The sequence below is a fragment of the Apodemus sylvaticus genome, chromosome 1, assembly GCF_947179515.1.
Source record: "Apodemus sylvaticus chromosome 1, mApoSyl1.1, whole genome shotgun sequence".
Classification (NCBI taxonomy): domain Eukaryota; kingdom Metazoa; phylum Chordata; class Mammalia; order Rodentia; family Muridae; genus Apodemus; species Apodemus sylvaticus.
In genome coordinates, this window is record NC_067472.1 from 58,446,721 (window position 1) to 58,504,056 (window position 57,336).

The following is a 57,336-nucleotide window of genomic DNA, read 5'->3' on the forward strand; positions in this document are numbered from 1 at the left end:
CCTGGACTGGTATAGCCTACAATCACAACTCAATCATGATGGAAGGAAGTATTAGCCATTCAGAAAAGGGAATACTGCTGGCTGCGCTGCTCGCTGGTCTGATTTTTTTGTGGCTCTCTTGAGTCCGTTTTACAGATAAAGAAACTGAGGCCTAGAAGGAGAACAACATAAAGGGGGCGGGGTGCGCCCCTGATGAGCACACGGTACCCTACCCCACACATCCACAAGTCTGCGATCCTTGGGTTGGAGTTGACCGACCCCCACCCCTCCGCGCGCAGTCCCCCATCCCCCGCCCAGGACCCTTTCGCGCTTGGGGATCTCCGACCAGATCCTCACAGCGCTGCTCCGCTCCTTGGAGTAGAGAAAGCGCTCGGGGTTGTCACTTTAAATTCAAGAAGGAGCAGGCGAGCGGGCGGGCGAGCGCGAGGGAGCGCGCGGCGGGCTCCTGGGAGCGTGCCCGGACTGCGGCGCTGCTCCATTCGGCCGCCGGGCCCCGCGGAAGCCCCCGATCCGTGAGGCGAGGCTCCAGCGCGAGACGAGCGCCCCGCTACACTGCAGGGGTGGCGTAGCAGTGGGCGGCCGGGCGCCTGTGCGAGCCAACTGCGGGAGGCCGGCGTGGGAGCAGAGGTAGAACCGGGAGTCGGACCTGCGTCCCCTCCGCGGAACCCGGGGTGAGTAGGCACCCCAGTCCCTCTACAGAGCGTGGCAGGCACAAGTGCCCTGGGCATGGACCGACGGACGGTCACAGTCCCTTTCCTTGCGCCCGAAACCCGGGGCCCCTCACACTCCGTGCGTCTGCACCCCCGCGCCACGCTGGCACACCAACGCGGGGCACAGAGCACGCCCGGCGCCCTTCCCGGGCCCAGCCACTCCGCGCACTGCGCATCGCCTAGCGCCAGCTTGCCATGCCCCCGTGTGCACACACGCGGTTCACCCGGCTGTTTACACACCTCCCCTGAGCCCGCACACCGCACACACCCCTCGCCTTCACACTCAGCACCTTGGCTGTCCTAACTGCCCCTGACCTGGCCTTACATTCCGTTGGGGGTCCCTGGTCAGTCCCCAACCCCCAACTTCCAGTCCCCAGGTACTCCGTGGGGTGTGAGGATCTGCATCGTAGGGGGCGCGTCGCATCTCTTCTCCGGGAGGCCTGCAGGAAGAACCTAAGGGTTCCTTGAGCTTCACTTGAAGCTGTATATAGACGGGAGCTGAACATGGGGGCAGAAAACGGCTTTGTAGGTGAAGGAGCCCTGAGCCTTTCTCTTTGGTGGGCATGCTGCTGCTAAGGGTCTGTCTCACCTTACAGTAGATGGGGCCAAATCCGTAGAGAAGAACCTGGGAAACTTGTACCTGAGCTATCTAGCCAAGGTGCCGAGTTTGAAGCGCGATAGTCCTTATTAGAAACAGAAAGGAAATCTGAGGCTCTCTGCAAGGGAAGGAGACCCACCTAGGTGTTAACACAACCTATCCAGTAAGGCCAGGACAATTACAATGTTACCCCCACTTCACCCCCACCCCATCCCAACCCCCATTTCTATCCTCTCTGAGCAATGTGAAATCTTTCTCAAGCAGCCCAGAAGAGTAGAAGCTCCCAGCCTGGGGTCCAAACCTGGCTTCATCCTACTAAGTGCTTGCTAGTGACTTGCGGCAAGTCACTTTTTCACACCTTGAAGAGCTGGAGTCTCTGCTGCTAGACCACCCCTCCCTCCATTTCCAGGGCTGCCAGGGAACCCTGGAATCTCCAGGGGCATTTCCCCGAGCACAAGGCAAGTCCCTGGTACTATGCTGGCACACAGTAGGTGCCCAATGTCAGCTGTCACCCACCCCCAGCCAGTCTGTGGTTCCTGCGGGTGTCTGGAGGACGGCACCAGGATGTGGTTATCCAGAAAGTGTTGTGGGGGAGGAATGCACTTGCGCACTTGCAAAGCTTTGTCAAGCCTTAAGGTCCCTGAAGAAACGCAGAGCCTGGAAGACTGAGGCTCCCCCCATGTAGCTCCTCCCCATCCTTATTACCTGATGGTGTCAAGGTAGCGAAAAAGGAGACACCACCTTGCTCACTTGTTCGCATGCGGGAACACTGAGCAAGGAACGGGGTAAAGTCCCTGGTTCTACACACAAAATTCCTTGAAAGTCATTTCTCTGACAAGCACAGGAGGGAGCCTCTGCCATGGTCCAACTCCAGCACAGTAGGATGTTGGTGCTTCCCAGCCTTCCTAGCGACCTGCAGAGCCTGGTCAGCATTCAGCATGGTGGCCCAGAGCCATCATTTTTCACTGATATGAAGCCCAGAGTTTTGATGTTGGGATGCATTTGGCCCCCATCTTCCTCATCTATGAAATGGGGATCCAGTAATGTATTCGGTCTCCAGGTCTGGTGGGCACCATGTATGCACTAGGCTTGGAGTTAGGCATCCACATACGGTGTTGTGGAGGCAGTGCTGGGGCGGTAGGTAGGAGGGAACTCTGAGGCACAACTCATTGAACTATGTTCCATGCAGTATAGACCTTGGGGGGCTGACTGGAGGCTGGGATAAAGAGGGGTGCTTAGGGAGGAAGCTGCACAGTCTGAGCCCAGAGGAAGACCTGGAGCAACCCCAGCTGGCCCCTGCTGTGTGTCACAAGTGCCAGCTCTGGCCACTGGCTGCCCTGGCCTTCAAATGCCTTGTCAGCATCCTAGCCCTAGCCAAAGTCGCAACCTCTGGGCTGCCAATAGAAACCCACTGCTGTTGCCTGGGAGAGATGGAGCCAAGGGTCTCTCAGGCTGTGAATAAAGCCATTAGGAAGGGCACTTGCTGCAGAAGTAGACCTGGGATATTGTCAGCTTCCTCTGTGGTGGCTGGGCAACATCGGGTCCAGGTACTTCTCTGAGCCTCTCTATCCTCCACCAAGTGAGGAGTATCACAAGATTTGCCCCAGTGTGTCTTTGGGGGAGTGGGTAGGGGTGTGACTGCTGAAGCAGGAGCACTACTGTTGGCTTTCAGCAGGTCTGACCTCTCTGAGCTGACCCCAAGTCTGTTTATGAATAGGGCCTTTCTAGCAGGCCGCAGGTTATAAGAGTGAATGATGGAGTGGGAGGAGCCAGAAGCGTGAGACTAAGTATGTTGTCACTGTCAGAACATCTCCTTCCCTCCCAGTACTGGGGACAGAACCCAGGACCTCACCATACTAGACAAGCGCTGACCACTGACCCACACACCCCTTTTTCCCCCTGAATTTCATTTTTGTTTGTTTGTTTCTTTCTTTCTTTGTTTTGCTTTTTGAGACAGGGTTTCTCTGTGTAGCCCTGGCTGTCCTGGAACTCACTCTGTAGACCAGGCTAGCCTCGAACTCAGAAATCCACCTGCCTCTGCCTCCCAAGTGCTGGGATTAAAAGCATGTGCCACCACTGCCTGGCCCTGAATTTCACTTTTAAATGAAATTTTCTCAGTCCAAGAACATTTTTTGAAGCCTGGTACTGGTGGCACATGCCTTTAATCCCATCAGTAAGGAAGTAGAGGCAGGGAGGTCTCTGAGTTCAAGGCCAGCCTGAGCAACAGAGTAAGTTCCAGGGCAACCAGAGCTACATAGTAAGACCCTTTCTTGAAAAACATTTTTTAAAAATCAACAATAAACTCACCCATGGGGGCTAGGGAGATAGCTTGGTTGGTAAAATGTTCACCACATACAAATCAGATTGAGTTCAGTCTCCAGCAGCCACACAAAAGCCAGCATTGAGGAGGCAGAGACAGGCAGTTCCTGGGGCTGACTTGCCAGATAGCCTAGCCTAAGCCTTGAACCCCAGGCCAGTAAAAGACCCTGTCTCAAAAAGCAGGTAGACAGCTCCCCAAGGAAGGAAACCCAAGGTTGCCCTCTGACGTCCACACCTGCTCATAAACACATACCTGTCCACACAGAATCATCTACACATGCATACAAAACAGAATCCAGGGCAAGAGAGATGGCTCAGAAGTTCAGAGTTTGATTTGTAGCACTCACACACACTGTGGCTCACAACTGCCTATAACTGTAGTTCCAGAAGATCTGAGGCCCTCTTTTGGCCTTTGTGGGTACCAGGCAAACACACACACACACACACACACACACACACACACACATGTGCACACACAGAGTACACATATATACACCACACAGGTAAAACATCCCCCCCCCAAAACCACAAAATATAATTCATTTAAATTTAAATAAAGAAAATGTGTTTGCAGGTTGACAGAGCTGCTCCCACGATTGTTCTGTGCAGACTGGGAGCCAAGGACTCCTTTTTTTGTGCTTTGATCAGGCCTATAACCACAGCAGCTGATATTTGCCAAGCCCTCTCAGTCTACCCTCACAGGGTAGACATGACCTGGAACTTACAATCTTCCTGCCTCCATCTCTTGATTGCTAGGGGTACAGATATATACTATCATGCCCAGTTTTATTCAGTGCTGGAGAGCCAAACTCAGGTCTTCACGCATGCTAAGCAAGCACTCCACTAACAGATCTACATGCCAAGCTCAGTCATAAGCCCTTTTCCATAGACAGTACTACCGAAACTGAGAGAGAGAGGCAGAGGCAGAGGCAGAGACAGAGACAGAGACAGACAGAGACAGAGAGACAGAGACTAAGAAAATTGTCTGAAGCCATGAGTCAGTGAATCTAATCTGAACCTCAGAGCTGATGGCAAACCTGGGGTTTGGGCTGATCCCCTGCAGGATCGTGCACATCTATCTTCCTGTCTCCTCCTTCCTGTACTTAGGCAGATGTACCCTGACTTCAAGTTGTTTGTAGCAGGGCCTGAAGCTAGCTGGAGGGTGCACCGAGCAGTACTCATACCTTCCCAGATATCACAGTTTCCACGGCAAAAGAAAGGGCATAGATGTTTATTTAGTATTGTGGGATCTAAACTGAACCAGCCTTAGTTGACCCCAAACCCCACACATACATATATTCCAAAAGCCATAGCTTGACACCTGCGGGGTTCTGCCGGTACCGTGCATGCTGTGCCATACCCTGCCTGTGCCAGATGTATAAAAAAGAACCCTGCAGGCATTATCGGAACCACAGCAAGGCTGAGGCAGACTGGAATGCGTTTGTACTCACACAGTATTTAGTGTGTCCAAAATCACATCTTCTGTAGGCTAGGCCAGCCCCAGACTTGTACAGCAAACCATTGGAAACCTACAGTTCTCAGGCAACTTTCTGGAAACGCTATGCCTATCTTCAGTAAGACACAGTGATTAGGAACTCAGACCCAGACAACCGGATTGAACACTTCTTAGCTGCGTGGCACATTAACTCTACAGCACTCTGGTCTACAGAGCGAACATGATTCTAATGCCTTGATAAGAGGGTTAAACAAGGTCTAGCTATGCGTAGATGCTTAGCACTGTGTTGGTGCGTAGATGTACCCAGCGGGGTTAGCTGTTAATATTATCAAAAGCCCAGGACTCCCTCAAGCCAAGATGGGTGAAGCCTTTTTGTCTCAGCCCTGCCTCCCATCACCATGACAACTCTTATCTCATCAACGTGGGAGCAACATCAGGAGAACCAGGAACCAGGAACCAGGAGCTGGCTACATCCCCTCATCTGCCTGGCCTCACAAGGATATATACCCTAGGACCTATGGGCACAGAAACAGCTTCTTGACTCCAAAGTCACATGCTATAGAGGACCCACCCCCCCAAATGCCTAAAGTCTCAGCTCCACTCTCTCACTGAACCCTGATCCCAAAGAAAGCCTGTAGAATTCTTGGAAGGGTTGGTGAGCTAAATCCCAATGTGCCTGAATCATGTGGACATTGTGTGTGTGTGTGTGTGTGTGTGTGTGTGTGTGTGTGTGTGTGTGTGTAAATGGGATCACTTGAGCCTAGCAGTTCAAGGCCAGTCAGGGTGACAGACCCTGTCTCAGAATTAATGAGTGCTGGGGATGTAGTTCAGTGGTAGTGTGTTTGCCTTGAATGCTTGAAGTCCTGGATTCAGTTCCTAATGTCAAAACAAAAAAACAAAAAACTGTGTGTGGTAGCACATACCTGTAACCCCAGAGCTCAGAGGGTGAAGGCAGGAGAAGGGTAACGACCTTCCTTCAAGGTCACTATCAGCTACATATGGAATCTGAGGCCAGCCTGGCACATGAGACTGTCTCAACAAAAAGTTAGTTAATACATTTTAAATTCTTAGTGGATATAATCCCAGAAGTTGTGAGGTAGAGGCAGGAGGGTCCAGAGTTCCAGATAATCCTTGGCCACACAGTGAGTTTGGAAGCCACCACCCTAGACTTCAGAGTGAGACTGTCTTAGAAACAAAACTAAACAAAAATGGGAGCCTGGTGAGATGGCTCATGGGTGAGATGGCCTTGCCACCGAGCCTGAATTCAGTCCCTGGAGCCCATGCTGATGGAAGTCTGACAGACTTCCTGGAGCCTACGCTGATGGAACCGACTCCATCAAGCTGTCCTTTGGCCTTCACCTGTGCACACAGACACAATAAACAAAAAGTCCCCCCCCCCCCCCCCGATTATTCGCCCTTTCTTTTTAAAAGACCTATTATATTCTTTGTGTATGAGTGTTTTGCCCTCATGTATGTATTTACCACATGCATGTCTGGTACCCTTGGAGATCAGAAAAGGGTACTGGATCCCTTTCCTGGGACTGGGGTTCCAGCCACCAAGTAGGTGCTGGAATAAAGCCAGGGCCTCTGGAAGAGCAGCAAGTGTTCTTAACCATTGAGCTGTCTGCCTGGCCCCCATCTGGCTTGTCTTTAAAGAGATGTGACCTAGTCAGAGTTTCTACTGCTGAAGTGAAGCACCATGACCAAAGCAACTCATGGAGGGAAAGGTTCATTTGGCTTTCCCATCATAAATTACAATCCAAGAGGAAAGCCAAGGCAGGAACTCAAACAGAGCAGGGACCTGGAGACAGGAGCTGATGCAGAGGCCATGAGGGCTGCTGCTTGCTGGCCTGCTCCACATGGCTTGCTCAGCCTTTTTTGGGTTTTTTTGAGACAGGATTTCTCTGTGTAGCCCTGACTGTCCTCAAACTCAGAAATCCTCCTGCCTCTGCTTCCCAAGTGCTGGGATTAAAGGCATGCGCCACCACTACCCACTTCAGCCTGCTTTCTAATAGAAGCCAGTACCACCAGCACAGGGATGGTTCCACCCACGATGGGCTGGGCCCTCCCACAACAATCACTAATTAAGAAAATGCTCTACAGACAGATCTTATGAAGACATCTTCTCATCAAGGTTCCTGTCTCTCAGATGACTATAGCTTGTGTCAAGTTGACATAAAACTAGACAGCACAAGATGGACAATCCAACCACACCTAATTAGAATTCCTGCTAAAAAGCGAAGACAGTTACCCCCAGGCCAAGTGAGCCCTCTACAGGTTCTGACCTCACCCTTTCTTCCCTGGCCCGGGACTTGCAGGCTTGGAGATTGGGGAGGGGGGCATCGAGGGGAGGTGGCTGTCATGTCAGCAATTAGGAACTGCAAGGGAATCCACCAGCAAGGGAATTTAGCCTTCTTTGTCCTTGAATGAAATGAGTGCAGTGCATTCTTGTCTCCCATTTCAGAACCTCCTCTTCCCACCCACTCAGAATACAGCCCCAAGCCAGATTAACTACTTAGCAACAACAATCATAAAACAACAGTCACCTGAGTCCAGATAATGGTCTGTATGAGCTCCCAAGTCTTCATCTGGAATAATTTATACCATCCCACTCAGGGAAGGATTGAGAGTAGAACACTGTGGGAATTTAGCCCTTTTGATTTTTTCGCTTCAAGCTATATGGAAACCTGCGTTAAGGCACTAAGTGATCTGTCCTGATGAGCAGTCTCTGTTCCCAACTGTTGCTTGGTATGGCAAAGAGGCAGGACTGGCAAACACCTGCTAACAACGCTGGGGGCTTCTGGTAAGCCCTGGATCATTCTTAACACAAATTATCTGAAATTGCCATGCCCGTGGGTATCTTGTGCTTTATCTGGCAACCTTAAATGAGTTTTAGAATACTTACAAAGGGCTGGAGAGATAGCTCAATGGTTAAGAGCACTGACTGCTAACGGTCCTGAGTTCAATTCCCAGCAACCACATGGTGGCTAACAACCATCTGTAATGGGATCTGATGCCCTCTTCTGGTGTGTCTGAGGTCAGCAATAATGTACTCACATACAAAATAAATAAATATTTAAAAAAAAAACAAAACCCACTATACTATTTAGAATGCTTAAAAAGAGACTTCAGGCTGAGCAGTGGTGGCTCACACCTTTAATCCCAACACTCAAGAGGCAGAGGCAGGTGGCTCGCTGTGAGTTTGAGGCCAGCCTGGTCTGCAGAGTGAGTTTTAGAACAGCCAGGGCTGCACAGAGAAACCTGTCTGGGAAAGAGAGAGAAGGAGAGAGGCTTTAGTAAGCTGGGAGATGACCCAGGAGGCGAGGTGCCTGCTATATAAGAAGATCCCTAGCACTCACTGGAAAAGCTGGGTGTGGCAGTGATGGACAAGGGAGGGGTGGACTACGGAGGACTGGGGTCCCAAAGACAGGAACCAGACAGGAGGATCTCAGGACTCCATCCTGACATCAACCCCTATTTTCACACATGCTCATAGGGGTTAGTGCCCCTGCACACACATTTAAAAAGAGGTTTTAGTATCCAGGCGTAATTGTACACCAGCATTTGAGAGGTAAATGCAGGAAGATCAGGAGTTCAAGGCCAGTCTGAACTACATGAGACCTTTATTTCAGCTCCTTCCCCCAAAAAAGCTTACAAGACCATTTTGCTTAAGACAGGGTTCCATTATGTAGCCCAGAGTATCCTCAACATGATAATTTTCCTACTTCAACCTCCTGAGTGCTGGACTTACAAATACATACAACCACACCTGCGTTTATCCACCATTTTTTAAATACCGTGAACAAGAGCACCTTTGGAGCCAGACGAGGTAGTACATGAGTGGAATCCCCATACTCAGGCAGCTGAAGCAAGAAGATTGAGCATTCCATGCCAGCCTGGGTTACACAGTGACTCCTTGTCTCAAGGAGAGGGGGTAGGGGAAGAGGAGAGAGAGGGGTGACAGGAGGGGAGGGACCAGACACAGTGGCTCACACCTTTAATCCCAGCACTGTGGAGGCAGAGGCAGGTGGATCTCTTTCAGCCCAGCCTGATCTACATAATGGGTTCCAGGACAGCCAGGGCTATTTAGAGAAACCTGGTCTCAAAAGAAAAGGGAGGACTGGAGAGATGGCTCAGTGGATAAGAGCACTGACTGTTCTTTTGAAGGTCATGAGTTCAATTCCCAGCACCAACATGGTGGCTCACAACCATCACATGTGATGTGTCTAAAGACAGCTACAGTGTACTTACATATAATAAATAAATAAATCTAAATTTAAAAAAGCTTTAAAAAGAAAAGAAAGGGGAGTTGGGGGTAGGAGAGATGACTTACCTGTTAAAATTTAGGTTCAGCTTCTAGCACCCATGTGACAGCTAGCAATTACTATATAACTCAAGTTCCAGAGAATCTGACGCCCTCTTCTGGCATATTTGGAGACTTCATGAACATGTGGCACAGACATACAGGCAGGCAAAACACCCACGCACATAAATGTTAAAACTTTGTTTTCAGAGAGAGAGACAGAGAGAGAGTCAGTGTCTCCCTTGCTGGTCTGGAACTTTCTTTGTAGACCAAATTGGCCTTGAACACACGGTGATCCTGACTCCTCCAGAGTGCTGGGATTCTATGCCACCACATCTACCTCAATAATAAGTTTTAAAAGAAGAGGAAGGGGCAGGGTGGGGAAGGAGGAATACACTAGAGGAGAAACCATTTTGGCTAAGTCTGCCTGAGCCACTGAGTGTGAACTCAAGTGGCAGGCATACAGATGCCCCTAAGTTAGGAACATGATGCTTTGAATCCTGCTCACAGCTGACTACTTTCCCTTGCAGTCCCTGTCACTGCAGGGGACACCATGGCCGTGGACGTGACAGAATATCATCTGAGCGGTGAGTCTCCCAGATAAGACCTCCAAGGACCACAGCTGCAGGAGACTGCACCAAGCTTGGGATGGGAGATGTCAGTGGGACTTGAATAGCAGCCTCCACTCTCAGGTCCCATGACCATGGGGACATCATCCTGGGCCCCATCTGGGGTCTCCTCATCGTTTCACTACAATGACTTCTTTCTGGTTCATTGTTTTGGTTTGTGCATTTCTATGTCTCTTAGGCACGGTTCCATGTGCCCCAAGGTGACTTCCAAAAATATTTTTCTGCATTGTGTATGTGTGTGCATTTGTATGTGTGTGTGTGTGTGTGCTTGTGTATGTGTGCTGTGCATGTATGCACATGTGCATGTACATAACGGTTATGCCTGTGCATGTGTGTGTGTGCTGTGCATGTATGCATATATGTGGGCATACGTAGGAGGTACAATCATCCTGTGTGTGAGTGGACATGTGGTGGCCGAGGTCGACGTCAGGAGTCATCCTTCATTGCTCTTCAGCTCAGTTGTCGAAGCAGGCAGTGCCTTTCAGTGGACCCAGAACTTGCCGATCTGGCTCCTCTCAATAGCAGCTTGCTCTAGGGAATCTCCATCCCTGCTTTCCAAGGCCGGAAGCTCAGGCATTTGCCACAGCCACCACACCGATATTTACATGGGTTCCGAGGATCCAAACTCTCAGCCTCACATTTGCACACCAAATGCTTAATCACAGAATCATCTCTCTAACCCCGGAGCCTCGAAGTCTTATGTAGCCAAGGATGGACTTGAACTCACGATTCACCTGCTTCCACTTTCTAAGTGCTGAGATTACAAGCAAGCATCACACCTAGCAACACTTCTCTTAAAGAAATTCCCTGTTTGACACAGGGGTTTCCTGGGCCGCTCTTGTTCCACTATTCCCTGAGGATGAGTCTGTGGCAGGGAATCCACTCACTTGGGGCGCCTCCTGGAGTCTGTCAGTGTTAGACAACACTAAGCTCACTCAGTTCACTGTCTGGGACTCACTCTTGCCTTTCTCCAATGTCTCTATGTATGCAGCTGTAAGCTGGGAGGTGGTCTGGACACTCCCAGCATATTCCCATGGCCCCCACTGCTGTGTAGTGGATGGTGTCATGACAGAGACATAGCAGCCATCTTTCTTCCCGATGCCCACCTCCCTGTTTACAGTGAGAGAGTTGAGCCTTAGTGAGGAAAGTGACAATAATAGGTCAGGGGGTGATCCTGGATTTCCTAAGCCCCTAGTTCCCTACGTCAACAGCTTCTGGCCTAGTGCGGGTCCCACTGATCCAGAGCTGAACTTCAGGATGTGGCAGGGAACACCTTTCTCTGTCCCCAACCAGGGAGCCTCACTTCTCATCGTAAGCCCCTCTGGTCTTCACACAGAGAATGTGCTGTATCCTTGTGACAATGTCGCACAGCCCTCGCAGCTCCCAGCCTCTGACTGTGCCATTGTGCACCTGACCATCTTCTTTGCTCTGCCTGTCTAAGCCCTTGTGTCTTGGGTGGAAATCTACAGAGAGTGCTGAGCCAGCCAATCAGGTAGTAGATTCTCCTCTGTCCCTCCACTCCCTCATGTGAGAACTGGGTGTGTTATGGTTCTCAGGGCTCAAGGGGCCAATATGTGGGACGAGCTTAGGCAAAGCCTGGCAAGTAATGATTAGTACTTGGTCAGAGAGCTAGTCTTGGGCTGGGTATGATAGCACATGCCTTTAATCCCTGTACTCCAGAAACAGAGGCAGATAGATCTCTGTGAGTTCGAGGCTGGCCTCGTCTACATAGTGAATTCCAGGGCAGCTAGATTTATAGAGAAACCCTGTTTTGGAAAATGAAAAATAATAAGATAAGAGCTGTTGTTAGACCCTCTCCTCCCTCATCTCTTTTCTAGTCTTAGTTTAGACCTCACTTCCACCGAGGAGCCCATTGTCCCACCTGCCATCCCATAAAACCAATCAGTAAATACATGCCCATAGTCTGCTGGAGACTGTGGACTTCTTTTCTGGAATGCTAGACAGCCCCTTGTTCCTGCCTGGCCCACTGTGACCTAGCTGGGTCTTTTCCCATCTCACCCTGGTTGTAGACTCCCAAGGACGGTTGCAGAACCTCGGCATGCCTGGGCCTGGGCCCCTCTGTAGATGTGTTAGTTGTAACTTCAGTTAGCGCCCAAATTCTATCCTATCGCAGGAAAAGTCTATAAGAAGTAGGGGGTGGATCCTTACAGTCCCCTCAACTCTCTATATAACTAAAGATGACGTGAGCGCCTGATCTTCTTGCCCCCATTTACCAAGTGCTGGAATTCCAAGTGTACACAACCAAAATAAGTCTGGTCTTCAGAGCCCTTGTCCCTCTGCTGTGTGGTTTTTGCATCGAAATCATACAACTGTATCATGTTGGAGAGTGATCTTTTTTTTTCTTAAAGCTGACAACAGGGGTAATGTCTCCTACCACCCCCATCCTAATGACCTAAGTTGTCATTTGCAAAAGGCCAATGATATTCCTGACTATGACGGAGCAGCCAGCCCCCACTAGCTCCCTTAGTGGGACCTTCAGGATGTTCCCAGATCTCCTCTGTTATAAATAAGCCTGGGTGACTCACACTAGACATAACATGTGTTGGGTTTTTCCCTTCAAATAATACATCCTCTGAGGAGGGGGGCACTGACTAGGGGATGTTTGTCATCTCCACTCTTTCAGAGAGGCTGGTGGCATGGTGCTGTTCCTAGCAGCCGAGGTACCTGAACCCGGATGCTGCCGTGTCTCAGTTGTATGGCTTTGTTAGTCGTGGTTTTCCTCTCCTGACAGCAGAGAGTGCTCCTGGCTGGAGGAATGCCTGGCTGTAGGTCCTTTGGACGGTTGGACTTTGGGAAGCAGGTGCAATGAGCCATCCTGGTCTGCAGCGCTTTGTCCCCTCCCTCCCACTGGGCTCAGGTCCTTGTCACCACTTCTTCTCTGCTGGCCCACAGCTCCCAGCCCCTGCTGCATAGCCTGCCAAACTTCCTTTATTTTATTTTATCTTATGCGTATGAGCATTTTGCCTGCGTGTGTGTCTGTAGTACTTGTGTGTATATGGTACACACAGAGACCAGAAGCGGGAATCAGATGCTCCGGGACAAGAGTCGCAGGTGGTTGTGGGCCTCCATGTGAGTGCTCAGACAAACCAGCATCCTCCAGAAGAGCGGCCGGTGCTGGGAACCGCCGAGCCTCCTGCCTCCTGCCTTATCTCTCGCTCCTGCTCATACCTCAGCCTTCCTGTACACCCAGCACGATTTCCAGCATTCTGCCTGACATGTCTATGTGCCTGTCTGGCCCCACTTTGACGTCTGTGCTATTTAAGGTCAGGAATTGGAGCTGGGGCTCACTCAGTCATTCAAGATGCTGGCATGTCTGACCACCCAAGGTTTAGTGATCATCTCCACCCGGCTGTGGACATTACTTCTTCTCTCAGAAATCCACCTGCCTCTGCCTCCCAAGTGCTGGGATTAAAGGCATGTGCCACCACCTCCTGGCTTTGTTTCTTTATTTTAATGTATCCATTAGATCTCGGTTTCCATTGGGAGGGAACCAGTCCCCACCTTGCTGCTGCAAGGGAGCTAATCCAGGTCAAGACCAGGTATGGCACTGGTTTTCACCCTGGTTCTATCTGGTGTCTGGCTGCTAGAGTAGCAACCCAACACTACTTATTTCCAGCTTTGTGGCCTTGGGCAAGTCCTTTAACTTTCTCGAGCCTCAGTTTCCCCATCTGAGTTGAGTACAGTATAGAACTGGAAATGGTTTTGAGAGTCCATCTGTCTTTAATGTCACCTGCCACATGAGCTCTCAGATCTTGGTGGCTTCCTTAGGACATCAGAGCCAGGTTCCTGAGCAAAGTAAGGCCAAATCTTTTGGCACATGTAGACCTGTCATGGCTCATGCACTGTACAAGGATGTCCTGAGGATTCACAGGACATGGTTGAAGAAGCAAATTACTATGTGTGGGAAGAGAGAGAGCCCAGCAAGGACAGCAAAGCCTGGGGCAGTGGAGGAAAAGAGCCTCTGAATTCTCTTCAGGCCAAGCACAGCCTGTGGCCACCTCTTATGGTTTGAGATTAGAGATAAACTGAGAGATGATAAACTCCACTTACATAAGCTGAGGATTGTGGTTCACACTTGTACTAACAACACTCAGGAGGCTGAGACAGGAGGATCACAAGTCTGAGGTCAGCCTGAGCTACATAGTGAGACCCTGTCTCAAAACAAAACAAAATTCAACTACTGTACAATCAAGTGGGCATGGCATGGCATGGCAGGAAAGGCCTATAATCCTAGCATTTGGGAGGTGGAGACAGGGCGGTCAGAAATTCAACCTCAGCTATGTGACAAGCTCTAGGCCAACCTGGGTGGGAGGCCTGAGACCCACCATGAAATTCACCTCTTCAAAATGTACATGGCAATGGCTTTTAGGTTAATGAGCAGCCAATGAATTTTGAGAATATTTTCATCATCCCAAAAAGAACTCAACTGCCCCCATTTACAAAATCGAAACAGTTATTTTATTATTGTTTTTAGGTATATATGTGGAGTGTATCTGTGTGTGTGTCTGTGACTGTGTGTATTTATGTCTGTGTGTGTCTATGTGTGTTCCTGTGTGTGTGTGTCTCTGTGTATGACTGTGTTGTGACTGTCTGTATATGTGTCTGTGTGTCTGTGACTGTGTGTCTGTCTGTGTCTGTGACTGTGTGTGTGTTTGTTTGTGTGTGTCTGTGACTGTGTCTGTATGTTTGTGTGTGTCTGTGACTGTGTGTCTGTGTGTCTGTGACTGTGTCTGTGACTATGTGTCTATTTGTCTGTGTGTGTCTGTGACTGTGTGTCTGTGTGTTTGTATGTGTCTGTGACTGTGTGTCTGTGACCGTGACTGTGTCTGTGTGTTTGTGTGTGTCTGTGACTATGTGTCTGTTTGTCTGTGTGTGTGTGACTGTGTGTCTGTGTGTCTGTAACTGTGACTGTGTCTGTGTGTTTGTGTGTGACTGTGACTGTGACTCTGTATGTGTTATGTGTCTGTAACTGTGTGTCTATGACTGTGACTTTGTGTGTGTGTGTGTGTGTGTGTAGGCCAGCTTTTGATGTTAGGTGTCTTCCTCCATCTGTTGCTCTCTCCCTTATTTCTTGAGACAGTCTCTCCTCAGCCTCGCCGATTGGCTAGACTGTCTGGCCTGCAAGCTCCACAAAACCACTGTCTCTGCTCCTACAGCACTAGGGTTACAAAACATGAGCCACTACACCTGGCTGTTATGTGGGTGCTGGGGATCTGAACCCAGATCATTGTATTTGTACAACAGGCTCCTTATTGTTTGTGCCGCCATCTCTCCAGCCCCTTAAACAGTTCCTATACAGTTGTCCCTCGGTATGCTCAGGGACATCATTCCTGGACCCCAACTAAATACCAAAATCTGGGAAGTAAAATTATGCAACCTGTGGTCTCTGTGGCCAGCATCGAGTGGCCGCCAGATGTTCTCAGGGTTCATCTACTTTCTGTTGTTTTGGTGTTGGCCTCATCATTGCCAAGTAACATTCCATGGGTGAGGGTGTTGCTTTCTGGCTTAAGCACTCACCAGCTGGTGCACACTGGGTCGTTGTAGGTGAGGCTCAAAGCACGGGTGAAGTCACTTCTTTTTATCCTCTCTTTCCTCTTCCCCAAGACGGAAGCCTGAGAGACAGCTGACCATAGTGTGAGGCTTTGCATCTGCTCTGGCCAGGTGACTCCCAATAGAAATGCATGGGTTTTGAGGAAGAAGAGGCAGAAGCAGAGAGCTCAAGAGAGTGTGCTTAAACTGAATGTGGTATAATCTCATTCGTATAATCCTGGCACTTGGAAGGCTGAGATAGGAGAATTTAAGGCTATCCTGGGCTACATAGCAAGACTCTGTCTAAAAAAAACAGAAAGGAAGGAAGGAAGAGATAAAAAGAGGTGTGTCTTGTTGAGCTCTGAATCTGGAGAACTTCATACCAAGTTTTACAGTAACAAGCATAAAAATAAAAACTTTTAACTAAAAATTTTTATTTTCTTTTTTAAAAATTTATTTACTATATTTATTTATCCATTCAGTCATGGCTGTGCATGTGTGTGCATGCAGGCCGCTGCACTCATATAGAAGACAGGACTGTGTGGAGTTGGTTATGTTCTTCTACCATACGGTGTCTTAGGGATCAAGCTCAAGCCACCAGTCTCGGTGACAAGCTTCTTTACTGGATGAGCCATCTTGCTGGCCCCCTTTCCTCCCCCCAATAAAAAAGGTGTTTAGTACATAAATATCACTAGGTAGGGTAGAAGGAAAATTAAGAAGGAGCTAAATCATCTCAGCTACATAGAAAATTTGAGGCCAGCCTGGGCTACATGAAGCCCTGTTTAAAAAAAAAACAAACAGGGGCTGGAGAGATGGCTCAGCGGGTAAGAGCATTGACTGCTCTTCCGAAGGTCATGAGTTCAAATCCCAGCATCCACATGATGGCTCACAACCATCTGTAAAGAGATCTGACACCCTATTCTGGTGTCTGAAGACAGCTACAGTGTACTTATATATAATAAATAAATAAAAATTAAAAAAAAACAAACAAACAGGGCTGGAGAGATGGCTCAGCGGTTAAGAGCACTGACCGCTCTTCCAGAGGCCCTGAGTTCAATTCCCAGCAGCCACATGGTGGCTCACAGCCATCTGTAATAGGATCCAATGCCCTCTTCTGGTGCGTCTGAAGACAGCTATAGAGTACTCATACATATAAAATAAACAATTTTTTAAAAAACAGACAGACAGACAAACAGACAAAAAACCAGAAATCATGGGCTTAGGAGGTGTCTCAGTCAGGAAAATGGTTGCCACGTAAGCATGAGGACTTGTGTTCGATCCCCAGCATCTGTGTGAAAACCAGGATGGCGTGTGTTTGTAATCCCAGCACTGGGGAGGCAGAGACACAAGGATCCCTGGGACTGGCTGGCCAGCTAGCTCTAGGAGATCCTGACGAGAGAACCTGTCTCAATGATACGGTGGACCGCTTCTGAAGAACACTACCTAAGGTTGACCTTTGGCCTCCACATGCATGCACATACATTCATGCGCACACACTGGTGCATACTCACGTAATACAAAAGGAGCCAAGCACACAGAACCTGTAAATACATAAGTAACAATGGTAATCGACTTTTACCCTGGGTGGAGGGGAATGTAATCATTGACCCACTAATGACAGGCTGTTCTTGTCTTGCAGTCATCAAGAGCCCCCCTGGTTGGGAGGTGGGTGTCTACGCCGCCGGGGCCCTGGCTCTGCTGGGAATTGCCGCTGTGAGTCTCTGGAAGCTCTGGACTTCGGGGAGCTTCCCCAGCCCCTCCCCATTCCCTAATTACGACTACAGGTACCTGCAGCAGAAATACGGTGAGGCCTATGTGGAGGCTAAGCTGAAGGTAAGGCCTCCTCTCCTGCAGACCGCTGTCCTACTGTTCGGAGGTTGCCCTCTTGGTCTGCTCTCTCCTGATTAACATCCCCATGTGAATGGGGATCTGGCCTCTCTTAGACCCCTGCAGACCTATCAGCTCCTCAGCCCGTGCTTCTTGAGTAAATGTTTGATGTTGAATAATTGATCACATTTTAGAATACTATCACTTGGGCTGGTAAGGAGACTCGGTGAGTGAAGGCGCTGGCCGCCAAGATGACTGAGTTTGATCTGACACCCACGTGGTGGAAGGAGAAAACTGGTCTCTGATCTCACATGCAGACTACAATGCCTGCCCACATTCACACTAAATCAATAAATATAATTTTTAAAAAGTTATCATGTGATTTTAAAAAAGCCAAGTAGTGGTGGCGCACATCTGTAATCCCAGCACTCCAGAGGAAGAGGCAGGCCGATCTCTGAGTTTGAAACCAGCCTGGTCTACAAAGGGACCAGGACAGCCAGGGCTACACAGAGAAACCCTGTCTAGGAGTGGAAAAAGCTACCATGTGGGCAGAAGGACCCAAATTAGGCTCCCAGCACCTATGTAGGCCAGCTCAAAATTTTCTATGACTTCAGCTCCAGGGCATCTGGTGCCTCCAGCCTCTTGCAGCCAGCTGCATTTACATGCACATACCTACATGCAGAGACATTCACACGTGCATACCTACACACAGACACACAAATCTACATGTAATTAAAAAAAATATTTTTTTGAAATAGAGTTTTACTGTGTAGCCCTAATTGGCCTAGAACTAGCTCTCTAGACCAGGTTGGACTCCACGTGGATCCACCTGCCTCTGCCTCCTGAGTGCTGGGATGAAGGGCATGTGCCACCATGTCTGGCATTAAAAAATAAATAAAACTCTTGGAGTTAGAGAGAGAACTCAGCAATTAAGAGCACTGGCTGTTTCTCCAGGGGACCCAGGTTTGATCCCAGCACCCACTTGGTGTCTTACAGCTGTCTGTAACTCCAGTTTCACAAGATACTCTTTTCTGGCTTTGGTGGGTTGCAGGCACACAGGAGGTATGCACAGACACGCATGTAAGCAAAATGACCAGACATATAAAGAATGTTTTGTTTTGTTTGACAGCCCTGGCTGTCTTGGAACTCACTTTGTTGACCAGGCTGTCCTTGAGCTCAGAGATCCACCTGCTTCTGCCTCCTGCGGGGATTAAAGGCCTGCACCACCATGCAAGGCTTGTATGAAATTTTTTAAGTGAAAAAAAAAAAAAAAACCCTTGCTATCATGAGGGACTGAATGTAACGATGCACACCTGTAATCTCAGACCTTGTGGCTCATGAGTCCTAGACAGGCACAAGTTCTCGGCCACACTGTAAGTCCTGACTCAGCCACCCGTCCTGTGGGCCCGGGAGATGGCCCCATGGACAAAGGGACCAGTCACTAAGACTGATGACCTGACTTCAGTCCCTGGGGCCCACGGTGGAAGGAGAGAACTGACTCCTCCCACAAACTGTGGTACACACACATCCTCTCACATACACCGGAAAATAAATAAGATATAACAAAAATTCTAAGACTATCATGAAAAAATGGAGAAAAATACAAATAAGAAAAAAACATTTTCACAAATCCTACTATTAACTACTTACTTACTTAGTTTTTTTTTTTAACAGTTTTGTTATAACTTCCTGACTGGCCTGGAACTCATTTTGTAGACCAGGCTGGCCTTGAATTTGTAGTAATCTTGCCTCTGCCTCTCCAGTATTGGGGTTACAGTTGTGGGTCACCATGCCTAATATTTGTATTTTTACATAAGGCCTCATTGTGTAGCCCTGCCTGGCCTGGAATTTATGTGCACTAGTATTGACTAGATGCCATTATAAATAATGCAGTGGAAATGTTCTGTGTAAAACTTTGTCATCTTTTGGGATGCTGTATTTTTCTTTGGTTTTTGTTTTTTTCTTGTTAGTTTGGGTTTTAGGGGAGGTTCTTTAAGATTTTTTGAAAAAAACATTTTGAGATAAGGGTTTTGCCTGCATTTCTGTGTACTGTGGTCTTGCTTGGTACCTGAGGAGACCAGAACAGGGCACCAGATCCCCTGGAACGGGAGTCACAGTGGCTGTGAGTCACTATCTGGGTGCTGGGATTGAACCTTGGGTCCCCTGGAAGAGCATTAGCCACCGAGCCGTCCCTGAGACTTCTGTTTAAGGTTCTCACACATACTGCTGAATCTAAAATCATTTCATACTTGGCAAAGAATTGTTCAGGCGTCACATACGGTTCCAGAGAACACAGCATGACTGTCATGGGTAGAGTCTCCCATGCTCACTCATTTGGTGAGCCCCTGGTAGTCTGTTGTGGGACTGTAAGTTTGGGCAACTTTTCCAAGAAGCATTTTGGTAATGCATGTTGAAACTGTCAAAGGGACTGTCCTCTGTGTGGGTGTTTAAGGACATTATTTGAGGGCTGTTCATCTTTGTACTCATCCAGGAACTCTGAAGCAGAGGCAGGCAGATCTTTGTAAGTTCTAGGACACCCTAGTCTACACAGTTGAGTTCCAAGCCAGCCAGGAGTACTTAGAGAGGCCCTGTCTAACCAAAAAGGAAAAGAAAAGAAAGCTAATTGAGACTGGTCATGGAGGCACAGCCTGTCATCCTTAGTACTCAAGGGACAAAGCTACAAGGATCAGGAATTCAAAGTTAGGGCTGGAGAGATGGCTCAGCGGTTAAGAGTACTGACTGATCTTCCTAAGGTCCTGAGTTCAAATCCTAGAAACCACATGGTGGCTCACAACCATCCGTAATGAGATCTGACTCCCTCTTCTGGAGTGTCTGAAGACAGCTACAGTGTACTTACATTAAATAAATAAATAAATAAATAAATAAATAAATAAATAAATAAATAAATAAATAAATAAAATCTTTTTTAAAAAAAGGAATTCAAGGTTATCCTTGGCTGTATAGCAAGTTAAAAGCTAGCATGGGCTACATGAGAGCCTGTTTCATTCAAATTACAAAAAACATGCTATTTTATGTTGAATCATTTGTATTTGTGAAAAATTAGAAACAGCTGGAGCAGTAGTAGTGCATACCTTTAATCCCAACTCTTAGGGAGGCAGAGGCAAGAGGATCTCTGAGTTGGAGGCCAGTCTGGTCTACAAAGAAGAGTTTCAGGAAAGTCAAAGCTACACAGAGAAACTCTGTCTTAAAAAAAAAAAATTGAAACAGCATAACTGCCCAATAGGAGAACAGTGGATATAAATTACAATTAACATGGGACTCACTAAACAAACAATACAGTAATAAAGGCATGGGACGACTGGTGTGGAAGCTCCTGCTGTCTCAAAACGCAGGGTTTATTTAGAGAAAAGACAACTTCACATACTCCGAGGAGTGCCATTCAACATGAACATTTTCTTTTTTCTTTTTCTTTTTTAAGATTTATTTATTTTATGTATATATGCTCTCTTCTGACACACCAGAAGAGGGCACCAGATCCCATTACAGATGGTTGTGAGCCACCATGTGGTTACTGGGAATTGAACTCAGGACCTCTGGAAGAGCACTCAGTGCTCCTAACCTGTGAGCCATCTCCCCAGGCTTTGTATTTTTTTTTTTTTAAGACAGATGTTTTTGGGATTTTTTTACATTTATTTATTTATGGTGAGTTATGCATGCACCAAATCATCAAGACTTGATGGCCAGAACCCATTCTTGCTGAGTCATCCCTCCCACCCTTGTCCCCTGTCATCTTCCTTTGAATCACTAGTGAATGACTATACCCTGGGACTCTTAATCTCATCCTCTTCTTTTGGACACAGATTGCTGTTGTCTGTTTTGAGACCATAGCTCAGGTACCAGAGGCTGACCTTGAACTCCCGATCCTTCTGTCTCTACCTCCCAGTTTTTGGGATTCCATAGAGAGGATCTCTTATAAGCACCAGCTGTCAGTAAAAAGCCAATGGCCAATGAGTCAAGGCACGGAATAGGAGGTGGGACATTGGCAGGAAGAGAGAGGATTCTGGGAAATAGTAAGAGATAAGAGAGACATGAAGAGAGTCACAGGGGATGAGAGGAAAGACAAGATGGGGGATGGGCTGAGGCAGCTAAAAGAGAGGTGCTGGGAGATCTGGGGGAGACACTGAGGAGATGCTAAGAAGCAGGCCAGGACTAAGAGACGTAACTAACCAAGTGATAGGTATAGGATAGTCTGAATGGGTTAAATAAATTACAAGCTAGTCAGGGAATGAGCCAAAGATTGTGGCCAACACATTTAATAGTAATTAGTCTCAGAATTGTTGCTGTTGGGAACTAAGTGGCCAGGGGAAAAACAGACTTAGGTTTTCTACAGGATTATATTCATATCCCTCCATACCCAGCAGCTTTTCCTTTTTATAAGTGTCATTGCAGTTGACATTTTTAAGTGTTTTGGGTTTTTTTTTTGTTGTTGTTGTTTTTATTTTATTTTATTTTATTTTATTTTATTTTATTTTATTGCAGTTGACATTTTTACGTAAGGAGTTTTGTCACAATAATAAGCAGTTTGAGAAAATGCCTTCTTCCATTCTGGTTAAGGGGAGAAAACTAAGCTACATGGAGTTGGTGCATGACTGTAATCCCAGCATTCAGGGAGTTAAAGTTGGAGGATCATGCACTCCAGGTCAGCCAGAGATGCATAGCAAGTTCCTGTTTGAGAGAGAGAAAGAGAAACCACGTGGGCTGAAGTGAGGGTCCCTCTGTGCTGGTTTTGTGAAAGGAGAGCCTGGGGTATCTTGAACAAACGGGCAACGGGCATATCCTTGCTGTCTCCTAGAGATGGTGCCTCAGCCCCATATGATGCTTCCCTGTCCCTTTTGTTCACCCTCAGCGGGTCCCTCCTTGGAATACCCAGCGGACCACCACTCGGGGACCACCCAGCCGCAAAGGCAGCCTCAGTATAGAAGACACCTTTGAGAGCATCAGTGAGCTGGGACCCCTGGAGCTGATGGGCCGGGAACTGGACTTGGCCCCCTATGGTACTCTCCGAAAGTCACAATCGGCCGACTCTCTGAATTCCATCTCCTCTGTGAGCAACACCTTTGGGCAGGATTTCACCCTGGGCCAGGTGGAGGTGAGCATGGACTATGACGGAGCCTCCCACACCCTCCACGTGGCAGTGCTGCAAGGCAAGGACCTCCTGGAGCGCGAGGAGGCCACCTTCGAGTCCTGCTTCATGCGTGTCAGTCTCCTGCCAGACGAACAGATCGTGGGCATCTCCCGGGTAAGTGGAGCGGGGACAGAGGGGTGCACTGGGCTCCCTGAAGCCCTCCTGGGAAGCTGACTTCTGGGCTGGTAGGCAGATCTGCAGTACCAGACAAGGTGACAGGGGGCGCAGGAGAGCAGAGTAGAATGCGGACCCAGAGTAGCCTGGCCACGCATAGGACCAGCTTTGTGTTCCTGCTGTGTATAGATTTCAATCTTCCTATCCCTCAAGGACAGTGAGTAACTGTCCACCTCCACATCTGTCAACATGGCAGGAAGAAAGATGGCTAGCTCACTTGGCTGATCTGGGAGAGAGCTCCATGACAGACTGTCTTGCTTTGGAGAGGATGGAGGAGGGGTGGCCTCGGTATCAGTATGGTTCCAGGAATTGTTCACAAGAAGGAAGGCCCACCCCAAGCACTGAAAAAAAGCATGAGAGGAAAGTGAGTTTCTGGACCCCCAAATGAAAGGGCCACCTTTATAGGAGCTGGGTTCTGCTGTGAGAGGGTGTGGTCAGCCCCCAGAGAATCTGAAGACAGACTTTGGAACATACTCACTTAAACTATTTTCTCCCTCTGATCTCTGTTTTCTTCTGGTGGCCCTGGTGGCTCACCCTCCTGGAGGCTGGAGACCAAGGGAGCTGACATGGCTCTTGGCTGTTAGGGTCTGCATTGGAACAGGACCCTCAAGACCAAGTTCTCAGCACAAAGGAGGATTTTTGCCCCTTTGTTTGACAGAGGGCAGGGAATAAGAGGCAAATACAGGAGAGAGAGGGGGAGGGGGAGGGGGAGGGGAAGAGAACAGAGACGCAGAGAGGCGGGGTATTTGTCTAGAGGACAAAGGACTGCCTCTGGAGAGCAGACATAGGAACACACTGGTATTTTATAAAGGTACAACAGGGAAACCCCAAGACAGGCTGAGGTGTTTAGTTTTAACTGGGCATATTAATTAGGTGAGCCAAGGGGGCTTTTGATTGCTGGACTTCAATACTTTGATAGCTAGACCTTGGTAGTCAGACTCAGGAGGAAAAGGTAGCCAAATAGACCTTGGTGGCTAGCTTTAGGAATACAGTCTAAGTGTTTAGCCAGACAGGGGGCAGGGGGAGAAGGGCAAGGCCTGCCGGAGCCATGCTCGCCACGGTCAAGCTGGCCAGAGCCCCTTCACCGATGGTCATCAATCAAGAGGAAAGGAGAGATTGGATCCAAAAGAAGGTCACAGAATGCTTCCAAGGTGCCTCAGCTTGGCAGCCATACCCCAATGCCCAGCAGCAGGCCGGTAGGAGTCCAGATCCCCAGACCTCTGACATGGGCCAGGTGAACCCCCAGTGATCTGTGCCCTACAGGACGAAGGGTCTTCTAGTCATTCTTACCACACTGAACACTAGCTGTCTTTCAGCAGTAGATATTCCATGCATACACATACCTATAGTACTCTTATAACTCTAGAAGTAGACTCTAGAACTAGCCACCAGCTCTCTGAACAAGAGGTGCCAAGGGGGTGATCCAGTTCCCTACTGGCTGTGCCACAGTGGGTGGTTAGGAGTCAGGTTAAAATCTAAGTTCCACCTTGGCCTGGCAGTGTGACCTTGAACAAGTCACTTAAGCAGCTGGCTTCAGTTTCCCCATTTGACAATAAGCATCACAGTCAGGAAGATGGGCTGGGCGTATCCATGCGCAGCGCTAACCCAGTCCTCAGTAGGTGATCTGGAGCAGTCCTCAGGGCCATGAAGAGCCTCTGTCAAGCCTGACACGCGTTGTGTTGCTCTTGGCCTGAGCCATGTGAAGGATTTTGGGTGACTCAGGATTTTTCCTTTAAGGAGAGACATTGGTAGACAGAAGCTTTCTCTGAGGCAGGCCACTGTGTGGACAACACGGCCCCATATTTGGCTCCATGTTTTGGGGGATTCAGTTACTGCAGGAAGAACCTTCCCAGAGTCTGGCAGAGACGGGTGAGATCAAAGTAGCTAGAAGCTAAGCAAAGTTTGTTCCTAGGGTGACAGGCTTCATGACATCACAGCCTAACAGTCTAACTATGGGAATGGGGTGGCCAAGCAACCCCCTCAGCTTCAGAGTACGTGCCAGGGATGAGAGCTACTCTCTAAATACCACCGTGCAGTGACTCAGGCGGCCCCCCACGGAAGGGCAAGCAGAGCCTCCCATGCGCCTTCTGAGGACTGCCCACAGCTTCCTGGGAGGAGGCCAGTAGCATCCAAAAGCTGGGGAGTGAAGCATGCCCAGCCCTGCCTCGTCACGCCATCCATCTGTCTGTCTGTCCACTCATCCATCCATCCCGTGACAATCAGGAAGGCTTCACCAGGCTCTGCAGTGCACCATGGCACTAATGGCTGTTTACAGACAATTGTCTAGCTCCCACTGCATGCCTGCCCCCAAGGCTGTGCTGAGTCAGGCAGATAGCAGAGATAGAGAGCAGGTCTGCATCAGCATCTTGTGAGGATGAAGAGTACTAGGATTCCATTATGGAAGCTTCTAATGCCAGGCCAATGGGTTGACTATAACCAAGAAGGGGGGGATATTGGGACTTTTAAACCTTCACAGTAACCTCAACCTTTGGGAGATAGAGGCAGCAAGATAAGGAACTCAGGATTGTCCTTGGCTACATAATGAATTTAGGGCCATTCATACTTCAGCTCTGGAAGCTGAAGCAGGAAGATGGCAAAATAGTGAGTTCCAGACCAGCCAGAGCTGCATAGTGAGACCCTGGCTGAAAAAGGGAGGAGGTCTCTGTGAGTTCGAAGCCAGCCTGGTCTATATAATGAGTTCCAGGAAAGACAGGGCTACACAGTGAGACCCTGTCTTGGAAAAGGAAAAGAGTGGGGAGGTGCCCTATGGAGGCTCATGCTCGTAATCCTAGCATTCTGGAGTTAATGGCAGGAAGATCAGGATTTCATCCTGACCTATGTGAGATCCAGTCTGTAGAGAAAACAAAATTAAGCAAACAAACCTTCAAGGCTGAGCCACACAAAGAGGACCAGAGCTGAGATGGTGGGTACCAGGAAGCCCCTCTACCGCCCCTTCTCTCTGTAGATCCAGAGGAACGCCTATTCCATCTTCTTCGATGAGAAGTTCTCTGTCCCCCTGGATCCCACAGCCCTGGAGGAGAAGAGCCTTAGATTCTCTGTGTTCGGCATCGACGAGGATGAGCGGACTGTGAGCACCGGTGTGGTGGAGCTGAAGCTGTCTGTTCTGGACCTCCTGCTGCAGCCCTTCAGCGGCTGGCTGTACTTACAGGACCAGAATAAGGTATCGCCTGCTTTTGCTGCTGAGTCACCCGGGGAGAAGGTGCCCTCACGCCCTTCCTGGGAGAAATGCCAGTATCCTGTCCCTCAACTGGACCCTGACAGCATTAGAACAGGGAAAGGGTCCCAAGCCACACCCCAGGGAAGCCACTCATTGCACGTGCTGACAAACACATCCTATAGACACCACTGTTGACAGCTCATTTTTTAACTTTTATTTTACACTATATTTATCTATTTACTGTGGTTTCTGTATGTATGCATGTACAGGCATGCATATACACACAGAGAATGCACGTGGAAGTCAGAAGATTGCATGTCTTCTACAAATTGGTTCTCCTTCACCATGGGTGCTGTTGGTACTGAACTGTCACTGGGGTTGGTGGCAAATGCTTTTACCCACTGCACCATCCCCAGACCTCTTCTTCATTCTTTCTCTTTTATTTTTTAACACTTATTTATTTCTCTTCCTTACGTTATTCTATTGGGGTTTTGAGGCAGGCCCTGGCTTTCCTGGAACTCTCTCTATAGACCAGGCTGGCCTCGAACTCACAGATATCTGCCTGCCTTTGCCTTCTGAGTGCTGGGATTAAAGGCACCACCGCCTCCTGGCTACTTATTTTTATTCTATATTTTATTTATTTATTTATTTTACTTTATGAGTATTTTGCCTGAATGTATATATGTGTCCAAGTACATGGGAGTCAGAAGAGGATGCCCAGTTCCTTGGGACTGGAGTCACAGATGCGTGTGAGCTGCCTTGTGGGTGCTGGGAACTGAGCCTGACCCTCTGGAGGAGCACACGGTACTCAGCTGCTGAGCCATCTCTCCAGGTCCTCATCTCAGTGCTTGCTACCAAATCATCAGAGGCTCTACTCCTATAAGCTGCTGGCCTGAAGGTGGGTTATTTCAGGCAGAGGCCACGCTGAAGTTCACTCTTAGCCTTGTAACGATGCCAGGGAACATTATTACTGAAGCGAATGCTGTCAGCTTGGGGCTCTATGCACTAGTCATAGAATGTTTTCCTCAGCCCACAATTAGGGAACAGAACTGCATCTGATTGATGCATTTGACAGGCAGCCTCTGGGCCTCCTTCCAGGACATGCCTTCCACTCTGAGTAAGGAGGGTCTGTGTGTGCTCCCTTGTGTGGGAGGGTTGTCCTTTTTTCAATCCTGTCAGCCTGATGTCTAGGTTTAAGAGTTACCCCCAAAGCAGCGATTTTCCAATGGAGAAGGAACGGCCCACCCCTGCCCCAGACCTCTTGGAAGCTGGAGGGCAGGAGACTTCTGAGTCGTTCCTATCTCCACAGGCTGCTGACGCTGTAGGAGAGATCCTGCTGTCCCTCAGTTACCTGCCCACAGCTGAGCGGCTGACTGTGGTGGTGGTAAAAGCCAAGAATCTCATCTGGACCAACGAGAAGACCACAGCAGGTGAGCGTCTGTGTACTCAGCTCTTCCACAAGGCTTGGGGGTGAGGGGTAGGGGTGGGGTTAGGGGTGCTGTCATGTTCTGAGCAGGCCTGGGGCTGTGCCCCAGAGCCCCTGTGGCTTTAGCTAAGCTCAGGAGCCAGGCACAATAGAAAAGTTAATTCAGCTAAAGAAATAGTAGAACCCTGGAGGGTGACAACAGCCCAGGGCGTGGAGGGGAAAGGGGAAACTGATGGAACCTGAGGGCTCTGGGCTGTGGCCCTGGGCAAGAAATGGAGGGTGAGCGTCCATTCATCAGAACTAGAGCTCAGAGATGGGGAGCAGCCCAGAGACTGTAACACCCTAGATGCCAGGGACCTATTGGACTTGACAGCCTAGGGCCTCAGGCAATAGGGAGGTTTTGTGTGTGTGTGTGTGTGTTTAACAAAATCTCAATCATTTGATTTCACCAATGAAGACTCAGGAGCCAGACACTGGGGAGAAAGCCTGCTGGCTCAGAGAGGCAGAGAGAGCACCCGGCTGACCTTCCTCCTCAGCCACTCCCTCATGCAACAAACCTCTCACACAGCCTCCTTCAAAGTCAGTGTCCCTCCCCTCGACTTCCTGTGCATCTCTCTATCTGTCCTCCCGACTCCCTCTTACTCTCTCTGTTTTTCTCTTAATAATCCTCTATTTACTTCCTGTTAACTGGTCGCTTGCTCCACCGAGATCTTAACCTATGGTTGACTCTCCTTAATCCTGTTTGCAGTACCCAGAAAGCTCATGGATTAAAGGTGTGTGCTGAGGCTGAGCCACACCACAACTAAAAACAGTTTGGGTTTTTTCCCCCCCAGTAACTAACACTATCTCAGGGTTCACAGTATGATCAAATATCCTGTAAGAGTAGGGAGGCTTAGTATCTCAGAGCTGCATACAGCTGGGCTCCACACTCAGTGACTCAGGTCTGCCGTCTGCACTCAGGTTACTGACAGAATGGGACCACGTGCTGGGCTGCCTGAGTGAAGAGCTGCTGTTACTTTATATCCCAATCCATCTTCCCCCTTTCTCCCCCCACCCCAATACCTCTGATGTCTTAATCTAAACAACTAAACACCAAACAGTGGGCTTTAGAGATAACAGCAGTAGCCCAGGGTCAGGGAATTGGAGGCAGTGGGTGGAGCCAGAGAAGCTAGGGTCACTGACCCTCGCCCCTACCTGCCTGTAGACCCGTTCGTCAAAGTCTACCTGCTGCAGGATGGGAGGAAGATGAGCAAGAAGAAGACAGCCGTGAAGAGGGATGACCCCAACCCAGTGTTCAACGAAGCCATGATCTTCTCAGTTCCAGCCATTGTGCTACAGGTGAGCTGGGCTGGGTACTCACAGGACTGGGCCACCACACCCCTCCAGTGTTGCCTCTCGAGACCTCAAGTCAACCCCCTTCTAGTTAATCATTGACTGAGCCTGAGACTAGGTGTCAGCTTTTTGGTGAGGGTTGGGCACCACTTTCTTGATGCCTATGAAGGACAGCTAGGGGAGTCCCCATGTTGTAGTCCCCATTGGGAGCTTCCCAGGATTAGTGTCAGGGGAGGCTCTCTGCATGAGGGGACAGCTAAGCTGAGCTCTGAGGAGGAGGTCTCCCAGTACAGGACCTGCACTACTTGAAGAAAGCTAGAGGCAGCCCAGGCTGTAGGGCTGCGTCTTCAGAGTTCCTACTTCAAGGACCCTGTTGAAACCTCACCACCACCACCAGTTGGTGACACACACCTTTAATCCCAGAACTCAGGAGATAGAGGTAGGCAGATCTCTGTGAGTTTGAGGACAGCCTGGTTTACAGAGCAAGTTCTAAGACAGCCTAGAGCTACACAGAAAAATATGTCTTAAAACAACAACAAGGACAAATAAAAGTCCTTTAGTCCTTGAGCTAAAGCCTGCTGTGCAGCCCAGGAACTATGCAGGGCCTGCCTAGTCCCCTCTTGGGGATGCTCTTGGTGATTTCTTCTGTATTTCAGTGCTGATGATGAACCCAAGGCTTTCTGTATGCTAAGCAACCAGTTCACCATTGAACCACCATGTCAGCCCCTATAGTTTAAAAGCTGGATGTCAGCCTCATTTTGGGTATCCCAAATCTAGGAATCCAGGCAATGTCCCAGCATGTCTGGCTGGTCCAGAACCTTGTTCTTTATTGGACAGTCCACCCATTTGATCCCTACTTTTGCTGTGTTTACCACAAGGCCACTTCCCTCTGGCCTCCAAAAACTGAAGCTGTTGGGGGACTGGGTAAGAACAGTTAAGCCAATGTCTCAAACATGTTCTTACTGAACCCTAACCCTCAGCTGTGATCTGACAAGACTATGCTAGTGACAGTGAGGTGTAAGTTCTCTAATAATGGGCAAGGATCAGTCACACATTTTCTTCTCTGTTTTTAAGCCCCCTCCACCTACATGTTTTTACACACACACACACACACACACACACACACACACCTTTATAAACCAGGCTTGGTGGAGCACTCAGGAGGTAGAAGCAGGGGAATCAGAAGTTCACGGTCATCCTCCACTCTACAGGGATTTTGAGGCCAGCCTGAACTAGTACCAGTGAGGCAGCAGTAGCGCATGCCTTTAGTTCCAGCTAAGGAGAAAAAGGCAGGCTGATCTCTATGTGTTTGAGGCCATCTTGTTCTACATAGTGAACTGCAGACTAACAAGGGCTCACAAACAAAAGCAAAGTCCTGGAGAGATGGCTCAACAGCTAAGAGCACTGACTGCTCTTCCAGAGGGCCTGGGTTCAGTTCCCAGCACCCACGTGGTGGCTCACAAGCACCTATAACTCCAGTTCCTGGGTCTCTAGCACCCTCCATCCATGCAAGCAAACACATAGACACATTTAGATTTGTTTTTTGTTGTTGTTGTTGTAGACCAGGCTGGCCTCGAACTTAGAGATCCGCCTGCCTCTGCCTCCCAGAGTGCTGGGATTACAGGTGTGCCCCACCACCACCCGGCACATAGACACATTTAAAAAATCTTTTCTTTAACCAAAACAGACAAAGAGCCTAAGTTCTAAGCCAGATACAGAAGTACACACTTGTTATCTTAGTACTTCAGATACCAAGGCAGGAAGGTCATGACTCCAAGTGCAGCCTCAGCTACATAGCAAGTTCAAAGACAGTCTGGGCTATATGAGACCCTATCTCCAGGAACAAGCAGGGATGGAGATATGGCTCAGTGGTTAAGAGACATACTTCTCTAGCAAAGAACCCAAGTTCAGTTCCCAGCACCCACATCAGAGGGTTCACAACTGCTTAGAATCTCAACTCCAGAGGACCCACCACCCTCTTCTCGCCTCTGTATTACTCACCAGCACATATGCCCCATTACAGACATACATAATTTAAAATAAAATCTTTTTATGGTTTTTTATTATTTTATGGGTATGGGTATTTTGTTTGCATGTATGTTTATGCAAAACACGCATGCCAGATGCCCATAAAGAGAGTTCAGACACCCTGGAATTACTGAGTCAACATGTTGGGGCTGGGACTGAAACCAAGGTCTTCTGCAAGAACAGCAAGTGTATTTAACTGCTGACCCATCTTTTTGTTTTGTTTCGTTTGTTTTTCCGAGACAGGGTTTCTCTGTGTAGCCCTGGCTGTCCTGGAACTCACTCTGTAGACCAGGCTGGCCTCGAACTCAGAAACCCGCCTGCCTCTGCCTCCCAAGTGCTGGGATTACAAGTGTGTGCCACTACCGCCCAGCTAGCCCATCTTTTCAAACTCAAAAATAAAATAAATCTTAAAGGAAAAAATGTTGAGGGACAGAGAAGTGAGAGATGGATTTTGAATCCTGCTGGGACTGTCACTTTTTAGCACTTAGTGAGGTCGCGCATAACTGACTGTCCATCTGGAAGTAACTCAGATGAGTCTCTTCTTCCAAATCAGATGGGAAGATGCAAAGAGCTGCATGCACCTCACAGGGCCGTGGAGCCAGGGAGACCCCTTCAGCTGCTCCTGGTCCCAATCTTTCATGTCACCTTCTCCCCAGGACCTGTCTCTCCGAGTAACAGTGGCTGAGAGCAGCAGCGATGGCCGTGGGGACAACGTGGGCCATGTCATCATTGGACCAGGGGCCAGTGGCATGGGCACCACACACTGGAACCAGATGCTGGCCACACTGCGCAGGCCTGTGTCCATGTGGCATCCAGTCCGGCGAAACTAACAGCCAGGGCAGGCCAGGTGGGCAGCAGAGCCTCTAGAGCCTGGCACCATCTCAGTTCTATCCAACGATGCCCTCTCCATAGTCAGCTGGAGCTGTGAACACCAGGGCTGCCCCACCTCCTGGGGGGGGGGGGGGGGATTCTCATCAGCCATCTTGGATCCTCTGTCCAGACTGTCATGGAAGAATGGGTGTGGCTCTTCATCCTGGGACCCAGGGTAATTTCCTCACTGAGGACTGTAGCTGACTGGGGACCTACCAGACTGACCGACTGTATTGAAGAGTTTAGGAAGTATGTCCCTTGGCCTGCAGAGGGATGTGGGCTTCAGAACTTGCCAACTCCCCTTCTGCCATTCTCCTAGAGGACAGCTGTTAATAAGTCTTGAGGGGATAGTTCCTGTAGTGACAGGGCTAATATTAACAAAACATAGCACTTTGGATGCCAGGAACTCAAGTTACCCTCTCCTGCTCTGGTTGATTGGCCCAGTGCCAAGTAACAACCCGGGCAGATGAACTTGGGAAGGAGCCCTGAGGTCTGGGGTAACAGCAAGGATCTCTCAGACAAGGAAGGAGCTTCACTTTGAGAGTTGGAGAAAAAAAAAAAACAGCACTCCATATTTACCATGGGGCCATGGGGATCATAGTGAGCAGTCAAACAATAGAAGAGACACAAACTAGCCCATCCCAAACACAGACTCTGCCCACTGCAGTGGACACAGGGAGAGGCCAGGAGACCAGGCCCAACAGAAGCCAGCTGGCCATATGAAGACTCCCCTGACCATCCACCCCTGAGGGAACCAGAAGTCCCCAGTGGCCCAGATCCAGATCCTTGTGTGGATCCAAAGCAAGCCAGCACAGATTCACCAGTGTTGGCTGGTGTCCCTCCAGGTCAGGTTTCTCTTCAAAGGAAGGTGTCAGGCTTCTCTAAATCCAACCCTAGGTTCCCTAAAGCTAAGACTACGGGGATATCTAGTCTTAGTCTCGAGCCAGTAGGAACTCTGGGGAAAATGTCATTCACAAGCAAAGGGCTGGGCTGTACACTACTACCAGAGTCGCTCTTTGGCTCCTATCTGGTCAGTTAGTGAGGGGACAGCATCCTACGTGAGGGGCTGGCTATCACTTGAAAAAGGCAGTTCTCCCACCGAAATGGTGGCTTGTGTCTCCTTCTCTCTGGCACCTGAAGATTTAAAAGGGTAGTGGGCATGGGAGTGGTAAGAAGAGGGTTCTGGTTCTTGGCCCTAATGAATCATGGAGGCCCAGATGGAAGCAGGTCTAATCATTATGGTCAATGACTAGGAGAGAGTGGATGCAATAGGGACACGGGCCGACAGGACTCTAGCCACAACTGGACCCCACTGAAGCTTCTCACCCTGCGGCCAATATCAGGAGGTGAGAGACGGACCAGGGATAGTGGTGGCTGGGCCAGGCCTTGTCATCTGGAAGCCCCAGACTCTTTCTAATCCAATGGCTTTGCAGGGCAGACCACACTCCCTACCCTCCATCCCTTTCCCCCTTCCTTCTATACTGCATGAAACGTTGACAGTGTGCCCAGGTGGCTGTGGAGGCAGCCAGGGATGCTGCCTGGAATGATTCTTGAAACAAAATAAAACTGGGGCAGGAAGGAGGTTTATAGGGAGCTCTGCTCAGCCTCAAGTTGTTTTACTATCTTCACTGGGAACCGGTCTCAACCTTGGGCCCCACAGGGGCTCTGGGTCCTTCCTCCATTGCTGGCAGCAGGGGGGGGGGGCGGGGGGGGGTATCTTCCATCTACAAAGGAAGCTCTGAAGGAGGGATCCCAGTACCAGCCCTGGTTAGGGAAGGAGGGGATGGTGAAGTCAAGGAAGCCTTCGTGATAGTGACACTGAAGAGTATTCAATGTGTAAGGCAGGAAAAGCATTCCTAGTAACAGCACATCACAAGAGAGCCTTGCTAGCACACTGGGATGGATTGGGGGATCTGAGGGGGTGGGGTGCAGAACACAGACCAGGGATGGAAAAAGGATGTTACATGGTCATTGAGAATTGGTGCTCAGGCTGCAGCCCAGAAACACTTAAAGGCAGCAACTGTGGCATTCCCCTTATAGATATGTAGAAACCAGAGCCCAGAGAAGAAACACACCTAAGATCATGCAACAAGAAAGTTGCAGATTTATGATCAAGTTCAGGTTATAGGGTTGGAAAGTCTATGCTCTTGACACCTAGGACACATTATCTTTCTCCAATTCCTCAAAAGTCCCTGAAGGCCAGCTGAGAACCTTCTGGATCCCAACATACTTCTTCCTTTCCTTTTCTTTCCCCTGGAGCTCATGAGCAAGATAAGAATTCCCAGTGTCTCAATAAGGGGCAAATGGTGCGGATCTGATCATATTCATTGTATACTTGTATGGAATTCTCAAGAATAGTTTTTTTCCCCAAGACAGGGTTTCTCCATGTAGCCCTGGCTGTAACTGCCTCTGCCTTCTGAGTGCTAGGATCTACACTACCACTGCCCAGCTTAAGAACAAAGAGAAATTTAAATTTCCAGCATCCCCGATAGGTCACGGGTCTCAGACCACAGACTAGTTAGTGTCCCATGTCTTGAGAACCATAGCCTGGCAGAGACCTGAGAGGCTGAGGAAGATGGGCTTTGGAGGCACCAGCATCCCAGATGAGGCAGAGGGTCTCTGTCTGCTGGCAGGAGGGAATGGGGAAGGGCTTGGTGAGGAGTTGAAGACCTGTAAGGGAAATGAACAAGCTGTGGGCAGAGGGGTGAGCAGGGCAGATCACTCCACAACATCTAGGTTTGGGGTTCATTAAAGAGAACTCAAAATATGGCATGTTCTCCAGACAATGGTGGCACACACCTTTAATCCCAGCCAGCACTTGGGAGGCAGAGGCAGTCAGATCTCTGTAAATTAAGGTCAGCCTGGTCTACAGGGTGAGTTCCAGGACAGCCAAAGCTGTCAGAGAAACCCTGTCTTGAAAAACCAAACCAAACCAACAAAAATGTGAGGGACACTCAGAGCTGGAGAGGTGGCCAGAGGCCGAGGGCACCGGCTGCCTAGCTGAGGACCCAGGTTTTGTTTCAAGCACCCACACAGTGGCTCCCAAGTCTGGAATTCCAGTTCCAGAGGATCTGGTGCCCTCTAGGTCACACTTGTGATTCACTTACACATGCAGGCAAAACACTAATACACATAACACAGAAAGCACCAATCAAATCTTTTTCTAAAAACTCAGAGGAAGAGTTACTGGATGGAAAGCAGGATGGCTGAGGGTGACAGGAGGATTACCCCAACCCCATCTTCTTTCATGCTTCCCTTCACCTGTCACTACCATTTCTGACCCCTTTCCTAAGCTCCCACCCTTCCCCACCCTTTCCTCTTTCCTATTCCTCTGACCCAGGTCTATGGACCTTGCCTTCTGAGTCCCAGGCCTTGCTCTCTAAGAACCCACCCACAAGGAAAGGTGTGGAGGTCAATAACTCACCCCGTATTGCCAGAGGCCGGCCTGCCCACAGGGAGAGGAAGACGCATCCCTTTAGCACCCACTGACCCATTGTGCCTGCAGTTCCCCAGAGTGACAAGTTAACTAGAGAGCAAATGAGTGCTGAGGTGGCCACAGTGCTTCGCTGTTCAGTCTTCTCACCGGGAAAGCCCAACCATGCACAGCAAGGCAAGGAGGGGAAGCCGAAGAGGAGGTCCACGCAGGGGGCAGCTGTGTAGGAGAGGGTATCTCTCAGGTCCTGTCCAGCAGGACAGTGGCCCAGGTCTGCTTACCTGCTGTGTGAGAAGTCACTGCACTCTCAGGGCCTCAGGGTCTACAACTGGAAATGAAGAGTGTTGGACAAGCTAACCCATACAAGGCTCCTCACGCCTCCGACTTTATGCTTTTAAATTTTAAAGATTTTTCATTTTATATGAAGAGTTTGCTTGAATGTGTGTGTGCCGTGTGCCTGCCCGTGTCCACAGAGGACAAAAGAGAGCATAGAATACCCTGGAACTGGAGTTACTGGTTGTGTGCTACCACCTGGTGCTGGGAACCGAACACAGGTCCTCTGGAGCAACAAGTGTTCTTAGCCACTGAGCTCCCCGGCCCTCCATCTGTGTCCCCCCCCCCCTTCAGATACGGAGCCTTACAGATCTGCAGCTGGCCTCAGATTCACTATATAAACCAAACACAGTAGCAGACACCTTTAATCCCAGCATTTGGGAGGCAGAGGAGGGCAGATCTCTGAGTTGCAGGCCAGCCTGGTCTACAGAGTGAGTTCCAGGATAGCCAGGGCTACAGAGAGACCTTGTCTTAAAAAGACAAAAACAAAAAACAAAATTTCACTTTGTAGATAAGGATAACACCAAACTCCTATTTCTCCTGCCTCTGCCTCCCACATGCTGTGATTAGAGACATTTGTCACCACCCTGGCAGAATTTTTAAAGATTCTGTATGAACAAACTCTGGAACTAATGATGGGATTTGAGGCTTAGCTCCTCAAACTGCCAGATGGACCTTAGCCAAACTATCTCTCCTCTTTAAGCCTCCTGTTTCTTCATTTTCGAAGGTGCATAAGAATCATATGTACGTCAAAGGACAGAATAAAATGTCGTGTGCCAGGCTGGAGATATGGCTCAGCAGTTAAGAGCACTGACTGCTCTTCCAAAGGTCCTGGGTTCAAATCCCAGCAACCACATGGTGACTCAACAACCATCCATAATGAGATCTGAAGCCCTATTCTGGTATGTTTGAAGAGAGCTACAGGGTAGTTGCATATAATAATAAATAAATCTTTGTGCTGGAGCGAGCAGGCTGGAGTGAGCAGAGGTTCAGAGTTCAATTCCCAGCAACCACATGATGGCCCACAACTATCTGTACAGCTACAGTGTACTCATATACTTAAAATAAATAATAAATAAATCTTTAAAAAAATGTCACATGCCAAGTGTCTGTTACACAATAGGTGCTAGGTTTATGTGAGAGCAAAGCTTTGAGTGGCATAGTCTGGGCCGCGCCCCAGGGCTTCCAGAATCTGATGGTTGGAACTGAAGAGCCGTGAAGTGCACACACAAAGGCTTGAGGAAATTTACTCAAGATCAGGTGCACCCTGCTAAGCCTTTCCAAAGGCAAGACCACATCCACACAAACACCAGGTACCCCAGGCCAGGAACCCCAGAGGAAAGCCCAAGTAATGACCTGCAGAGAGCAGAGTGGCCACACAGTGGCAGTAAAGAGTCAGAACAGCCTGTGATGTCTAGCTGCAGGGGAATAGAGGGGGCCAGAAAATGGATCAGAAAGTTAGGTTTGTCCTTGAAGCAAGTAGAGGGGGGAAGGTAAAGACTTCTCTGCAGAGCACACCCCACCTCTTGTTCAGTGTGATGTGAACTTCACCTTCATCTCCTCTGTTTTCTTTTTTGTGCACTTATTGTTTATTTTTGAGGCAGGGTCTCACTGTGTAACCCTGGCTGGCCAGGAACTTGCTATGGAGACTAGGCTGGCTTTGAACTCACAGAGAATCACTGCCTACTGAGTGTTTGGCTTACAGGCATATACCACCATGACACTCAGACATTTGGCCGGTTTTGTTCTTTCAATCCGCCCCCTTTCCTTCCCTCCTGACCCTCTGTCCTTTCCTCCTTCTTTTCTTCATTTACCCTTTTCTTTTTCTTGCTGTGTTTATCCAGCCAGCCTGTCAATTAGACATAATATCCGGAACCACAGCTGGCGCCAGTCTGAGATAGTCTGGGGCACAGAAGTGGGTCAGCGGTGGCCCCTGCTCTAGAGGTGGTCATGACTCTGCTGGAGACCTGCAGCACCAATAACAACATTCCAGACCGATTCTGGCCCCACCTCCCCTGCCATTCTGAGGTCTCCAGGGCAGTCACATGCTACACGGGGTTCAGAAAGGATTCTCAGCTTGGAATTGATGGGGCCTAGAGGGGGCTGAGTCACAGGCCGGAAGTCCGCAGCAGCCACAGTAAACAGAAAAACAGCAAGCAGCACCCCAGTGAGGCCAACTGTGTGGCCACCCCACCCCACTCCAAAAATAAACTTCAGGAAAATAGTATAGTCCAGAGTCCAGCAGTGTCAGATTTGGGGAAATTCCTGGCTACCAGGGCAGATGGCCATGGGTCAGTGACTGACTGATATGCCTCACAGGAGCCTGAACATAGAATGCTGATGAGGCTGGACTGGACATGGTCAGACCGAGTCCTGGCTCTGAGTCTTATTGGCCCAGCCCAGGCAGCAGCCTCCCTCTGGGGTTCAATCCCCAAGTCTCCAAAATGGAAGCCGACCTCACAGTGTGAGAGCTGAGAGCAATAATGTCCAAGACATGAGATTTGGGGACAGTCTTAGGGTCTCTCTTAAGAAGTCACCCTCAAGCTGGAGAGATGGCTCAGCCGTTAAGAGCACTGACTGCTCTTCCAGAGGTCCTGAGTTCAATTCCCAGCAACCACATGGTGGCTCACAACCCTCTGTAATGGGATCCGATGCCCTCTTCTGGTGTGTCTGAAGACAGCTACGGTGTACTCACATACATAAAAATAAATAAATCTTTAAAAAAAAAAAAAGTCATCCTCTCTAGACCTCAATTTCCTTCTCTGTAAAACACAGGTAGCAAATCCTGCCTCCTGGTGGACAGTCCCTGCACAGCAGCTATCAATCCCCCATTAGTATGTGCTGTTATGAGGTATTATGAGGTATACAAAGAAACTGTAAAGTGTGACAGTTGTCAAGTGTGTCATTAGAGTGATTATCCCTATAGCAACCAAGGCCGCCTCTGCCCGACTCTTGGCTTCCTCCACCCTTGGTCTAGCTCCACCTGCCTGCCAGGCTAGCCCCGATGACAGCAGCAGGGATGACGATGACGAGGCTGACAGCTGACTGGGGGGTGGGGCCCCTCCTCGCCACTCCTTTTATTGGGCATCCTGCTCAGCTACACACCCAGCTTCATACCAAGTCCTGCCCAACCCTGTGGCAGTTTCGGGGAAGGGGCATCCAAAAGGTGGAGCTGGGGAGATCCTGGGGAGGCTCCTTCCGTGCAGCTGACCTCTGCCCCTGAGGGAAACTGGAAACTGCTTCCTTGAGATACAGCGGGGATCAAATACGGCTGAAGGTCATTTTCACCTGCCTGACTTTGACTACAATGAGGGATGACATCGTGGCCAGTGTGGAGATGGGAGACAAAACCCAAAGACTTCTGGCCACGTCCCACTTAGCTTCCATGTAAACACGCAGTCTGAGGGCTGGGGAGACAGGTGAGACCTTTCTCCCCTCTTTTTTAGACAGACTATCCCAGTATGGCCTTGGACACACTGTACAGCCAAGCAGACATTGGACTTCAGATTTTCCTGCCTTCACCTCACCAGTATTGGAATTAGAAGCATGTATCACCAAGTTCAGTTTATGTGAAACGGGGAATGGAACAGAGACTTTCACTCGTGCTGGTTAAGCCTTTTAGCAACACAGCTACGTTTCCAGCCCACTTATGCTCACTAAAAGTTAAAAAGAAAACTCTGATCGGAAAGAAGGATGCGGACACTTAGAGAGCAGTTAAGATATATTCCTGAAATCCAAAGTGCTCCACCATCCAGATACTCGCTCCTCTGCCAAGTCCCGCCCTCTGTCCTGTCGCTAAGAAGTGGGGGGCGTGGCTACCTTGCTCCAGCCTTTTCGAAGACGTTCTTTTTGAAACACCTCTGTGGCTTTTTCCTCAAGACTCTGCCTGTCCAGGCCGAAGGTCCTCCTTAATCTACCCCAGATGAAGAGCTCCCTTTTCCTTTCTCCCATCCCGGCAGTTCCCATTCTAGGCTTCTCACAGAAAAGGTTTTGATCGAAACAGTGCAAGGTCCTCAGACTCTAAGAAACTAAGGACCATCTGCATTGACTAAACATTACACCAAAGAGCTGGAGACAGCTGAGAGGTTAAGGACACTGGCTGCTCTTCCGGAAGTTCACCCACATGATAGCTCAGAATGTCTGTAATTCCAGTTCCAGGGCTTCAGGGTGCAGAGGGCACCAGGCTGCACAGACACACACCCACACACGTAGAAAAACGTAAAGGTCATCATACTATATACTATAATATGAACCATTCATGACATCAGCCTCGTGCCAGAGCCAGCTCTGAGCTCTACAGCTGGAAGGTTCCATAGTTTTCCCTAGATTATTGGCTGCCTGGGTGAGTTGCGTGGTAATTCACTTTCATCGACGCTTCCTGGTGCTGGCTGAAGAGGTCCTCAGTGACCCACAAGGGAATGCCCGGGCCACTCCTTTCTCATCTGGCCTACAACTTCTGGAGGAGATCCACAAATAGCAGAAACTCATATTCATTCATTCATTCATTCACAAAAATCATCTCCCACCCATGGCAGATAGTCCAGGTGCTTCCTTCTTCCCTGTCCCCAGCCTCTCTCCAAGTACTTGTCCACTTGTCTGCGATGAGCTCTGGGTGCCCTCTGGAGGCGCAGGTCTCCGCCCACCCCTGCGGCCTCAGTGACTGCACGCAGTAGGTGCTGCGAAAGTCTTTCTTGAGTGGCTAGACAGGCCGCCAGGAGACCGGACCGCAGGAGCGTCCACCCTCGGCCGGTCGCCGCACCCTCACCTTGTCCGGGGCTTCTCACCTGAGCTGGGTGTCCCCCGCCCCCCGAGCCGCCTCCTGCCCCGGCCGCCCCGCTCCCACTTCCTCCCGCCGCCCCGCCCCTTCCACATTCCTGTCCCGCCGGGCCAGCCCCGCGCCCGCCGCAGCCAGCCCGCCGCGTACCGCCTGCTGCTCCGCGCAGCGCGGTCCGCCAGCCCGGGATGAACGCGTCCCAGGCTGCGGGAGAGGAGGCGCCGCACAGCGGGCGCTCGGTCAAGGTGGTCCTGGTGGGCGACGGGGGCTGCGGGAAGACGTCACTGATGATGGTCTTCGCCAAAGGGGCCTTCCCAGAGGTGAGTGCCCTCACCCTTGGCCCTGCGCTGGGACACCCCCATGTGCGGGTCTGCTGAGAGCTGCCTCGGAAGTACCCAGTCGAGCCTCCCAGGGGGAATCTCCGCAGGGCCTGGGGTCGAAGGCAGAGTTTTCCAGTTTTAGCCAGGAGGAGCGAAGTGGGACTAATGGCACTTAGGGGGAGGGGTGTCACAGGGACTGAATTAGGCCACCTGGGGAAATAGCAAGTCCTAAGGGAGCAGTTGTTGTCACTACTTGGCGAAGAGAGTGTGAGGACTTTGGAGCTTTACTGGCAGCAGTAAAATCAAGCCTTTGCCTCTCACAGCTGTGTGCCTTTGGGCAAGTCCCTTACCCTCTCTGTGCCTGTTTCTTTAACTGCTTGATAGGACTGACAGCCCCTACCCGAGCGAATAGAAGAGTGCAGAAAGTTAATAAGTGATGTTCGTTGGGCGACACCACCTCTTCTCCAACCCTAGCCCCTATGGTGCAAAACCCTAATCTTCACCTTAGAGAGGAAAACCGTGGACCACGGACCCTTCTCTGAAGAGCCCTGTTCTCCTTAGGTCTTGCTTCTCTAAGCCTCAGTTTTTCAGAGCAACCTGATGGGGGAAGGATGCTGGGACAGTGAGGCTGATGGACAGCTCAGTGCAGTACCTGGTTCGTCCTGGCTTGTCACCGTGAGTCCTTGAGGACAAACTCTCCAGACAGCTCAATAGACGCCATGACCAGGACAATGGCTGAGTCCTCTTTCTGTGCCTCCCTTAGCAGTGGGGGTCCTGGGTGTCTGTGGGTTTGCCGTCAGCAACATGTCTTCTTCTCCTGTCCCTACATCCTCCCAGCCTCTGGGATTGTGCAGAGGTGGATAGTTTGATGGAAGGGGCCAGAGAAGCTGACCTGGCGAACAGGACACAGTTTTGCTCCCCACTCTGAACACCAGAGGTTTTTACGAGTTCTTTTGGGGGGGTGTATTTTTTTATTTTTACTTTAGTGGTTTCTGTTTTGTTTTTGAGACAGGATATTACTGTGGAGGCCTTGAACGCACGGTGCTCCTGTCTCTCAGTCCAACAATTGCTGAGATTATATATATGCGCCACCAGACCCATTTCAGAGCCTTTGGTTTTGTGGTTTGCAAAGGTGCTAGCATCACCTCTTTTGACCAGTTACACTGTTTTGGGGGGTTTTTTGTTTGTTTGTTTCTTTCTTTTTTAAGTATAGGCGATATTTACCAGGTCTTTAGGTACTGCCCATGGGAACCCAACCATCGTGGGAACCAGGAGATCAGAGGAGGCACCGAAAGGTGGAGGGGGGCGGGGCAGGGAGGGCTCAGCATCACTGTCCTGGGTCAGACATTCTAGATGGTGACATTGACAGCAGGAGACAGACAAATTTCATAGGGAAACACCTTTAACTCCACGAACTATGTATGGGGTTTTGTTTGTTTGTTTGGATTTGTGTGTGTGTCCTTTTTTCAAGACAGGATTTCTCTGTGTAGTCCTAGCTGTCCTAGAACTTACTCTGTAGACCAGGCTGGCCTCTGCTTCCCAAGTTCTGGGATTAAAGGTGTGTGCCACCACTTGAGAGGCTCATGAACTATATCTTTTACAGGACACAGTAGAGTGACAGAAGATCAGAGTGGTCATGGGGGGGGGGAAGGGGTGTGTGTGTGGAAGGGGAGGGTGGACCAACCTTGTCCTTAGTCTAGGAAGTCCCTGACATGAGAGTGGATTCTTTTTATTTTAGTTAGCAAGTTACTTTTCTTTTTGAGACAAAGTCTCTATATGTAGTCTATATTCATCTCAAATCAATCATCCTCCTGCCTCTGCTTCCATAGTGCTGGGACTACAGGAATGAAATAACACTATTAGAGACAGGATTTCTCTGTGTGTAGCCCTAGCTGTCCTGCAATTTGCTCTACAGACCAGGCTAGCCTCAAACACAGAGATTTGCCTGTCTCTGCCTGGGATTGCAGGTATGTGCTGCCACTGCCCAGCTGGCTTGTTGAGACAAGGTCTCAGCCTTAAGTAGTTTGACCTAAATGACCTCAGAATCCGATATGTAGCCAAGGATGCTTTTTTTTCCTTTAAATATTTATTTTATTTATATGAGTACATTGTAGCTTGTCTTCAGATACACCAAAAGAAGGAATCGAGCCCTATTATAGATGGTTGTGAGCCACCATGTAGTTGCTGGAAATTGAACTCAGGACCTCTGGAAGAGCAGCCAGTGCTCTTAACCTCTGAGCCAGCTCTCCAGCCCTAAGGATGCCTTCTAACATCCTTGCCTCCACTTCCCAAATGTGACTGCCTGCAGAGCCTTTTGAGGAGAACATGAGGGTAGCTCTGATCTGGCGCTCAGGTCACCTTGCCCCCTCCCTGAGGCACCTCCATGACATCTGAAGCCACCTCTACTGTCTGTTGATCCAGTCACAGCCTCTTCTGCCTCAGCCTGGAAGCTCAGGTTCCTATGTTCCAGGCTTTCTGCCTGCAGCAAAGGGCAGAGGAGAGAGTGGTTGGAGAATCCTCTGATCTTCACTGGCTAACCTCCAACCTCAAGTTTACGGCCAAAGGGGCAAAGTAGAGTTTATGGGGCAAGGAGAGACCTCTTTCCCCAAGAAGTCTCAGGTGGCACTGAGAACACCGCCATTCTTAGTGGCTTACAAGACAGGGACAGGAGGTGGACGAGAGCACTCACCTGCAGAACTATTCAGTCTGCAGTCCTCAGACTGCTCCAGTTTCCACAGGTGTCCTACCTGGGGAACCCTGTCCTCATTCTGTAATGGTCACCTATCTGTGAACTCCAGGAGGGCAGGACCAAGGCTGAGTCATCTCTGTCCTGGGTCAACCCAAGCCAAGTCTTGTGTCTCTTGCTGAACAAAACAGATAAGATTAGGTAGGCACTTCTGCCTAGGGAGTGGGGGCAAAGAACACCACAAAAGGTGTAAAGCCACATTCCAAAGGAAGAGGCAGGGCAGTGACACTAGCGATACAGCCAACACATCCCCTTGCAGCTCACCTCAGGTCTATCTGATGCCGGGAGCAGGAATTGGTGACCTCAGGAGAGGCAGGCGGCCGGAGTGGCCCCTGAAGACTCACAGCACCAGCACTGTCTCTGCCTCACCACCCCCTTCCCTCAGAGCCTCTTGATGTTACTGAGGTTGTGGAAGTCAAGAGTTTAGAGAGCAGTGGGCTGGGGCCACATCACAGGCGTTTGTGAGACACTGGCCTGTGTCTCCCAAGATCTTTGTCGTTGGCCCTCAACTGGCATTTGGGTGGCCACACTGGGTCTCTAATGCATAGCTGAGAATCCCCCCTGTGACAGTCCTTGCTCTAGGCCAGAGACTACAGTTGATGTCTTCATTAGGGTTTTACTGCTGTGAAGAGACCCCATGACCATGGCAACTCTTCTAAAGGGCAACATTTAACTGGGGCTGTCTTAGCTTCAGAGGTTCAGTCCATCAATGTCATGGCAGGAAGCATGGCAGTGTAAGGGCAGGCTTGGTGCTTGGCAAAGAGCTGAGCGTTCTACAGCTTGATGTGCAGATGACAGCAGGAGACTGTGTGCTACACTGGTCATAGCTTGAGCATAAGAGACCTCAAAGCCCGTCCCCACAGTGACACACTTCTTCCAACAAGGCCGCACCTTCTAATAGTGCCTCTTCCTATAAGCCAAGCATTCAAATATATGAGTCTGTGAGGGCCAAACCTATTCAAACCACCACAGGGGAGGCATGGAAAGGAAATATCCAGAGGGACGGACAGGGCTGGTGTGGACAAGTTCAAGCAGGTGAACGGTGACCGTAAGTGCTGGGCCAGGCCTTCACTTTGAATCCTGAGGTGACGCTCTTTCTCATAACCAGTGATGTTGTCGGAACTGGGTCCTAAGCCATGCTCATTTGATCTCAAAGCCAGTGCTTTCCTCAGACTACCCAGTAGGAAAAAATGCCCAAGGGCAGAGCGTGCTCAGAGGGGCAGGAAGGCTGCCTGAGCCCTTGACTTGTTCCTTCCGTAGGAGAACAGAATAGACATACCCCATGCCGTCTTCTCCATAGTTCTCCAGGTGCCTACTCTCCCCTCCCCTGCGTGCCTCAGTGTCCTAGAGAACATCCTGACCCATCTCTCGATTGCCCCTCCCAGCTGGCCAGGGCCTGACTCAGAAGACTGTCAGGCAGTCTGGCCATCAAACAGGCAGGCATGAAGTCCTCCTGAGTCACAGGCAAGGAGGAGGCCTGCCTGACACAGGAAAGGAAGAGAGTAGGGTCCCCACACTATGATCCGACAAGGCAGCCCTGGCCAAGTGAGGACGCTGAGCCTGTCGTCCGGCTCTCAAAAGGCTGAGGCAGGAAAACTCGCAGGCCATCCTGAGCTGTAGTTTAGAACTTATATAACAAAGAAAGGGGCAAGAGGAAGGGGATGGCCCAGCAGGTACAGACACTTCCTACCAACCTGACAGCCTGAGTTCCATCCACAGGACCCACATGGTAGGAGATCATAGACCCCTCAGGGCTTTTCTCTGACTTCTACATGAGTACTCCCGCCATGTGTGTGTGTGTCCCCTCCAATAAATGTAATAAAAAATAAACCAATGGGGGCTAAGAGAGCTCAGGGGGTAGAATGCTCAACTGGCATACATAAAGTCCTGGGTCCAGTCTCCACCATCACACACACTAGGTGTGGTGGTACCTGTCCGTGCTTGCAGGATTCAGGAGATGGAACCAGGAGGGTCATGAGTTCAAGATGTTCCTTGGCTACATGAGACCCTAGTTCAAATAATAAACCAATAACAAGATCAGGAGGTTAAGGGTTGCTCACAGCAAAATGCTGCAGATGCAGCAGTTTGGCAAACTTCATTACCTGTGGCTCAGGGCCCTATTCTGCAAAGGTTCCGAGCTTTTGATCAAGCTATCAAACATGACACGTTCACTCTTCAACTATTGTAGAGAGGGTGTACCTCGAAATCTGACACAGGCAGGTAGGTATGGGATTTTGGGAGGGGCAGAAAAGGGGAGAACCCCAATTCTTTCTGAGCCAGAGAGGTCAGCCAGTCTCCAGTGGACACGTCTAGGGTGGACTAGGGAACTGTCTTAGTTAGGGTTTCTATTGCTGCTACGAAAAACCATGCGGCATATACTTCCAAATGCTATTCACCATCAAAGGAAGTCAGTGAGGAAAGCAGGAGCTGATGTGGAGGATATGGAGGGGGCTGCTTACTGGGTGCCTTCCCCCTGGCTTGCTCAACCTGCCTTCTTATAGAACTCACCACCACCAACCCAGGAATGGCACCACCCACATCGGGCTGGGCCCTTCCCCATCAATCACTAAGAAAATGCCCTATAGCTGGATCTTATGGAAGCATTAAGGGTCTCTCCTTTCAGATGACTCTAGTTTATGATCAAGTTGACATAAGACCAGCCAGCACAGGGATTGTGCCCTGGGTAACCCACTCCAGAGAGGCCCCTGTTGTGTCGTGTGTGTGTGTGTGTGTGTGTGTGTGTGTGTGTATGTGTGTGTGTGTGTGTGTGTGTGTATGTGTGTGTGTGTGTGTGTGTGAGGGAGGATCAGGAAAGGCAAGCTGAGACAGGGAGTGTGTGAAAGGAACCTTCAGATTCATGAGGCCTGAGAGGAGCCATACATGATGATCTAAGTCTCTAGTTCCAGTATTCAGAACGTGAAAGCCAAAGAGGATTGCAAGCTCTAGTTGAAACTAGGCTACTGGGCTACTGGGCTACATAACAAAACCCCATCTCAAAAAGAAGTGAAGAAGCTTCCCCACTGCCAAAAAAAAAAAAAAAAAAAAAAAAAAAAGCCAAGCAAGGCGGTAATCCCAGCTTTCAAGAGGCAGAGGCAAGTGGATGTCTATGTTCTAGGCCAAGCAGGTCTATATGGCAAGTTCCAGGCCAGTCAAGGTTACACAGTGAGAACATGTCTCAGAAACTCAAAAACAAAAGGGCAGGGGTGGGGGTCTGGAGAGACGGCTCAGTGCAGAAGACCACAATCCACATGGTGGATCCAGCTGTCAGTAACTCCAGTCCCAGGGGATCGGCTGCTGTCTTCTGACCTCCTGGGCACATGGCACACACGTAGTGCACACACATTCATGCAGGCAAAACATAAAATATTATTTTTAAAAAAGGAGCTGGATGTTATTAATCTCAGTCCTTAAGAAGCAGAGGCAGGTGGATTTACATAGTGAGTTCCAGGACAGCCGGGGCTATAGAGAGACTCGCCCGAAACAGATCATTTTTAGAAAATAACTGTTGTTCTATTGCTGTGAAGAGACACCACAACCAAGGCAACTCTTTTTGTTGTTGTTTTGGGACAGGGTTGTTTTTTTTGTTTTTTTGTTTGTTTGTTTGTTTTGTGAAGCTCATTATCCTGAAACAAGCTCTGTGGACCAGGCAGGCCTTGAACTCAGAGAGAAAGGCTTGTGCCACCACCACTGCGCTGACCAAGGCAACTCTTATAAAGGAAAGCATTTAATTGGGGGCTGGCTTGCAGGTTCAGAGATTAGCCCATTATCATCATGGCAGGGAGCGTGGATGTACACAGGCAGACATGGTGCTGGAGGAATAACTGGGAATTCTACATCCAGACCTGCAGGCAGCAAGAACAACAGGCCTGGTCACACTTGCTTGTAACCTCAAGCTGAGATTTTCACACTTGCTTGTAACTTCAAGCTGAGATTAAAGAGGCTGAGGAAGGAGGATGGCTGTGAATTCAGGTGTAGTCTAGGCTGGCAAAACCCCAACTCAAAGGGAAAAAAGTCAGGAGGGGTAGCATGTTCCACACCTTTAATCCTAGGACGCAGGAGCTGGCGACGGAAGAGTTGGGAATCAAAACCAGCCTGGGGTTTATGAGAATCTATCTAAAATAGAAGGAGGGAAGTAAAGGAGACCTCAGACATTGGGAGCCTGAGTTTCCCAAGACAGACTGAGTCTTCTTTAGTACAGGCTCCTCAGTGCCCAGAGCTAGGCCTGGAGAAAGGGCTAACATTCGCTACATGAATATATGAATGAACAAGGGAAGAAGCGGGTATGTGTTAATGTCTTCCCAGGAAGAGGGGAGATCTCAGGTGAAAGCTCACAAGGGGACACTGGACAAAGTTAATGCCAGTAGCCAGCATGTATGGCATGCTTCTTCTGTGCCAGGCTGTGTGCCCAGTGCCTGACTCCTTAATGTAATGTTCTGCTATACGAGAGGGACTTCAGTCTTCCTGTTTATAATCAAGGAAAACACGACCCAGGAGCATGGAGACCTTCCTGGCATCAAACTCTAAGCCTTTCCCCAAGCCTGGTCACTGTGAACTGGGGGTCTTCTCAGAAGCAACCACAGTGAGAGGTTGTTGTGTAGGCATTTTTGGGGATCTGGCTTGCTCCAGAACCCTCAAAAACTTCCTTAACTTTGTCCTCTTTCTTCTTCAGAGCTACAGTCCCACAGTGTTTGAGCGCTATAATGCAACTCTGCAAATGAAGGGTAAACCTGTGCGCCTCCAAATCTGGGACACAGCCGGTAAGTGTGGGAAAGAGAAGGGGAGCCCCAGGGGCTTCTGAACCAGGAAGTCAGCCAGTCTCCAGAGAACAGCACTGGCAGCAGGAGGGGCCCTAGGAAACTCAGCCCCTCACCTCCTGTGCCCACGTTCCCTGCCTAGGACAGCCTCCTAAGCTTTGTACCCTGAATATAGCTTCTCTAAGACCTCCTGACCTTGATCTGTGCACACACACACACACACACACACACACACACAGAGGCTCCTGGCCTGGCCCATACATGGGTTAGCTCAAAACTAAATGCAGTGGGACTCAGAAGTTATATATTCGACCTGCTCAGACCAGTTTGTTGGTGTCCTATCTTCCCTTGCCCTCACTGCACATGCGAGAGCAAAGCAGTTCCCTAAGCCTGGCCTCTGCTGCACACTCACCCCTGAATAGGATCTTCCAGCCATGGCTTCTCCAGGCCAAGGCTGCTATAAACCACAAGCAAACCAAGTAAGAGCCAACCCAAGGGGACATCCACATGAGATACAAAACTTGACCCTACTCTCTAAAAGCCCAGGTCTGCTAAGGCGACCTCCCTGGTGTTGGGGAGATGCTGAAAGCAGGCAGAAGGACCATAGGTAGTGACTCCTCTCTTTGCCTAGGGCAAGATGACTATGACCGCCTTCGGCCCTTGTTCTATCCTGATGCCAATGTCTTGCTCCTCTGCTTCGATGTGACCAATCCAAACAGCTTTGACAACGTCTCCAACCGGGTAGGTGCTGGGGTGACAGAGGGCATGACATCAGTCTCCAGGCCACTGCTCATCGCTCTACCCTGTTGGCTGTCACAGCTTGGCAGGCCTGGACTGGGCTGACGGCTCAGTGGTTAAGAGGGCATACTGAGCTGGCCATGGGCCTTTAGTCCCAGCACCAGAGAGGCAGAGGCGTGGGTATTTCTATGAGTTTGAAGCTAGCCTAGGTTACATAGTGAGTTCCAGGCCATTCATGGATAAACAATGGAATCAGAGGGGGGAGGAGAAGGGGAAGGGGAGAGAGAGAGAGAGAGAGAGAGAGAGAGAGAGAGAGAGAGAGAGAGAGAGAGAGAGAGAGAGAGAAGGGAACAAGCACCTGCATGGGAGAGCTAACAACCACCTGTAACTTCAGTTAAGAGCACTTGTTGCTCTTGCAGAGGACCAGGGCTCAGTTCCCAGCACCCATGTGGTGGTTCAAAAGCATCCATAACTCTGGCTCCAAGAGAGTCAACATCTTCTGAACTCTATGAGCATCAGACATGTATGTGGTACACATGCCACATACTCATACATATATAATAAGCTAAAAGTTTTAAATGAATATTTTTTTAAGTGTATGGCTTGGAGATGACTCAGAGGTTAAGGCACCGGCTGCTCTTCCAGTGGATCCCAGCACCTACACAGTGGCTTATACCTGCCTATAACCCGTCCCAGGAGGTGTGAGATCTTCTGGCCTCCACAAGCATAGTGTGCACGTGGTGTACAGACAAAGCATACACACACAAGAAAGAAAGAAAGAAAGAAAGAAAGAAAGAAAGAAAGAAAGAAAGAAAGAAAGAAAGAAAGAAAGAAAGAAAGAAAGAAAGAAAGAAAGAGAGAAAGAAAGAGAGAAAGAAAGAGAGAAAGAAAGAGAGAAAGAAAAGAAACGTGCTAGACATGGTGGCATATGCCTTTAATCCCAGTACCCAGGAGGCAGAGTCAGGCAATCGGTAAGAGTCTGAGGCTAACCTGATCTATACAGTGATCTATGCATAGTGAATTCAGGGATTCATAATGAAACCCTGTGTAAAAACAAAAAATAAGAAAACAAACAAAAAAGCTTGGCAGGTCTTAGACATGTCTGGGTTTGATAGATACGTAGGTAACGTGAGACCTAGAACAAAACAGCAACTTGTTCGGGGTCACATAGCAGTGTGGCCGCTGGGTCTCTGCTCTGACTCACTCCAGTGGCTCCTGCCTGTCCTTACTACAGGCTAGAACACTGGCTTTTCCCCTTCTGACTCTGCTGAGAGTGCTGGGTGACTCAGAGGCTGCCTCTCTAGCCTGGGCCTGCTGGAAGTCACATGGGCTCTAAAGTCCAACCCTAGCTGCCCTTGCCCATACACTCATTTCTGGGAGTCAGTGACCTCTCGTGATGCCCTAGAACCAAGCGGGCTTCCCAGGATCAAAGAGGCAATCCTTTGAGTGCTTCTGCCCAGCCATGGCACTGCCCCTCACCCACCGCTTGCCAAGGCCTCCACACAAGCAATCCGTGGCCAGGTTCCCTTGGGCAGTGACAGCATTAGGAAAGACAACAGTAAGGATATGGCAACAACAGCATTAAGAACTTGTTATGTTTTCAATGGTGATGGTTGGGGGAGACAATAGCATTCAAAAAAAGAAAAAACAAACAAAAAACTTGCCATGCCTGGCATGGTAACAATCCCAGCACTCAAGGACAGGCAAGAGGATCTCTGTGAGTTTGAAGCCACCCCTGTCTACATAGTAAGTCCCCCCAACTAGTCAGGGGTACACAGTGAAACCCCTGTGTCTTGAAAAAGTAAAAAAAGAACGTGTCATGGAGTATGCACTGTCCTAGCATTACAGGAGTATTTGTTGACTTGTCATCCTGACAACCACATAGAGTCGAGATGCCTTCCTCTTGGATCATTTTCTATTAAAGGGGAAGCTCTGGAGTTGGAGCATGGGCTGTTGGTTTCATGCATTCCTTAGCACACCTCTGCACCAGGCCCTTATGGGCACTAGGGGCAGGGGCGGGAGAGTGGTTCCTATGGTGCAGTGGAAACAGTGGGTAGATTCCGAATTCTCCTATAAGGCAGAGCCCCAGCATTTGCTGGTCGATTACAGGTGGATAAGAGAGAAGCTGGACAAGGCAGGAGGGTGAGAAGCAGCCTGGGACAGGGTGGAGTTGAACAGGCCTATGGTACCTGGAATCTGCAGGTCCCCTGTAGGGAGTGTGGGGCTGGCCTGGGAAACCACTGAGGAGCCACCAGTTGGGCAGAGTGCAGCCAGGGACCTGAGGAGGCCCCCAGGGACCTGAGGAGGCCCCCAGGGAGCCATACCAGCTAGTGAAAAGAAGAGCCAAAGGGAGAGGAGGGGCAAAAGGGAAGAACTGGGAAAGCCAGAAGAGCAGACCCTGAATCCAGTGCAGGCTGATCTGAAGGAAGTGATCCTGGTGGCCAGGTTCTCACAGGCTTGGCCCTGCTGAGGCCTCCCCGCGGCTCAGTGGAGGGCTAGCTGGGCTCCAGTTACGTCCAGAATCCAGAGAATTTTAGCAGCTTATCCTGAGTGGCCCAAACAGCCGTGTACTCCTGAAGAGGAGAAACCTCCTCTATATCTCTGGTGCCCCAGATGTGAGGTCAAGGCTAAAATAAGTCATCCCTAATGTTCTTCTGGGGGTGCTCACTCCTGTTGAGACAAAGGTCTTCTATGTAGTCCTGGCTGGCCTTGAACTCAGAGACCTGCTTGTCACTGACTCCTGAGTACCTGTGTTAATGGGATTAAAGGTGTATTATGCCAGAAAGCTTACTTTTTCTTTTTTCTTTCTTTTTTTTTTTAATTTTTTTAATTTTTTAAATTTTTATTTATTTATTTATTTATTTTTGAGACAGGATCTTTCTGCCTAACCCTGGCTATCCTGGAATTCACTGTGTAGACCAGGTTAGCAAACCAGGCTAGCCTTAAACTTACAGAGATCCTCCTACTTCTGCCTCCCAAGTTATGGTATTAAAGCTCTGTGCCACCCCATCTGGCTTAGTTACTTTTATATAAATGCATATTTGGCCCGTTTTGAAAGTTATCCAAAGAAGTTTACTTTGCTGGTGATCGAGAAGCTGGACTCCGAGCCCTGCCTACTGGGCTCAAATCCCTCCATTTCCAATTGTGTGATCAACAGTAAGTTATAAAATCCTCTATGTCTTACTAACTGCATCTGTAATGTGCCCAACGACAGCATCTGCCAATAGGTGTGAAAATACACACGGGGGCTGGAGAGATGGCTCCAAGGTTAAGAGCACTCGCTGCTCCTCTACTGGGTTTGATACCCAACGCCCACACAGCAGCTCACAGATGCCTGTGAGTCCAGTCCCAGGGCGTCAGAAGCCCACTTCTACCTCCAAGGGAACCAGGCACAGGTGCTGCACAGGTATGCATGCGGACAAAAGGCTCATACACAAAGGTCTTGCTTTAAAAAAGACAATTAGAGCCAGACATGGTAGCACACACTGTAATCCCAGTGCTAAGAGGCAAAGGCAGGTGGATCTGAGTTTGAGGCCATTCCAGTCTACACAGTGAATTCCAGGACAGCCAGGGAAAGACCCTGTCTCAAAAAAAAAAAAAATGAAGAAATGAAGGAGAAAGGAAAAGAGATGCTGGGTGGTAGTGATGTACAACTTTAATCCCAGCACTCAGGAGGCAGAGACAGTCAGATCTCTGGGAATTCTAGGTCAGCCTGGTGTACAGAGTCAGTTCCAGAACAGCCAGGGCTACCCAAAGAAACCCTGTCTTGGAAGAAAAGAAAAAAGGAAGAGAGGAGAGAAAGATGATTCAATTATTTACACATTCCTGTTTCCTTGAGACGTTGTCTTAGGCCTTGAACCCTCTGTAGTTGAGGATGGTCTTGAATTTCTGATCTTCCTGCCTCCACGTCCCAAGTCCTGCAATTACAGGTCTTGTTTACGCGGTGCCGTGGATCTAATCCAGGGCTTCGGGCATGCTGGGCAAGCACTCTACCCAACTGAGCTCCCATGGGGAATTTGATGAGAACCTGTACTGAGTACACGGACAGAGCAAAGAGTTTTTCACTGAAGGTCAGAACTCCCAGTGACTCACACACAACCCTTCTCCCTGCAGTGGTACCCAGAGGTGACACATTTCTGCAAGGGAGTGCCCATTATTGTTGTGGGCTGCAAGATAGACCTGCGTAAGGACAAGGTCCTGGTGAACAAGCTGCGGAAGAAAAGATTGGAGCCCGTGACCTACCACAGGGTAGGTAGGAAGCTATTCCTGGGTGAGAGGCATTTGTGGAGGGAACCTCAGGGTACTTCTCTACCATGCCAGGTGTGGACTGGGGGGGGCGGGGGAGGTGGGGCTCGGAGGATGTTAGCAGTCGGGAAGGGTCAGCACTTGGAAGCAGAACCCAGAATACTCAAGGAGGTTCTGACAGGCAGATGGGTAATATGCATAGCACAAATGGGAGCCCTGAGGTGCATGTCACTTGATTTTAGACCCTTCTCTACAACACAGATTAGTTGCCCACTGAAGGTGCCCTAGAAAAGCCCACTTCCCACTCTGTCCTCAAGACTCCTGGCATAGCCAAATGAGTTTCACCCCGCACCCCAAACTCATAGCAGTTCCTACTGCTCCTTGGCAGGGCCACGATATGGCGAGGTCTGTGGGAGCAGTGGCCTATCTTGAGTGTTCAGCTCGGCTCCATGACAATGTGGAAGCAGTCTTCCAGGAAGCAGCTGAAGTGGCTCTCAGCAGTCGCAGTCATAACTTCTGGCGGCGGATTACCCACAATTTTTGCGTGGTCACCTGACTGGTTTGGAACCCACCTCGCCTTCCGGTTTACTCAGCTGGAGAAAGACCCAGGAGCAGCCCTTCTACTCTGTTGACTGGGATGGACCTAATCCCCAGACTGAGCTGGTAGAACCACATATCCACAGATGGGCTCCACTGAGGCCTGGCCCCTGGACCGAGGAATCCTGGATTGAAGAAGAGGGTCCCCAGACCCTTAGCTCTGGAACCACTGACAGACTCCCTGCGCCCAATCCTGGACCTGCATCCTGAGTGGGAGTCTGTGCGGTTTGATTTGGCGCCACCTTGTGGCTATTCTCTTGAGTTATACCTACTGGACCTAGGGTTCCTGAGACCATCCCAGGCTAACAACCTGCCCTGGCCCTGATCATCCTATTCGTCCCACTGATACGTTTAACAACTAAAATGGCATGCCTTATTAGTGTCCTGACTCTTGCTTCAAAGCATCTTTACATGCTTCTAGATAAGAAGGGCCCACCCACCTAGACCCCAGGGTGGAGCTGCTAAGACCCAAACCTGACTTTACCACTTCTAAGATCTTGAGAAGTTCTAGGCCTCGGCCTCCTCATCTGTAAAATGGCCAATCAGAAATTACATCAAGCATGAATAAAAGTCACAAGGACTAACACATTCAAAGAGCTTAGCATGTGCCTGGCGTGAAAGGTGTGCACTCTCATTTGTCTACTATGTTAACAGACTTCTCTAGAAACAGAACCAATGAAGTGACATGCACACACACACACACACACACACACACACAGAGAGAGAGAGAGAGAGAGAGAACAGAGGTGCTTTTCAGGTGCCACCACATAAACCAAACAACCTAAATTCAATTCCCAGAACCCACATAAAAAGCAAGATGTGGGGTTAGTGAGGAGGCCCAGCAGATAAGGAAAGGTACTTGTCACGACGATCTGAGATCCTTGGGCCCCAGATAGCAGGAGAAAACTGACTCCTGCATTGACCTCTGACGTCCATGTACATCCTTGGTATAAGCCCACCCAAACACATACACGGCAAAACTGAAGTGTAACCTAACATTTTTTAGGCTGGAGGCTAGTGATCAAGAGTGCTGGCTTGTCTCCTAAAGAGCCCAGGTTTGGTTCCCAGCGCCCACGTGGTAGCACACAATCACCTCTAATTTCTGTTCTGTGGAACTCAATGCCCTCTTCTGGCCTCCATAGGCACCAGGCACAAAAAAGTCAGGCAAAACATACACACCACAAAATATAAAATCAAGCCAGTGTTGGTAGCCCATGCCTTTAATCCCAGCACAGGAGGCGAAGGCAGGTAGAACTCTGAGTTCATGATCAGCCTGGTCTACAAAGTAAGTTCCAAGACAGTCAGGGCTACACAGAGAAATCCTACCTATCTCAATTAATAAAATGTAAACTACATCTCAGCACTCAAGTCAAGATAGGTGGCAGAGACAGGAAAATCTCCTAATCTCTTGGAAGCTCGAAGGCTTACTGGCCTTGAGATTATATATGTATGTATGTATATATATGTGTGTGTATATATATATATATATATAATCCATATACTATATATATGGAAGCTGCAGAAACAAGAGAGACAAGCTCAACAAGATGAAAAGAATTGGTTGCTGAAAGTTGTCCTCTGACCTCTACAAGTGCAAAAGTGCAATGTGGAGTATGTACACACGTACACACACACACACACACACACACACACACACAGGTCTGGCAAGGCTGATATTTGTAATGTGAATGAGTTAGTCTTGACATCCAGCATTTGAATTTGCAGGGCGTTGGGCTAGAAACTTGGGGGTTTGGATTGCTAAACTTGAAGCAGAATTCTTCAGGAAGACAAGAGGCCCACACACACTGAGTGCCACCTGCTTTATTCAGACTGACAATCTAAAACTCTTTTCTCATGTGTTTATTTGTGAGGGCTTCGGGACATGCCATGACACACAAGACTCAGTTCTCTCCTTTCACTTTGTGGGTCCCAGAGATCAAACTCAGGTCATCAGCCTTGGTGACAAGTGTCTTCACCCACTGAGTCATCTCATGGCTCCAAAGTCTAACACTTTAAACATAATCACATCTATTCTTTCTTCTTAATAGAAATGAATTTTGTTTTTATTTTTTTAATTTAATTTTTTTGTTTTTGTTTGAAACAGGTTTCTTTGTGTAGCCCTTCTTGTATAGTTCTGAAAGTCACTCTATAGCTCACCTGGCTTTTAATTTTTATTATTTTTATGCGTATGAATGTTTTGCCTGAATGCATGTTTGTCTGCCATGCATGCCTGATGCCCACAGAAGCCGGAAGCCTGTCAGATCCCCTGAGACTGAAGTGACTGGCTGTGAGCTGCCGTGTGAGTGCTGGGAATGAACCCAGGTCCTCTGGAAGAGCAGCCAGTGCTCTTAATTACTGAGCCAACTTCCTACTCTTCATTATTTTGTTTGTTTTGTTTTTTATCCTGTATATGCTTTTTATCAAGATAATTGTTAATAGTGTGTGTCTGTGTGTGTGTGTGTGTGTGTGTAGGCACATATTGCCATGACAAAACTGTGGAAGTTGGAGGTCAATTTTGTGGAGTCGGCTTTCTCCTACCTTTATGTGCATTCTGGAGACCAGACTCACAGTCACTCCTGCAAGGCGCCTCACCAGCTTGTATGATATTTTTAATTATCACTAAATTCTGCAGGCATGATGTCATGCTCGTGGTCACAAGCACTTGGGAGGCTGAAGCAAGAAGAAAAAGGAGCTGTGTGCACAGCCTGACGTGTATTCTGGGGGATTTTGTGTGTGTGTGTGTGTGTGTGTGTGTGTGTGTGTTGCTTGGACCTGATGGTCTGTGCATTCATGGCATTGCTCCACCACCGAGCTATATGCTCAGCTCTGAAAGTCGAGCAGCCTGGACTAAGAACCCACGTGGAGCCAGCCATCCCAGTGGACTTTTCCACGTGAGCCCAGCACTGCTCCCCTGCTGCAGCTCAGCCCTGCTATCTGAGCTGCAGTCCCTCACCTGGAGGGCTTTTGAATGGAGCTGCTGGGCTGGATGGTGGGTGCCTGTTCTCACTGAGTATTATATGCATCAATCAAAGGAACCGGCTGGTTCGAGTTCACAGCGTAATGCGATGTTCCGGGTTTGTTCTGGCTCATGGCTCAGCAACACTGAGAAATACATACTTGGATTTAGCCGAGAGAGCTTACCACCAGCTTTGACTGTATTCAAATTACAACCGAAGAAATTCAGATTTCAGTCTAGAGCACCTGGGCAGAGAACAGACCATTGTCCCTCTGGCTACTGTTTCATGACTGATTCAGAAAAAGACTTCAAGCATGAGAATCTTCAGAGACTAACCTGGGCTGTGGAGTGAGAGCCAAACAAAACAAACAAAAGCAGGAACCATCAGATGGCTCGGTGGGTAGGGAGGCTTGCCACCAAGCCTGTCTACTTGAGCCTGATCCCTGGACCCACATGGTAGATAGAACCGACTCCTTTGACCACCCCATGCACGCATGCCTTCTTCTTGCCCCCACAAACACATGTAGACATACATGAATGTAATTTGAAAAACAAAACCAAAAAACACTAATCAGTCGGAGTACTTGCCTTTAAATCCCAGCACTCTGGAGGCAGAGGCAGGAGGATCTCTGTGAGTCTGAGGTCAGCCTAGTCTACAGAGCAAGCTTCAGAATAGCCAAGGCTACAGAGAAACCCTGTCTTGACAAAAACAGAAGGGGCTAGAGAGATGGCTCAGCGGTTAAGAGCACTGACTGCTCCTCTGAAGGTCCTGAGTTCAAATCCCAACAACCACATGGTGGCTCACAGCCATTCATAATGAGAGCAGACACCCCCTTCTGGTGTGTCTGAAGAGAGCTACAGTGTACTTACGTATAACAATAAATAAATCTTTGG

General features: G+C 49.3%; 2 protein-coding genes across 2 annotated transcripts; both read left to right on the plus strand.

Annotated features, from left to right (window-relative positions):
- The first annotated feature begins 9,939 nt into the window (after positions 1-9,939).
- Syt12 (synaptotagmin 12) lies at positions 9,940-31,635 on the plus strand. Its single transcript, XM_052172302.1, has 7 exons — positions 9,940-9,973; positions 17,205-17,398; positions 22,260-22,652; positions 25,678-25,893; positions 27,200-27,320; positions 28,521-28,654; positions 31,333-31,635. The coding sequence occupies exons 1-7, from the start codon at positions 9,940-9,942 to the stop codon at positions 31,504-31,506; spliced, it is 1,266 nt and encodes a 421-aa protein (XP_052028262.1). The 3' UTR covers positions 31,507-31,635.
- Positions 31,636-40,198: 8,563 nt separating this feature from the next.
- Rhod (ras homolog family member D) lies at positions 40,199-53,874 on the plus strand. Its single transcript, XM_052173501.1, has 5 exons — positions 40,199-40,406; positions 47,822-47,909; positions 48,538-48,647; positions 52,758-52,892; positions 53,278-53,874. The coding sequence occupies exons 1-5, from the start codon at positions 40,275-40,277 to the stop codon at positions 53,443-53,445; spliced, it is 633 nt and encodes a 210-aa protein (XP_052029461.1). The 5' UTR covers positions 40,199-40,274; the 3' UTR covers positions 53,446-53,874.
- The last annotated feature ends 3,462 nt before the right edge of the window (positions 53,875-57,336 follow it).

Bases quoted from the DNA above. Each gene is read 5' to 3' on its own strand.
- Syt12 (XM_052172302.1), top strand. From the start codon at position 9,940: ATGGCCGTGGACGTGACAGAATATCATCTGAGCG. The intron at 9,974-17,204 runs GTGAGTCTCCCA...CTTGTCTTGCAG, and splicing joins GACAGAATATCATCTGAGCG to TCATCAAGAGCCCCCCTGGT. The intron at 28,655-31,332 runs GTGAGCTGGGCT...CCTTCTCCCCAG, and splicing joins TTCCAGCCATTGTGCTACAG to GACCTGTCTCTCCGAGTAAC.
- Rhod (XM_052173501.1), top strand. From the start codon at position 40,275: ATGAACGCGTCCCAGGCTGCGGGAGAGGAGGCGCCGCACAGCGGGCGC. The intron at 40,407-47,821 runs GTGAGTGCCCTC...TTTCTTCTTCAG, and splicing joins CCAAAGGGGCCTTCCCAGAG to AGCTACAGTCCCACAGTGTT. The intron at 48,648-52,757 runs GTAGGTGCTGGG...TTCTCCCTGCAG, and splicing joins TTGACAACGTCTCCAACCGG to TGGTACCCAGAGGTGACACA.